We start from the raw sequence: 72,089 nt of genomic DNA on the forward strand, positions 1-72,089 counted from the left end.
AACGTACCGATTGATCTAATAAAGCAATAATAAAAATTTAATTTTGTCTCTAAGTTTACTCTCAATATCGAATTTCCCAAATTTTTGATTTTATTGCATTAATAAATCCTAAAAAAAAAAGTACCTTAAAATATATTGAGTAACACGTCATATTATATTTTATCGTTACATAAGTTTAGTATAGTTTATTTATTTCAATAATACAATGTACTAAATAATTTTTATATTTTGTAAATTATTTATTAAACTATAGCATTTTGCGAAAAAAAAAATCAATATAATAGACTACCATACTGTATAATTCCCACACAATTTATTTTTGTCAATACAACAATCAATTTATTTTAAGGGGAAAAAAACACTATTGTATAATGCTCCTAAGATCTGCACTATATAATATTAATCATATAAATAGTTTTAATTATTTAACCAATATAAAAAACACTAATTATCTTATAAATCGACTTTTACAAATTAAATACAATATTATATTTCAAAAATATAGACTTTTGTTTTAGTGTTAACTATATGAATTTATAAACAAATACCTACAATACTTCTGTAATGTAAGAATAATGTAACATTAAACGCTATATAGTTAACTAAAATTGGTGTTCATAGATTTTTACTATCATTATTTTCACAGCTGTATACCAATGCACTACATTCCATTAATTGTATGTTAATTCTTCTATCAATAGTGTTTTTAGTTTCTTTTTTTATCTTAGTTCTGCATTTGACTTCTGGAATAGGTGTAAAACCTCGTTCGAGCTTCTAAAAACACAATCATAATTTAACAAAACAAACTTATATATTTATAACCAATATATTTTATAGGTATGTATATTTAACAATCTTACTTGTTTAAAAGTCCCCGGTTCCGTCATTAAGTAGTAAACAGCATATAGTGGTATCCAGATCATAGAAATCAACGATATTATTATTCCTAATCCTTCACCCCACCACGGATATGTATAATGATTCCCATACTTTACTGGTTCATACTTGATGATGAAAAATATAAATACCGTCTGTAAAATAATAAATTTGGATTTTATATGGTAATGTTATGTCATATAAAATATAGATAAATCTTACAATCATGACGAAAGGTGCAAGATACACCCAACAGATATACCAGAACAAATTTGGTCGAAAACCGAGCATTTGATTGACGCATTCGCGAAATCTATCAGCTCCAAAAAACCATGAAATAGCTATAGTCTGAAAGAAACACACCCAAAGCAACGATATTCCGGATGCTGAATATGTATCCATTAATTGAAATATATACATTCCACCCTGAAATGTATAAATATACATGTTTGTCGTATAATATGTAGTGAAATCATATTAGTTAAAAGTACAATTTTATATTTACTTACGTTAGTCACCATGGAAGAACTTAGCACAAACATACCTATACACACCAACAAAGTGAAAGTTTTTCGTTTAGTGTGTAAGTACTTAGGCCACTTATCCGTCAGTCCGGTTATAAATGATTCGACATTGCAGAACTCACTATCAATACCAATCATCTAAACCCAACAAATCAGAATGAAATTTTACATATATGTCGTACAAAAGTTCACTCAAGTAATTAAGCTGCCATACCTACAGCAAGCATGACGAAGAATACAACTGCCCATATTCTGGCTCCTGGTAACTGAAGCACCACTTGTGGATACGTTATAAATACCAAACCAGGTCCACTTTCCACGACATCGCTAACTGTAGTTCCCTGAGAAGCAGCAATAAAACCTAATATACTGAATGTTATTACACTGGGTATGATAGACGTGAGCGTGTTAATAACACAAGTTAATACTGCATCCCTAAAAAATAATTTTAAGAAATTTGTATCAATGTATCATCATACACTTTGTGATAAAATATTCGTTCATACCTATAACAATTGTGATGAAATCTGTTGAATGATCCGAGAGCTGGTAAAGTGCCAACACCAACACTATAGCCAAAGAATATTTGTGTTGTCCCTTCTATCCATGTGTCTGAATTCAAGAGACTCTCCCATCTTGGAGTGACTAAGTACCTGATACCTTCACTAGCTCCTTCCAGCGTCACTGCTCTAATCAGTAATGCTCCCATTATTAAATATGGAAACATTGCAATGAACCACACTATCTATTTATCATTAAAATAATACACTTCTTTAGAAATTTCAGATTGTTATTCAAACTTTTTATCATACTTATTACTTATTAGTTTATTACCTTTCCACTCTGACTAAGACCTTTCCCCAATATGGTATAAATCAAGATCCACGATACTCCTAATAAGCACAATAGTTCCCACTGCATTCCTCCGATATTTTCAATACCACTTGTCAGCATGAGCACTCTTCTCCTACAACAATATTCCAACCAATGAAAATTTGGCAAAATTGAACATTTTGATGCACTTCACGCACTCCCAATACTCTTCAGCTGGTGTCACAGTCGTTACATTAAAACAATTTCGAAGTTGATTCAAAAAGTCAACACCTTGTCCTGGACGAAGGACAGACGAAATATTTGTTTCTATGCCGGTGAAATTTAATGAAACATCAGCATACGATAACGACTTAATAGTGTGACAGAATTCCGTCAGTTGACCATCGTTTTTGAAAATATTACCTTGTAATTCATTCGTTTTATTGAAATACATTTGATTCCACGAATCTATATTGTGATTGAGCGTCAAAGATGTATTAAACATACGTTTTATTGTATCCGTACTAAAAGGCTCGTGGGTCATATTAACACTATTTGGCATCAAACAATTGTCTGTGTTCCACCAATTGTCTGAAAAATAATTTAATATTTTGGTTGACTTTTCAATACAATGAAATCTTAAGTAATTATTTAATAAATATTAGTTCTTACTACAATTTTCCCACGGCAAAGTTGGATATGATATGAAACAACTTGCCAAGTAAAAAAATGTCCATGCTACAATAACGCAATAATACACATCTAGTAAGAAAACTATAGTCATTGTAGCGTAACCAGTACCTAAACGACATATAATTCTATATTAAAATACTTGTAACATTCGTTAAAAATAAAACGGATAAAATAAAAATAAAATTATAAAAAATACTTTTGTTATTATTCAATGAAATAAATTTTTACCAGAAAGTATTGGACATAACTTTCCAACCAACGTCATCCCGCCAGAACCCAAATACTGTCCGATAGCCACTTCTTGAAAAAAAATCGGTATTCCACAAAATATCATGGCTATAAAGTAAGTCACTAAAAATGCCCCTAAAATATTTTGAATCATACCATTAATTTAAATAATTATGATGTAATAATATTTCAGAATCTATACAATACATTTTTTTTTTTTTATTAAAATACCTTCACAATTATTCATTATAAATTTCATAAAATAGTGAAAGCCCTGAAAACCATTTAATATGAATTTTTTTAACATATATTGCCACAATTTATTGTAATAATTAGGATTGATTTTATTTTTAGTTATTTTTTTTGTAAAACATAGAAGTGTATTATTGCTTATAAATTTAAAATCTAAACACAAACGTGGGATATGTAACTAATATATAGCTTGCTCGTTAGTCATATTCAAAAAAATACCCTTCATTAGGTATAAAACCGATGTACAATCAACACTAACCATTTACATCCATAAACTGACTGCAACTAAAATTATTTTTCATTGCAGAAACGTTGACAAGAAGCTTTCATATATTTTGAAAAATACAGTAAAATTTCAGTTCGTGTTCTTTTATTTTATTACATAAAACATAATATTATAATATCAACTATATTATACATATTATTTAGTTTACTGTATACAATACATTTTTTTTTATGTAAGAAAAATGTTATTTAAACCGTTAAAAATAAATAACATATAATGCATATACGTATATATATATATATATATATATATATATACGTATATGCATTATGTTTTAATTTCAAGACCACGTAATATTAAAAAAAAAAGTTAAACTATAAAGCATTAGCTGACTAAAGAATCAAATTATACACGATAGCATTGTTTTATATTGTAAATAAATCTATCGTTTTATGAATCAAAATTTCTATAGTGTACTGTTTATCTGCGGTAAAATAACGTATTACAATATCTATCTACGATTAGTAAGTTTTAAACTGACAATAAAAATGTGATTGTACAGTCACGTGCAGATTCAGTTACAAAATGTATTTATAGTTACAACTTACAATTATCAATGATTATTTTAATTTTAATTTATGTTAGTTATGTTATTATATATATTATCTTTTTTAATTAACTACCTCTAAATACGCGGGTTCATATTTTAGAAATAATTTGTAAATAGAATAGTATAATAATTAGACTATTTACAACGAATGAGTACATGATTTATTAATTTATTAGACAATTATAATGTAACTATTGTCTATTATTAGTTTTAATATAATAGCAATAAGACCACTTGGTAATTAAAAAAATTAAATGATATAGTAAAACATTTTACTAATAGTATTATACTTTATATAATTATTGTTTCAGTCAATACAAGTCACAAAAATAGTTTGGCATTAAATAATATTATTATTGTTGCCTTATTAAATTAATTAGTTTAAATATATTTCCAAGTATACAACAATATAGCATGAAAAAATCAACAGAATAAAACTTTCTTGAATTTACTCACAATTCGCATTTAAATTAAATAGGTAGGTAGTGAAATATAATTGTTATTAAATATAATGTTATACTATAATCAAATGTTTGCTTGTATTGTTAGAATGTTAGATTTATTAGATTATACAGAGCGCTTCCTTAGTTCTCTATAGTGATATACCTGAGTCTTTTGCGTTAAAATATAAATAAATACTTCGAAAGAGAGAAAATATACTTAACTAAACAAAACATATAATAAAGTTTAAAAAAATTGAATTAATCAATAACTTACCCCCGCCATGTTTGTAGCATAAGTATGGAAATCTCCACACGTTTCCTAAGCCAACAGATACACTAATACACGAAAACAAAAAGTCAAGTTTGTTACCCCATTCTTCTCTCTGTTCTCTTTGTGGTGACTGTGGTGATGTTGGCTGTTCATATATTATGTTCAATTTACTACATTTTTCTTCTACGTCTAACATACTGAAATCATTTTTTAAACGTTAAAACATAATATTTATTGTGCAAATAAATAATATTTATCTATTTATAATATCAAAATAATATCACATTTCTAAAATAATAATTAATTGCTAAAATCATCAATAACCACTAAATACTTTAATTGATTATTTTATTTTATTAAATATAGGGAGAGATACGAGAAAAAAATAACCGCCCTACTAATATTATTAAAGTATTCTAAGTTTTAAACTAGTTACCTAAAATTATTAACTTAATTATTAATTATAACAGCTATCTATTTAGAGTTTTTAATAAAAAAAATTGTATTTTAAATACCTATTAATTTTAGTTCAGTAAAATAAAACTAATTTATTTATAATGAAATAATACGAAGTATAGTTTTTCATACAAAATCTAACAGTTAAATCAATCAAGGAAATGTTCAAATTATTTAGTGATGTTATTTTGATGCAAATACAAAATACAATTTATTTTAATCTGTAGATTATAGATATGATAACTAAAATATAATGAAATCGGTTTTTTTTTTTCATTAATAATAGTTACAGAAAATAGGGTAGTTGTATTATCCATCATGAAATATGAAATAAACTACCTACGCCCACATTTTACTTTCAAGGTGAATGAAAAGTTAAAACAATATACCATTACGAGTTAGACATGAATAATATTATTATCGCATAAAATATAATTTTCTATGTTGTCACCATAATATACTGAATAAGTAAACAATCTAACGTATGTTTGAGAGAAATTTTTCTAAAAAATCCAATCGTTTAAGTTTATTCTTAAATGTTTACTAAGTACCTATTTGCATTTACATATTTTAAAGTACCTAAATAAAATATTATTGTAATGAATATTTTCAAGTTACCGTATGTATAGATTAATTTAATTTGTTTTATAATAAAATAATTAAATATTAATATATTATATAAATTACTTTTATACTTTAAGCTATAACCATAAAATAAAATTTTCTCGATTATTTAAGAATATTTATTGTATAGTTTAAACGGAATCAAGGTTGAACATTAATGATTCAAAAGTTAAAGTTCATAGCAAAAACATTTTTTTTCCGATAACTTTTACTTTACTAATTATTTCTAACTTTTTAAGATTTACGAACTACCGTCTACCAATTTAGTAATTAGCTAATACATTTTTAGTTTTTATATCAAAATATAATGTTACACTATAAGAGTAGCATATTGAATTTAGCATATTTTGGAATTTTAAATTTACCTACTTAATTAAAATTCAATATTGTATTATTAGTAGGTAATTAATATTAAATTTCATCGAGCATAAATTTTATTTTAACTATAATTTTATTTTGAGATTTATGTTATTAAATTTAAAAATATATATACTTATTACAAGTTATTATACATCATCAAAATGTAAAATGTTTTGTTAGATTTTCCAGAAACAGTAGATAAAAATGTATCTACACATTTGATTATTTTGATTTCCGTAAACAATAAATGAAATAATTTCTAAAATGATCTTTTGTCACGCAAGCAATAAGTACATCAGTTTTTTACGACATTTTTGATTAGTTTGTTCAGATAATTTGTGTATAATATTTGTTCAAATTTTGTGCGTATAAAAATGGCAATTTAATGAATAGCTTTAATATTTTTTATTTTATTCAAAATTGTGATGCGAATTTAAGTATAAGTACTAAATCTGTATTTGAGCAATAGCCTGTAAGACGTATACATTCTGTACAACTGGGTACATAATATTAAATAAGGCAATTGAGATATAGAAAACGTTTTCCAGTCTAAATAATTGTTATTTTATAACAAATCCTTGAATATTTTAATCAAACTTACTTTAAAATTATAATGACCTTTCCAATCGATCCTTTATAATACTTGATATCAATGTCAATAACAGTTATTAAATGTCGAATGAGCACTATTTTGAATGAGTTTTTTTATTTATTTATTAACCGCTATTATTAAATACAACATTCTAAATCATGAATCTTAACTTAATGTGGAAGTATGCAATTTTAATAAATGATCTTTATAGGTACCATAATAGTAATTGAGATAGGCATTGTTGACTATTGAAATTAAAGAAAACAATTCATTAAACATTATTGATGACGTAAACAGAGGGTCCAGATTCAGCCACGAATATAACTATGAGCGACAAAAAAAATATTAAAGAACAATAAGTGCGATTATATTATAGTATAATTAAGATAGTATGATTAAATAAATTGTATTGCAAATACTTTTGTACCTTCTTGCGGAACTATTTGTAGTGCCAAATTACGCTTTACGAGTGTCAAGTAATCACGACTCAAATTGTAATAATTTATTTCTACCATTATTATTATTATAACTGTGATCATGCAATAATTGTCAATGTGGCCTCCTACTATTTGGCGTATAATCTAAAATGATCGGTAATTAAAATATATTAAAACTGTGCATTGAGATGGTCTTGTTTATCTCTTCTATCGGCAATAATTATTCAATGAGTAATGTTATAATATAGATGAACAAACATATTGATTTCGTTTAAAAAAAAAATACTATTTAACTATATATTTACAAATAATTATTAGACAATTTCAATATAATAAATATTAAGTATGAGAATATTAACATTTTTTCAATATCTTCTAATTTCTAATAAAATATTTTAGAATAAATGTTTTACATACTTCGAACGTTTCGAAGCAACTAGGTGACTTCCATGGTTTGTAATAAGGTTGTCGTTTTTGTTATTATGAGACATTTAGATATTAAGTAGGTAAGTGCATAGCTATAACTGTATGTCTGTATTTAAGTACTACTATAGCCTACTAAAAATAGTATAATATAAACATATAAGTACAAATATAATATATTGTATTCTGTGTTTAAATACTAAAATCAATCTGTACAACATTAATATACGTACGCAGAGCGATGCGATGAGTATGGTATATAGTTGTGGTGGACGAGTATATATAGCTGATATAATAATATATTTAGACGTGACAAAATAAAAGTTAAAAAAACACTGGAATGTTTGAAAATGAGAAGGAAAAATTGAAAAAAAAAATCAAACGTTTTTAGTTTTTATACTTTTCCATTTCTCGATTCGAACATGCACCGTTGCCGCGGCCGCCAGCGGACGATTATAATATATACTAATCCGACTACCCCACAAACATGACTGGGCTCTCGGACGAACTTTATGCCGTCCGTGCTGCGCGCGTATTCGTGGTCGCCAAATTAATGCGCGTTCCTCACTACATCGCCGAGTGTCGCTGACGGCTAACTATAGTACTACATGTACAACATAGGTTCACTCGATCGTGGATCTAAAATTTTTTTATGGTGGGTGTTAACTGCTAACAATGGTCCATAATGTACATTAGGTATAAACTTAAAATGCAAAATAATATATAACCTCCGGACTAGTAAAAATCTTGCACACAGAACATAGTAGCATTTAAGATAAGTTCCTTCAGTGTAAGGGGAACCTTTTTTGTTAGCTAGTACGAGACCTTCGAGTGCGGAACAACTTTATATAAATTTTAACTCTTTATTGAACCTAGATCTTAATTCTTAAAAAAATTAGTCTAAAAATAATTGATTAAAATTATTATATATTATAGGATTGCTGTTGACTTTAATATTAATATTACTGCTTTGAGTTTGATGACTATTAAGTCCAGGAACTTTTAATTCTTCATCGATGATATTTGGTATTTTCAAGATACATTTTGAAAAAAAACGCGTTTGATATGTTATATTCGGATTTTTAAGCGTATCTCCAAACGCGCGAATTAAATTGTTGACATTTTTCATCGCGCTTGATAAATCTGCAAGCTTAGAACTTTATACATGGATGAGGCCTTATGTGTACAGACGTGTCACGGTTTCTCATGTAACTATAAACTCACTTTATAAAATAAGAGATAAAAGTATTATAAACAGTTTTTCCTTCGATCACAATTTCACTCGAGAAACTATATATTATACAATATTTGTGATATATTTTTTGCTTCGTTTTTTATTAACATTAATCGCAAATATGTAATATCACAATCCGAAGAACAATAGCAGAAAAAAAAGTTAAATACGTCGGCCATGCTTAAAATCCCAAACACGAACGTCGTATTTTGTCGCCGCGTAGTCACAGACAAAGTACCTATATATACTACTCATAGGACATGGTCGGTGACGTCGGCCAGTGTGGTTATGTACAAACATTTTGTTTGTCTTGTTCGATTTGTCAATCACGTGGGTTTAAATAACAAACAGCTATACTCGGGCCGAACGGCACGGGAGCTCGATTAACCTATATTAGCGGTCCCGGTTTTACACCACGCGAGAGGGGGGATATTTATTTTTGACTTGTCATAGACCCTAAATTTTTGTCATGTAGATAATAAATCATGACAAAAAAATCCAAATGGGGTATAGACACCCTGATCCCCCCCGCAAACACGCCACTGATACCGACTGAACTCTGATCTCGCGCGTAGGTACACGATTCGCTCGCCAATGGAGTTCACCACGGCGAACTCGCTAACCATTGTACAAAAATAGTCCGACAAAATCGCGTCTTACCTGCAGCGATAAACGCACTTGAAGTATGCGCGACCCAGTACTCGTCATGTAAAGTTCAAGCGTAGCGCACTCGACCGTGATTTATAAATAGACGTTTAAAAGTCACATACGGGCGGACAAAAATCGTTTTGCATATCACACGTTTAACGGTAGTATATTATTATATTATGTACCTATAGAATATAAGTACAACAGCGGCGGTTTCGCAGTCGTGACCATTACGCGGTTACCCATACCGCGGTTGTCATCGATAGTAACGTGATCGTGAAGAATGACTATTATCGCGCGCGTGTTAATTATACCACGGTGTGTTAAATACTCGGCTCGCCGTGAATCGATTTGTAGTGATGTCGAGTGTCGCGTGAATCGTTTATGTCACACCGCCACATCTCGGGTGTCGATACGTCACAAAAACGAAAATCAAAACGTTCTTATTTCTAGACAAAAGCAAAACGCGCGACCTGTGCACAAGTAACGCATATTATAGCCGGTCGTTAACAACCCGACATGAAATAGAGAAGATCACTATAGTTGTTATAAACATTGTTTTTAAGCCTTGTTTCAATGACGTATCATACGTAATTTTTTGAATTTTTCGCCAAAACTTCTATATCATACAATGTCTATTATTAAAACGTTTCGATTTGTTTCGGCGCCAAGCCCGTGGAATACATTATATACACGTATATATATAATACAAGCATATTCTTTGTTATATACATCCATATAATCGCCGACGGGGAAGGTCACGGTGAGGATGATTGGCGTGGTAGTATATATATTATTATATTATAAGGATTCGTATGTACTATATAGGTGTAGGTACATATATATATATACACACGTAGTAATTAATTTAACCTCTTGCACACACGATGCACATTATACGTACCTATATAAGTACAGTTTAATATTATACACCTTGAACTCTATGGGATTATGCTTCAAGTGTTCATCGTAACCTCATTTTTTTTTTTTATTATTATTATTTTTATTTAATTTCGTGTGATTAATGTGATGTGATTATGTGCTGCCGCCCTATATTGCACAGACTATGGTGATATCATTGCCGGTTTGGTCTCAAGATGAAAACTGAATAAAAATTGGTAATGCATTGCGGTCCGTAATCAACGGCGGAGAGATCAAAGTTATAGTAATACTACTAATACTATTAGGAATAGAAAATATAGAACAACTAGCAAATGAGAGAAATATAATACAGAGGCAATTGATGGTTGCAGCAATGGACCGAAACCGTCCGTTAAAAGTCAAAAAGAATAATATAATATTATTGGAAGTCGTAAGTCGTAATGAAGGGGCTGTTGAAAGACTGGTCGTGAACCAGCCGAACTGTTGTCAAACCGATCGCTGAAAATCTAAAAATAGGTTGTTTTTTTTTAAAAAATTATTAATGATTTTGAAAGAATATACGTCAAGTAACGCAGTGACGTCAACACTATAAATCCATATTCACGTATAATTAATCTTGTGATAAAAATAATCGACACTTCAAAAGTTTGAACCTTTTACCGCGTGACAACTGACAATCGCTACAATAATTTTATTTAGTATGACGACGTTAGAATTAATTACGTTACTAATTGAGCACGTTTCCTCTGAGCCAATATTATTATTGTTTATTGCTCTACTTTTGTATTAATAGGGTTCGTCCGGGTATTTTAAAATAAAATAAAATAAATAAAAATTCAAAATAGAAACTAGTTACCTATCCATCTCGCCGTTAAATACTTTGATGTCTATGGGAATAACCTCTCCATTGTAACTAAAACTATTTGTATAAATATTTGTATGTTTATCTCTTATTACGTAATCATTATGTTCATTTATATTTTGTATATACTTATCTTATATTTGTATCAATGTTATATTATTGTAATCGCAAGATTTGTACTTGTTATTTTCATCAGTATTGTAACTTTATTGGAATTGGACATTGTCCGTAATAGTTAATAATAAATAAATAAATACAGTAAACCCATCTATCTAGTCTAATAAGACTATATACATACGCAATCTATTAAAGTAGTTCTCAATCATTTCAGCATTGAGCTACGGCTATAACTTAGTGATTCGTGTACCCTTTTTTTTGTATATATGCTTATGGAATTTCTCCGCTTTCCGTGAATATAATTTATGCGTTTCAATTTTGTGAGAATAAAGGAAAAATTATTTTTTGTGTGTGTCGTCCGGTAAAGCACGATCACGGAACACTTATTAGGAATCACTGATATATTGTACGGTAGATACGGTTGCTCATATGTAGTTTACATTGGCCAGTGTTTACGAAAATCGTTTTAAAGACTGTTAAAGATAGTTATATAGGTATACTATTATACAATATACAGTAGGTAGGTAATCAAATAGAAACTCAAAAAAGTTAATCATCATATTAAAGACCTACTCTTGGGGGTCGTTCACCATGTATAATGTATATATAATATATATGGTAGGTAGTAGGTAGGTACACATTATAAAGTTTAAAACATCATTATTGATTTTCTCGACCCTCGCAGTCCATTTACACCGTTGTCGGACATTGCCGAAAACAGCATACTTAAGTATACACCTAATACCTACAAAAAGTTATTACCAATTGCTTTTAAACTTCACATCTAGGAACTTACCACCTGTCAATATACAATAGGTATACACGTTTGCATTATTTATAACGCGCGTTTGATTGACATATTATTATTATGGTTTACACAGTATTATTTATACCTATTCAATGTTACAGACGTTACAGTGTATACGTAAAAATTAATTTATGATTATTCTTATACATAAAATTGATTTTACAATACAGTTCAACGTGGATATAATTGATTACATATATTTTTTTTTAATATTTAAATAAAAAACAATACCTATCTTTATATTTTATTTGATTCTAAAAACACTTATGAGGTACTCAAAAATTCTATGCTATTAAATTTAATTTTGTAGATAAATCGAGTCTCCTAATATTTTTGTTTTTTGAATTGTATACAAGTATATGTAAAATCAAAACTATTTTTATAACGAATGTATAACGCACCGATTACAAACATAAATTAAATAAATATAACGTTACGTTACGTAACAATATACAATATTATACTATATTATAATACAATATAAATTGATATATTATTCATTATTCATTGGATTATTCTCCAAAAACTGTTTGATTTGTACAACTTTAACAATTTTGGCTAATAGTGAAGACAATGAAATGTTTTATGTAAGAAATGATAAGTGTGAAATAAATTTTAAAAATGTCTACAAATTAATATTAATTAGTAAAAATATACGCCGAAACGTATGAATAAAACATCTACATTAGAATGTCATATTTACAATTTTATTTGTAAAAGTAATAATACAAATATATTACATACTATATAATATTACGAGTGTTCAATAGTTTATACGTTTAAATCAAATTATGATTTTAGCATAACAAATAAAGACTATTATTAATAATAACTCAAATCTCAATCATCTTAAATTTAATTTATTTTAGACATACCAGATATAATAATAATTTCATTTTAATTATTCTTGTGTCGCTTGTGAATTTGCGCTGCATTTTACCGTACATTATTGATGAATGATGACAGTGATGACACCGCATGCTCATGAGTCACGAGATACTAAAAAAATGCACCGACGACAGTAATGTACCCTTTATAGCCTAACTATAACGCCGTTTAATAATGATTTAAAATAATGATATTGTGAGATACTTAAAAATGTATTTAATGTGGTGTTGTAGTCAGGGGCGTCTTCAGGTCAATTCTACGGGACGAAAATTTTTAACTCTTACATATCGCTTTTATAAACCAAAACTTGAACCTATAATATATTTAATGTAATTTCTACTTATATTAGCTTTAAAGATTTCTGATATATAGTACAGATGCAGTAAAATAGTACTTACAATCTTAAAGTAAATAATAATAATAATAATAATAATAATAATAGTAAAAAAATATATTTATTATATTTAAAATGTATAATATGTTATATAAAAAAGTCCAAAACTCTTTTATTAGAAGCAGCAAAGCGATTAATAATGTTGTCTGTATTATTTCATTTCTATGTATATAAAAAAGAGCTAATCTAGTTAGCCTCTGCTCACTCATTCTATTTCTTAACCAACTTTTTAATTTAATAAACAATAATACACCAAAGCAATAATAACTAAGAAGCATATGCGTAAGCAATAGGTAAGCAGTAAATAATTTATTTACTGAAATACTTTAAAATTTAAGTTTGTAAATAAAATATACGCTTGTTATTGAATAATTGATTTTCTATAATCAATATTAAAGTATATTATCTACCTAATGAAAGAGAAGTAAGACTGTAAGAAATTTTAGTATAAGTAAAATTTAAATGTACCTATTAGTAGTAAAATTTACAATATGCATAATTTTATACTCTTATATAAATATTTAAAATATTAAATACTTGTAAAAAATTAAAATTGTGTGTTTAAAAAGTATATAGGCATTTTAGTAAAGATTTTAAAAAAAAGTATAAAAATGTATTCAATATTTCAATGTCAATTTGATAATTGAAAAGTGAAAATGATACCTGCGAAGAGTTGAGAAGCTGCGTTCTGCAGTTGCTACGCTAATTGGAAGAGTGTATAATATAAAAATAATTTGTCTAATACAAGGAAAAATAAAATCAGGACATTCTTCAATGGCGTTAAATACATTATTTGGAACTTGTAACCCTAACATAAAAAAAAATGGTAATTAAATTTACATAACATATCCAATTTTAATTATTAAAAAGCATATTAAAAATTTGTACTAAAGAATTGTAGATATTTTGTAAAACAAAGACAGAACATTACACGACTTATTGGAGGGGAGGCGATTGCCACTATCGCCCCTCCCCCCTTATGGATAGGCCTGATTATGGTTACCAATTTATCACCACTTGAACAAAAAAAATTCAAGTAAGGTAAAACATTTTCTACAATATAGGGATAAATTATAAATTTTTTCTAATTCTTAATAGCTCATTTTATTTTTAATAGTTATTTTTTCAAGGAAAAATTTAAATAGTTCATAATATGCAATAATGTATGTTATTGGGTACACAAGTACATAGGATGGTCCTTAGTTTTAAACTTTCGAATTTTTGGCTATACACTACTTAATTATTTGTGAACTATAACCACCAAATTTAATCAAAATTACTTTCTTATAATAATAGTCAATGAACAAAATGGAGAAGGAGTGCTTCATTAATATGATTTAACTTATTTTGTATGATTATAAAAACAAGAACCATCTTAAAAATTATACAATAAAAATACAGTAAATATATTTTAAATTAATATTACTAAAGATTAATAATTGTTATGTAGAAGAACAAAACATTTAATAGATATTATAGATATGGTGATTTATATAAGTTATGGTTTTTGATAAATAAAATACACCCATAGATAAAATTTTATTTTATTAGACTGTACTAGATGTTAGGTACAAATTATTTATAAATAATAAAAATATAAAACAATTACATGAGGTTCAAAATGAAAAATAAATATAATAATTAAGTTTAACTGTTGTGTTATTGTCCCCAAATTATAAGAGGAAAATGAATAAGTAAGTACTTATAATTATTACAGTACTTATCATTTCATATATTTATAAACATAGTCATTCAGACACAATACTTAACAGTTATGATTATTATACCAAATTGTGAAATGTGAAGCCATTTGAAAAATCACTTCAGAGTATCGATAAGTTCTTGAAAACTTTCAATGTACCATTTTGACTTAGACTTTACTTCTTCTCGAACAACATTACCACCAAACCCTAAACATAATAAATTAAAAATATTGAAGGATTTAAAAATAAGACTGTATAATAACAATAATAATAATATATTGAAAAAACAATTTAAAGTTGAAAAAATAATAAATAGAATATTTAAAAACATATAAATAGATCTACAATATTTTTCCATTTTCTTATATTAACTATAATAAAATAACTTGAAAATTTACCAATGAATGCATCAGCAGGGGGAGATGCTTCTAAATCAGTGATTCCATCTCCAATCATAAACAGCTTTGTATAACCATATTTTTCTTTTAACATTTGGATTACTTCTGCTTTACCACCATTCTTTGATGTAGGTTCTTTTTCATCAAATCCAGCATAATCTCCTACACATACGAATATTCAAAATAAATATAATATACAAAATATATATCAATGTATAGTATAATATATATTATGCTCATCTTCGTCATAAAAATATTATAATTCTACATAACAGAATCCAATATAGTATAACTATTGTAATTTATTTCAAAGATATTTAATTTACTCAAAAAGAATTTTAATTAACATAATTTTTGATATGGACTATAAGCATTAAAAATGGTTAAGTGTAATGTACATTATAATCATTGACAAAATAAAAATATTGTAGATACATAGCATAAACAAAAGAAGAACAACTATGTGTATAGATATACCTTTATGTAAAAATATGAAACAGTTGGAACCCATAAATCAGAATATTAAAAATTAAACATTTAAAAAAAAATATGCAACGTATCAAATTCAATATAAAATAACAGTCAATAACAACAAAAATAAATACAGTAAAATAAAAAAGTGAAAATGTTATGTAAAATACATTAAATAAACTTTATACACAAAATCTATTCTATTTAAAAATGTTAAAATCTAAACAAAAAAAAATGAAACCAATAATACATTTCGCAATTTTTAATCATACAAATTATTTATGTATGTTCGTTGTTCAAATAGAATATTTTATTATGTATACATATTAATCTCACCGTTTAAAAAGAACTTTAATTTATTGGCGTATATGTGTTGTAGTGGAATGCTTAGTTCGATAGCTATTGGTCCGATGAGACCACGGAATCCGCCAGATATTAAGTATACGGGAATGTTCTTCTGTTGCAATAATCCAATAAGTTCCCTAAATGATAAATTATCATTTAATACTTAACAAATTATAATTTTTTAAGTGACTAATCAAAACTATAAATAATGACAATAAATTTTTAAAAAATTCGGGCGAAAACATAAAATTATTATTATTATTTTATTTAATTGATTCAATTTACTTAATGCCCGGAGTCAAATTAAAAGGACGGTCTTTGATGAAATTTCGAATTTGTTGCAGTGACGGTTTGATTATCTGAAGTCGGGCTGAGAGTGCTTCTCTAAAGTCCATCTTACCTGACATTGCACTGCTCGTCCTGCAATATAAATTTCATATTAATATTAATTGTCATATAAATACAATATATTTTTTATAACATTTTGCCAACATGTTTAGTGATATCATATAGAAATAAACTTTGAGTAATTTTAATGCTTATAATTCAAGAGTATTGAAATAATAAAAAAATTTCCTAGAACTTAGTTATAACACAAACAATATTGTACACATTTAGTAAATAATCAAACCAAGTTTGGATTTTTTTTTTTTTTATAACTATACCATTTTATTTTATAATGCAGCTAGGTCCTAGGTATTTTTCAAAAAACAAAAAAAAAATTACTTAAGTTGAATAAGGATCAAAATTTACAATTTATTATTTATATTTGTGATGAATGATTATTATTATTAAATTTTTTATACAATATTTTATTAATCTAGTAAAACCATTGTATTAAACCATATTATGTACAATTTTCCTAGTACCTACCATTAATATATTATATTGTTGTAAGCTAATCATCTATAAGTTGTTGAAGATGTACCAATAATAATTGAAATGCAGGCCCGCTCACTTTAAATTTGTTCGTGTTTAATATAAAATACCTACTTATAAGTTATAATATAGTTTCGCGCTAATATATTTCACGTGTCAAAAATTATACAACGATGTGAAATATTACTATCAGTCCACACTAAAGCAGTCAAACATTAAGCGTATGTCATGTATATGAAGACATTTGCTCCGATTATATGTATAATGATATTGTATTGTACATCTAAATGTTTCTTAAATGTTGAATAAACATACACTTAAAAATGAAAAAAATCGACGGTGTTATAAACATTTTTTACACTTTTGTTTTACAGCCATTTTAACATTATAAATCGATTATAGCGATACATTCAAATTGTAGTCAGAAAAACAATGATAATTATTTACTATCTTAAACAATTTTATATAATCTCCAATATTTTAGAAATATAAAATTTTAACAACCCTATATATACTTAGGCACGCCCCGTACCTATATAAATATATAATAATAAGAACGCAGGTGCTTATATAAGTACTTATTTATAAGAAGGAAATAAAATTAATGATGAAACCCAAAACTTTTATGTGGCTTCTTGACCTTAAAATGTTAAGGTGCATCTAATTTTAAAATGGTTTATCACATAAGCAGATAGACTTATTATTAATTAATTTGATATCATTGATTTGGTGGTATAATAACATCGTATGATTTTTAAAGGCATGTATATAACAAACTAATTAATCATTTTCCCGATAAATAACGATATGAATACCTAATTATTCAATTAAATTTTGATCAATTAATAGTAATCAAAATCTAATTTAGCAATAAAATTAGTACGCAAACAGATGAGAGACTATTAAAATATTTTTAAAAAGATATAAAACAATGATAAGTGCAAGAGTTCATCTCGATTACTATTGATAACTGATAGTATTTAATATTTAATACATTGTAAAATGTAGGTACATCTGCACAATATTATTTCATTTAAAAAAGCATGAGAATAATTATAATGTAATACCTTGTATTAAATATTCTTTTACCACCTTGCATGTTTGATTTAATAACAGTGATTTACTGTTTTTATTTAACACCACATGTACAACAAAGGAATAATTAGACTTGTTCTATTTCTAATATATACCAATTGATCTAGTGAAGCAACGAGATATCTGAAAACAGATTTAAATTTGTTGTAAATTCTACTTAAAATTAACCTTTTCTCATTTTAGATTTTTTATTTTAACTTCTCCAAAAACTGAAATAATATTTCTAATTTATACTTTTTAGTTACAATTTTTTCGAGATTTAGAGAAATAAAATCAAAAATGTGGTTAATATGATTAAAAAGTCCATTTTAATTAGATTTGACTACATATTCAAATATTTTTTCAGTACTCTTATATAATTTTATTATATTAATCGGTATTACGTTGAAAATAAAACACGCCTAAATTCCTCTGTTGCACAAATGTTAAACAAAGACAAGACAGAACATCACCGCTTCAAATCCACTTATAAAAAACAATTTTCTAAAAATATATATGCTATTTTAAAGAGAATAAAATAAATTATGTTTATAGTTAATAAATAATATTCATACAATTTTTGAACTTCTGATCCTTTGTTGCAAAATTTAGCAACTTCATCAATTGCTTCCTCTTGAATAACTGTAGAATCCACATCGAAACATACTGCATCTGCGTTGAGCCAAAGTTCTTTTATTGTATCAGTCATACTGTCTATAAATAAAAAAAACTTACTAAATTTAACAAGTTTACGTATCTAGGTGCTTCGAATTAACTTTATGTCACACTTGCATCGAAAGTTTAGCTTTCAATACCGAATGAAGTGTATCCCGGTAGACAGTAAAATGCTTTTTTACAGGCCAAATCAAATTAATATACATGAACGTATCGATACGTTTTGTCTAATATATCAAATACTAACTCGTACCTAGGTGGATTACTCCAGTGCAATTCTTCAGAATATTTTGGTGAATCTCGATATCAAGAATAGTACAAGAATAGTTTGTTATGGATTATCGTAATATCAATATACTAACAACTTGTATTTATGGCTCATAATTATTACACTTATAATTCATCAATTCGTGTAATCCCTATGTAATGTAATATTACGCCCATACTTTATTACTCATAATAATACAGTTGTAATATTTTATCCAAAATGCTAAAATGATAAATATATTATTATGAGGTGGATTTCTAGATAAAATATTTTATCGCTGCATTATAAGCTATTTTTTTTACTAATTAAAAATGATCTCGGTTCCACTGCAAGTAAGAGTATAAATCAAAATGTAAGTGAAAAAAAATATTGTCAGTATTGTCAATATAAAATGATACATTCAGAATAATTTAATAAATTGTAAACAATTACCTAATTTAACATTTCACGCTTTGCAGTCAAATGTGAAATTACCTTTTTATAGCTATACTTTTATGATAATTATAATTATTTATACCAGAATATTACATTATTTATAGTATTTATACATATTAATCTATTGATAAACACAAATAGCTGTTAGTCGGTAGTTGGTAGATATAAAAGGTACTATACATTACCTTTTTAGTAGGTATTAAATACCTAATTATAATTATTAATTAAATCGTGTAGAAAATTAGTTAAAATATAATATAAGGGGCAACGAAAACATTGAAATAACAATTTATATTTTCATGAACTTGAATATAATATAAGCTTTACCAAAGTGTTCAACCAATATCGTCAATCATATTTATTTCATACAGTACACGTTACATTATAGAGTTTAAAAGACTAGAAATCAAAGATAATTATGAATACCTATTATATGACTAATTCTAATTTTAGCAATACTAATTTATAATTTCATTAATTAAATTATAATAATGTATTCAAATTATATTTATGAACATCGCTTGTTGCCTATTCATTAAACATCGACCATTTATTAATTATAAATAGGACACACTACGTCGCTACATTTAGTCAATGTAGTATTTATTTATTTAACCTTGATAGTGAAAAAAAAATGCTTATTAATAAGAGGTTGTTCTATTTAATTTATTCATTAAATTAAGATGTATAGCTAACATATGCATATAGTACTACAAAATGAAATTCCGAAAGTTCAACATTTTAAAATGCATTTACTTAACTGCAGTAAAGTTAACGAAACGATAATAATTAACTGAATATTAATATGAGATAACAATATTATAATATTATCGGTCACTCTAACATTTTACAAAAAAAAGCCAAAGTTTTCATTTTGGAGATGAACATAGTGAATAAGTATTATCGAATTTGATTGAAAATCCACAGCAAGATTACAGTGGCAACTAATTTACGTGTCTTATGTATTTACAATTAACGTAAAAAATCGTTAATTAGGTATATTTTAAACAAAAATGAATTCATAGTAAAAGCTATTAAATACGTTTATGTAGTTTTTTAATATGTACAAAGCCATTTTAACCTAACAGGTAACATATGTACACTTTTTAATTATAAAACGCATAAATAATACATTGTTATTACCATTTATATTTTAATAAATGAACAATACTGAATAATAATTTTTCTTTCTTTTTTTATTTGATTTATAACGAGAAAAGTTTTGATTTAAACATCTTTTTAACAATATTGTACTCTTTTATGGTAAGTAAGTTTAATATGTTTTTTAGTTACTCAATTAGTATGTTTTTTTGGTGATTATTACTTACTAATACTTAAAAATATAACCATAATTGCTTATATTTCATATCTTATACCTATTATATTATTATAACTTAAATACTTTCCTAAATAACTTTTCTCAAGTATTAAAATTACGTTCTCGGGTTTATAGTTCAGCCAGTCGGCTATAATCTGCTATCTTCTAGCCTAAGTTAATGCGATCAACTATCAAGTACAAAAATAAATAAAAAATTATAAATTATATTTATCCATTTTTCAAACTTGTTAGCGTTACTCATTACTCATTATCTTCACTATTGTTATTATTATTACATATACTACTCTGTTTAAATTGGACAAATGTCCGTAAAATAAAATAAAATAAAATAAATTATAATCTATTCATGGTAATTCCAGATATGTCACATATATTATGTATTATACCTCGCACTACAATGTTAAAAAAAGATATAGGTAATAATGTAATATAAAATATAAAATAATCAACAAATTTACCCCCCTCCATCTACCTATAGATTTTAATAATATTTATTTTTATTCTGTGTTAAACATATCAAAAATAAAATCTATTGGTAATTTTAAAATTTGTATGTTTGAAAATTAGTCCATTTTTATGAGTCTTAGAACTAGTCTCATTGAATTTTCATAATGTTAAAATGACAAAAAATGAAAAACGTATGCACATTTATTTAACTAATAAATTTATAAATATCATAAAATGGTACCTACTATATCTATTTATATACGCTGCACACATCTGTATTATAATTTATAATTTTTCACCTGTTATATACTTGTATGTTAAGTTTAATATGCCTCAAGTATCTCATCATGTGTTAACTGTTTGAAAAATAGATAATACTATAATACGTATTTAGGTATAAGTATCTAGTACAATATATACCTAATATAGTCCGGTATACCCTACATTTATTTAACAACTTATACCTACTTCGTTTAATACAGGTGACACGTGCAAATACTAAAAATACAAGATTACAGCACATACGAATAAAAAAGCGAAATACGTCAATACTATCAATAGTCAATATTATATTATACATACAAATATATCTACACACAGGTCATAGCGTGTCTCCCCTTGTTTACTTTCGTTACTTATCCTTTCCCGCTCACCTACAAACGCACTCGGCTGGTACCGAATTGGTTCCCGTTTAAAAAAAGTATTTCACGAAGGTGAGCTGAATTGGTTTCTGTTTCTGTACAATTCTATTACTGAACTAATATTTAAAAAAAAAAAATAGTTCAAATTTTAATTTTATAGGAATTTTTGCAATATAAAATCATATTAATACGAAATATAAATTAGGTAGTATAAGATATAAATTTACACTGTATAGTTTAATCACATTCAATTTCGCAATAATAATTAAAGAAACTTTGAAGACAGTTTACTTCAATTGTTCACCTCAACAAGTTTAAATTTTAAATTCAGTTTATTAATTTAATTATTATTATTTCATATAAGTGATGATTGATTGATTTCCACTTCAATAATTGCTAAAATAGATTTTTAACTGTGCTTACTTAGTTTACTTCTAAGTGATAGTCATACTAATTCCTAAAACTGTAAAATTTGGAAAGCAAATGGACAAACTTGGTCATAAAAGCGAGAACCAACTCGACCAGTAATGCGATACATTAGTAAGTACATCACAATATTAAACGGGAACAATTTCAGCTCACCTCAATAAAATAACTTTTTAAAGCAGGAATCAATTCGGTTACACAATCCTCAACCCACCTTTTAACTTGACTAATATAAGCTATTTACCTATTGAGTAATGCAAGATTACTATTCACTACGAAACAACTAATTCATTTTTTTTTTTTAATCACCTTACGGCTTCACAATGTACGGCAGCGGTGTGTGGGCGGGTGGTGGTCTCGTCGACGGCGTGGTGCACGTTATTCCGTACAAATATTCAATATAATAATACTATTATTACAGCACAATAACCGGCAAGACGAGCGACACGACCCGGTACCGCGTATAGCGCTGACGATGTACGAATGTCGGTAAATAAACAATATATTATATTAAAATAATATAATAAAGCAATATCACATGCGACGGTTAATGAACCTCACTCAGGTATGGAAATGATAATAATAATATGTACTACCTGTCGTGTACAGCCAACGTCGCGTGCGTAGGATTGTTGCACGCGGTACTGCACTACTGCCCCAAAAACGTTTGGTCCCCGTGGTCCACGGCGGTATAGTGGTCGGACGGAAAAAGTGTTGTAGTGGGGCTCGGCAGCGAATTCGTGTGGTTTTCCGTGTACGGTAATCGATTTCGGAATAATAATGATTATTAAATAATGTGATTCCGAAAATCGTAATCTGTTGAGTTGCGCGGCAGCTGTGAACGAGACGTCTGTCTGCCGGGATGGGTGGGGAGGCGACCGCGCGCGAACGGAATTCGAGAACGGTCGTTCTGAATCGCGTCGGATCGACGGCGCAACGAGGTCGAGTTCAAGACGCCGGTCACCGGCCGATTTCGTTCCGAATCACACACACGCGGCGGGATCGCGCAGTCGCTTTGGCGGACGGAGAAATTGGAGTGGGTGTAAGCGAGAATAAGCGCCGTGTAATACGATGACATAATAACGATAATATTATTTAAAACTGTTGTATAATAATGACGGACAACGGTATAGATATTAAATATTAATACAATATTTATTGAGAATGTAGGTTTATAGTCGCGTATTAATTGTAATTTGTATTATACAATATTGCAGATTTATTATAATAATTATTATGTAACTTATGTGTTATACAGAGTGATTAATTTAAATGTAAGAATTATATTTTTATTGAAAAGTACTTATTATTATTTTTGAAAATAATGATTGCAGATAAATGTATTATATTAAGAAACTACATTTTTTGAAACAAAATTATTTTTTTTACTGTTTCTAATTGTCAACATATCTTAAGATTATAGATTTTTGCAGAATGACAACAGATATTTTTATTTTTAAATTCTTTTAATAAAAACAATTAACATTTATGAGAATATTTTATTAGAGTTTGAACAAAATAACATTTATGAAAAAAATGTATTATACCTTTTCAAATGACAATATTTATGTTTATTTCTTTATTTTAACTTTTTATTCTAAAACTGAATAATTTTTTGCGAATATCAATGTATAAAATTTTAATTTTTTACGAGTAATTATTAGTAATAAGTAATAATTAATTATCAGAAAACAGTTTCATTAGAAAACAATTTACAGTAAAATTTGAATCTTATTACCAATACCAGTATGGCAATATATAATATATAGGTATATAGTAAATCATTCAGTGATTAGTATGTAAAGAGGTATTATATCATACAAACACTCGCGATGATGACATATTGCAATTATACACATCATGAAGGCTTCCAAATCCCGCGTTTGATTAGATACACTAATAAAAAAATTATATAATTAACCACTAGATCAAACTGTCCAAATTATATAATACGTCAAGCTATTGAAATATATGAATTAGAAAAAAAATGATTAAAATTACAACGACACAATGAAAGTCACAATGGCTAAACGAAAACCTATCGCAAAATAACTTATCTTGCAATATAGACAAATTATAATAGTCAAAGAGCTTGATGTCATTTGCATGATACTTAAATATTCAATTGTATTGCGATATATGATGTAAAACGATATTATCGCTCTTATTCGAATTATACATCAAAGATCGAGCGAAGTAGAATAAGTTGAAAAATCAAACTCGAATTACATCTATCCTATAATAATGTTTATGTCTTATCTCCTATATAAAAACATCAAATAAGTAACAACTCTACTCGTATATTCGTGAAATTTGCGTAAAAAATGTATGACTATCCAAATTCAATTACATTAGAATAACTAAATCCAGATTTCCACTATATCAAGCATTCAAGCGTTGTGTTAGAGTTGAATACAGTACTTATAGGTAATGAGTTACCCACAATTTATTAACTATAATTAATAGATGTTAGAAAAAATACTGTGGAGTATAGCTTAAACCACTCAAATATTAGAATAAATAGAATATGATATGGTTGCAAAATTAATCATTACTTTACATATAATTATAATTATATTGTATACCATACTATATATATTTCTGTAAATAAATAAAAATATCTTGAAACTCACACAGTAGCATACAAATTTATAGAATCGAAAAAATACAATACAAAAATACTAGAGATTTTTAATTTTTATAAATATCAAACCAAACTTATCGAAAACAAATTTTAGATTCTGAGTGGAGCGATGAACATATAATATAATATTGATTTTACTTGATGTGTTATTTTTATTTCTTATTTATTTAATCTTATTTTTAGAAACAGTAAACATACTTAAATTTTCAACTTCAACAATTTTTCTGACAAAAAAATTAATTTAGTTGGTACTTTGGGGTTTAAAAGTAAAAAATTCCAATTACTATTTTTAATCACTGAGATAAATAAAAAACAAATAATGACGATAAATGAGAATTTTTACGCAAAACCAGCTTCTGACAAAATCAAATTTCTTACTTTGTTGTTATTCAAAAATGCATTATTATAAATACTTTAAATTTTCACCAAATGCTTATATTAGCATTTTCTATAAATGGAATAATTTTCAAAATGGATTGACTTTTTTTTATCTATTATCAACAGTATCCTGCTAGAATCATTATTTGTAAGTATGAATATAAAGTACAAAGGTATAAAAATGAAACACATAATGTGACTATAATACGCTATTATATTATTATACAATACATAATTAATCAAATGTTTTATATATTTTTAAATTAAATATACATAATTTAGGCTATTTAGCGTCTTTAATTTCTCATATCACGTAAGATTTTAAATACCTCATGATCATTATTCATAAATAAATCCTATTAAATACAAGCTATATACATAAATTAAATTATTATCAAATATTATAAGTGTTTTAAACAAACAAACATTAACCCGCACGTATATAAAATTAAATTTAAAGATTAAAACCTATAGCTGATTACATGTGTATGTACAATAGATGATAAAAATACTAGTTCCTTATATATATATTAATTACTAAAATATCTTAAGGTTTATTGCACAATATACAAAACTTTAGTTTATATTAACTAAAATCTATAGACTATAGATAATATAAACATGAATAGGATAATATGTATTTTATTCAAGTGGGATAGAAAAGTTTACCAGTTACCAGAATGGTTATAGGCTTATACACAATCAACTATCAAGGTTGTCAAAAAAGAAATAATATTAATTTAATTCAAAATTTGGCAAGTAACTGATTGATAAAATATTTTTCTTTAACTTTTCTCAAACTATCCCATAACTATATGTAAATAAAGTATATATGTATTATTATACACAACTTGCATAAACTAAGAAAAATTTTCTTCAAAACATCATATCGAGACACGTTCTGGCAAAAAATTGCAACCTTTTAAATAAAAATTACAAATCCGTGTTAATCATAATGATTTGTTGAATTAATCCTTTTCTACGGTTTCAGTCAAAATGGTTATGTCTATGATATAAGGCATAACCCGCATGAATTTTATATCGTTGCAAACTATGCAAAGGCGTAGTGGTAGCTTGAGATTCCAAAGTAGGAAGTAGCATTATCGGATTGCCGATTTTTAATATTAATTCTTGTGGAGACAATACCGATCTCGGGCACCTTTTGTATTTAATAAATAAATTGTTTAATCAGATATAAAAATATTTAATTTTTGTTATTAAGCAATATTTAATCACATACCTAATTAATAATTTATATTAAGTTTATTTAAAATAACAATGCAACAAAATATTACCGTTGTATTATATATTATATAGAATTTATTATTTTTATTTGAGACTTAAATATACTTACTAATTTAACAGTTAAATAAACTTATACTGATCTTTTTAAACTAAACTATTTAAAAATGTTAAAACAATGTATGTTTTTCAGTAAGTTATGTAGAACTATTTGTTGATGATGTATTATAATCAATTAATCTTTATACGTATACCTACTATACCTATACTTCATTATCAGAATCTATGTATTCCATCAATGGATCAATGTTTTTTCTTTTGTTCTCTTTTAATTTATTCATCATTTCTAATACAACCAACTGAATATTTGATATATTGAGACATTCTGTATCTTTCATGTTTAACAGTTTTTGAATACAATTATCCAAAATCAAGTCTGCTTCATTTGATGGATTGTCTGGTAACGCCTTTATTACGTGAGAAGCATTACACAATTACAATAATATTTTAATAATTGCAATCTTATAATATATATAATATGATATTTAGGTATATATATATATATATATATCAACAGTATCGTCCTACGACACTTAAACTTGCACGTACATTACTCAACTAAAGATAGAAGCCTCTTAGTCTTTTAAAAAAAATTAAAAATTTGTTAGTTGATCGGTAAATAAAAATTGTATTATGCATCTGCAATCACAACGGTGACCTATTTTTATCTCCCGATAACATGGACCTCTTATCTCATTAATTAATTATTATTAATCCGTGATAAACATGCCTGTTATACATTCGCAAAGAAAAAACTAATAAAACCATCACATCGCTCTTAAAACTTAAATCAAATATTATACAGAATGTGGCAAATAATAATCCCATCTCTCAACATGAATACCTTCTAATAATGACTGGAGCATTCTAAATGGCATTAAACGTACCAGACTTTCCTCTTTTTTCCAGCTTTTCCTCTTTTTTTTAGACTTAGTCTACTCATAACAACAAAGATATTTTTGAAAAAACCAACTATTGCTATTATTAATTTTATAATATTTTTATATTGAAATTGAAAAACCTAGAATAAATCAACAATCAGTGAAATATCTCCGATTTCAAGGATACAAACAGACCAAATTGTATTTTAAATTAGTTTACTACGTCGATCTACACTTGTACATCTCCTATATCAAAAACTGTTAAGTCAACCAGATAAATACGCACTATGGCTATGTAATGGTGATTATTCCGCCAACTACCAAAACTATCCCAAGTATGGAAAATTAAATATGCACACGCCAAATTAAAAAGAAAAAACCAAACAGAAAACAAAACACACAACTTCCATATTTCTTCAAAAAATAATGTAAACCTCGATCATACAAGCACTGCTTCTACTTCGAAAACAAATCCAAAACTTTCATAGTGCAAAAAAATCTAACTATTATTGTAATGACCAACGTTTACCGAATACAGCTTGATAGCTGTTATAAAAAGCTCGCTATAATACATAACATACTTTGGTAAATTATCCACTTTTCTTAGTGATTTAAAATCCCTAATTAATCCCTTTATCTCTTTATTAACTTATATTATTAATAAAATCCTAAATTAAAAATAGACAGCATAACTGCATAACATTGACATTTCAATCACTAATAATAATAATATAATACAATCCCATACATAGCATCACGTATAACAAAAAACATTAACATTCCATTCTTGAAGTACTAAATATCACTGAACACCCTGTAAAAACGCCTCCTATTAGTCTAGTAAAGTAAATGTCAATCTTTTTACTTATTGTGTTCCTCAATACAGATAAATGAGTTGTAACAATAATTTATTGATAATAGTTAAATACGTAATAAAGGTATATTAGGTACAACCTAAACGAATCTTATTTGTATTTATAAAGTTCAAATGTTTTTATTAGAATAAATATTATAATAGTTTTGACTGTTTATATTAAAACCTGAAGGTACGTCACTTATTAAAATCAAACAGATGATTTAATTTTAATATTATATTATAACCTATACATAGATATGAAGAATAAATAAGCCAAGTGCATTAACTATTAATTTATCGTTAATAGCATATTAAGTATTTAAATAAATGAACAAATTAAAACTTAATTAGATTGAATACAATAAAGCTTCTTTATACTTACTATTCTTGTTTGACGTAAACATTTCTCAATTTCTATAGCATTTTCAATTAAATGTTCAGGCATTTTTACATCTCTAGCCAAGGTTAGTCCATAGTCATCAAAATTCGTTACTCCAGGGCATAATTTATATGTATAAGTCAATCTAGTCGTAGAATTTCTCGCGGGTAATGCCTCCATATGATAACTAGAATAATATATATGTATATATTTATTTATAATAAAAAATACAAAAACAGTAATTATATTATTTTGATTGATCAATATATAATATATGAGGGGAATTTTCAAGAAATAGCCTGACTAAAATTCTAGTAGAAAACTGTTTATAATTTTATATTATGACTTAATAAGTAATATTATTACACCAAAATAAACTAAAAATAACTTTCATTATTGGTAAGCAATTTGCCAATTTTATTTAAGTCACTGTCATAAACCAGTTGTTGATAAACAACAGTGAGTGTTCAAAAATTAAACTTGTATAAAACAGGGGTTTCACGATGATTAGTATTACGGGAAAATGCGTGTGTATTAAATTTTGTTTCAAAATCATTGAAAATACTACTGAATCATTTAACTTAATAAATTTAGTTTTCAATGGTAATGCTTTACCAAACTTTTAAAGAAGGTCATATGATATCCTGGGTAAGCTTCAACATCGCAAACAGATGATAACATTGCTCTTGTTCGAGAAAAATATAAAAACGAACAAAAATTAGTTATCGATCAAGAAGTCAATGAAGTTATAGTATATAATTTGATTTAAATTGACAAATCGGATACCTATGAAAAACGTGCCTAAAATATTAGTGCCAAGGTTGTACAAAGAACCAAATATAATATCACATTATTACAGAAAAAGTAAAAACATTTTCCTTTAGATAAAATACGTTTTCATAGGCTGCAAAACTGTTGGTAGCACCAAACATTGTATAGAAGCTAAAATAAATCATTTTGAATGTTAATTATAATTTTAAAAAAATTTAATCTGTAACTTTTTGAACACGTCTTGTATAAAAAGGTTATTATTTTGTCTTGCTACAAGTATTCATTGTTTATCAATAAAGTATATCAAATCAAACTACGTTTTAAGCTTCACGTCCCTAAGTTGAATTAATATGAAAATGTATCACTGTTTTATTACTTTAATACATTGCAGTATAAATCTTGAAGTTTTGTTATCAAAATACTGTGCGTAGCAAAAAATATAAAAGCACAAGATTGCATTATGTGTTCACAAATTGCCCATGCTAAACTTGATCCTTCTTCGCAAGAAGTAGCTCGGCATAATTCATCAATAATTACTAAACTATGTTTCGTAAGTGAAGGAAGTATACCATTTAATTCTTTTATCTAAAAATTACATTTTATAACATCAATTATTATTAAAAAATATGTCTAAAATTCTAAGTAATTTATCGCATTTTCATATTAAATATATTTCATATAATCATAAAATAATTAATGTCTACTGAGATAGCAAAATATAAAATAACAATATTACTCGGGACGACATTTAAATAATACGAACTGCCTTTATTTATTGATTTTATTAACTACTCGTTTTCATTCGCAATGAATATTTGAACAATATAATTTATTATAACATAAATATAACTAATAATAAAATCGATTATGGTTTACTTTTAATTTGCTTAAGTAGGTATTTAAAATTATAATAATGAATGGTAATAAATAATAACTAATAAACTAACGTTAAAAGAATCACCCTATGATATAAATTATTTTTTTAAAAAAAACTTTAAATAAATACATTTTCGTAGAAAAACGTTATCAGTGAACAAATGTTGAGGTTTACTTTTTAGTATTAATTTTTGTATAGTGCTATATAGGTTCACATTATACACAATTTATTTAATTAATGATACTGAAATTACTATCTACACGAAAATTGTTATCTGTTTAAATTATTATTACAAGGCAAAGATATTTATTTGTTTTAATATGTAATTAATATCAACTATCAAGATTTAGTAACACAATACGACCTTAAAAATGTGTTAAGTATTATAGGACATTATTACAAGCGTTGCCCGGGTGGCCGGGTTGCATGAACAATCACTAAACAATGAATAAAAAAAATTAATAATAATAAAGATAATGAATCAATTATAGTGAACTAATAGTCCCTTAAATATGGTTTAATGGTCTATAAATAGTCCATTAAATTGTAATCCTCCGGATCCTCGTGTTATTAAACAAATATAACTGTATACCACTATTTAATTATTAAATGCATTTTTATTTTATAGGAAAAAACATATCTTTAAGTTATATTTTATGTGTTATTAATAAGTCTTTGTTTTTAAAAATAAATCATTTGTACTTTGTAGTCCATTCTTACGTATCGGTATATTGCTAGTTCTTATAGAAATATTTTAATTTTAATATGATACCCAACATATAACTGATCCAAAATGGTATTTTAAAAACATAATTTAATGTTTTAATAGCTATTTTAATAATCATATAAAGATATAGAACATTAAAATCTTAATTTTCTGATGCAAAGTTAATGTGTTCAATTTTGCATTAAAATTCGAGTAGGTATATAGTATACATATTAGATGTAATACCTCTAAAACCCATGTTGATGCATTTGATTCTATGCTGTCTCCAAAACCAATTCTCGTAAACAATCGATCACAAATACGAAACTGAGCAAATGTTGCAGGTACAAAACATCCGATCTGAAATTTTAATAAAATATCGAGGTAATTTAAATCCTTATATTTTGTGAATGGTGTTTTTTAATAACGCACCGGTGCGTCACGGGCATTGAAAAAGTTAACTTACCTGAGCAATAATTTGTAATAATGCCACTTGACGTATATAAATGCTTTTTCCACCCATATTAGGTCCGGTGATGATATTTAAATTCTTATCAGTTGAAGCAAACTAAAATCATAAATAAAATCAAATTTAAATGATCATTAAAAATTAAAGACAGATGTTGATCTTCGAGTCTAGTTTTTTCTTCCCTACAATAATGAAATACTTAAAAAACATATTCTACTCGTATACATTTTTATTTAATATAAAAATATTAAGATTTTAATCTTTAATTACAGTTTTTTTTTATTTAAATTTTGTATACATCGATTTTGTACAGTAATAATTATTTAATTATTGTTAAAACTTACAATATCGTTATCAACTGTAACAATTGAATTAATAATATCCAATATTGGATGTCTAGAACTTTTGATATCCATGTATTGTCCAAATTTGGGTCTAGTCGATCCTGAACGCATACTATATTGAGCGAATGAAAATATCAAGTCTAAGTCAGCAATACCATTACACAGATCGTATATACAACTAATATATTTTCTTAACTCTTTTAGCATTTCATTCAATATTCTAAGTAAAATAAATATTTATAAATTTTAATTTGATTAACATTTTTTAATGTTAACATTTAAAATTGTAAGTTCATTTAACTTACGCATTAGTCAATATTTCTACTTCATTTAACGCTTGAGTAATACGAATATTTAGTACTAATAAATCTTCCGTGGTAAATTTTACAATATTTTTTACGCATTCAACCTACACAAATTAAATTTTTTAGTATAGACATTAGATATATTTTAAAAACAACTGATACTCATAATTTAATAGTAGTGTTAAATTATTATTACTTATTTTTCATATTAAAATTATGTATTTATTTATCACAAAATTTAGCAATTAGCTTACATTTTTACATATACTCGGAGGATGTTTGACATTGAAATTTTTAATATTCTTTAGTTCAACTTGAACATGAAAACCCCTTTTACATGAATTTTGTACAAACAAATGTTCCATATCTAATTGTTCCCCTAAAACTTTTACTTTATCTAAAACAGTAAATTATATGTATACCAGTGATATGAAAATAATTTGTACAATGCTTAACTTATTAATATCGTAAGCAATTGAAAATAAAATAAATTACTATAATAACAATAAAAATACCTGTATCATAAAATATACTGAACAATATAGGTTGACAATTATTTATCATTAAATTCAAATTTAACACATACATGATACATTACAGTTTGTAGTGACTTATTCAATGACGAGAATGCAAAATACGCTCGACACCTACACCACTGAGCGATTACTTACATTTCTTAATCTAATTTAAGCATCTTATGTCGTTAGACTTACTCCCTCTCATAGTCTCGTCACCAATAATTTCCCAGATTTCAATATATATATAATTATATAAAGCTATATAAGTACCATGAAATTCTTCAATCAATTCACTATAAATTGTGCGAGCAACGTCTAGTAAAGGATTCAAATTAGATTTAATAGCAAAACATCTTTGAAACTGAGATTGTGAAAATCCTTTTGATCTAGTAGATTCTTTATTTATAGTTATATCAATTATTTCTAACATTTTTGAATATCCGGAATTTGATAATGTCTAAAAACGATTATAATATTCATTATAAAATACATTTATCTTCATTTAAATTAACAAAAACAAACCTTCCGTATAGAGGAAATGTATTCGGATTTGAATGGTTCTAAAATATCTACAAGGGCTGGCAGTGCTTCTAATATAGTTTTTAATAACAATGTATAATTTCCTTGTAATTTAGATAGCTTTTGAGTATTTTTAGAAACTTTTGTACACAACCAATACAACTGTTCGACGTCAGTGAACTTTTGGATTACGTTCTACAATAGAAATTTCATAATCATATAATAATAATGTGTAACAACTATAACTTACGTACTTACAACTTACATAATATAAACTGTTATTAATATAAGTTATAAACAAAAATGGATTGATAATTATAATATATTAATTACTCTAAGTAAAACGAAATTTTGTTCTGGACTACTTAACATTTCTTGTACAGCTTCTTGACGATTATGTATTAACATAATATCGCTAGAAGGTTGCAGGATAGAAGATCGGAGTCTTCTTTGACCTCCAATAGTAGCACATCGGTTTAAAACATCAAAAAGTGTATTTTTGATATTTAATGAATTATTTAATACTAATTCTAATCTTGACGCCGTGTTTGCATCTATGTAAAACAAAATATTCATATTACTCTGTTCTATGACATTTATTCAAAAAATTAACCAATCGGTAGGTATAATATGAAATTCGAAATTTTTTATAATGAATTTATATCACACAGCGTACATATTAAAATCTCATAGCTATTACCCAAATTGTAGGCAAAAGAATATAATATTATATATATACCTGATTAATCAATATTCATTTTTAACCTGAACATTTTTAGTGTTTTTAATTTGCACTATTTTATAAAATATTATTAGAAAATAAAATATATTTATTTCATAAAAAAAACGCAGTCATTCATTAATTTTTTTCTAAAACTTTACAAGAGGTCAGACTTTTTATCTATATTAATAATGTTAATAAAAATAATAAAATATGTAAAAACTTTGAAACATATAATCAGACTGATGTCCAAAACCAAAGTCCTTTATTATTTACCAATAAACATTGATTTTTCAACTCCTTCATACTCTATTCGCAGTGTATTTGAAGAAAACATCACATTATGGTTAAACTCGATATGTTTTAATAATGCTGCTGCAGCAGAAACCGCGTAAAATCTAAAAAATAAATTGGGTTAGATTATTACAATAATATGTAGACTTGTGTTAAAAAAATATTTCTCACTTTGGCAACACCTGTTCTAACGTAGAAGTACATTCTGGTATGATACTATTTTTTAGGTAAAGTTTACCTTCATTTTCAGAAAAATGTTTTCGAGAGGCAGTAAGTATAGCACTTAATGGAAAATTACTTTTAATGGTATTGTACAACAATGTACCTTGTATCTGATCCATAAATGTATTTGGGACTAAAATCTTTCAAAAACATAAACACAAATAATACTATGTACTTATTTAACTAACTAATTAAAACTTTTAAAAAATACCTCTGCAGGATTTAAAATATTTATTTTATTTATTGTATTCATGTATATTTGAGTATCACTAATTTGGCATAATATCAATACGGGTCTTTTTAAATCAATTGCTGCTAATCCGATTTCACCTTGAGCGGAACCTCTACCTTCAGTTAAAACTGCAAACAGTTTGAAAATATTTTATACCTTTTTAATACTTTTTTACTTTTTACAGTAATAACGACTTTCACCTAATACAACACTGTTAGTCATTTCACTTTTACTGTCAATTTTTTTTGCAAGTGATGGGTTATGGGATTTGTTTCGCACTTCAGATGAAACCGCTAAAACACTAAAAATGATAATGATAACCATTTAAAAAAATAGTTTTCTAAATAATAATAATAATTTATTATAAAGAAGAAAATTTACAATAAATAATAACGTCCTTAATGGCAAAGAGTACAGATATATAGAGTAAATACAGATAATATAAAGTAAGCAATTTAAACAATAATCTCAATTAAATACATATTAAATTGAAACACAATCGAACATAAATGTTTAACATATAATATTATAAGTGGTTATTTAGAACATTTTTTAACTTGCTTGGTGGATCAAAAAAAAGGTTAGTTTTTAATGGAATTACCATTTAATAAAATTCTGTTTGTAGGAAAAATATAATGTTTTCAAGTAAGTTGGATCTTTAAACTCACTAAAGTTCCATTTTAAAAAGCCAAACATACGTATTGCTTTATTGCACATGAGTGTGACATGTTTATTAAACGTTAAGTCACTAGATAGAACTATACCAAAGTCCTTTATATATGTCCCAATATTTAGCCTATCGTTTCTAATAAAATAATTAAAATTAGGTAATGAATTTATTTGACACCAATTTTTAAATTTCAGTAAGTCATTTTGTAATTTATCACAGTCGTCGATAGAATTAATTGATAAATATAATTTTAAATCATCCGCAAAAAAACAGAAATTTACAATTGGTAAATATGTGCTGGAGATAATTAATAAATATATTGAATAGTATAGAGGATAAATGACTGCCCTGGGGTACTCCTGAAGAGACATAAATTATACTCTATATAGAATTATTTATTTTAACTTGTTGTTTTCTTTCTGTAAGGTAAGACTTTAACCATGATAACATTGGATCAGTTACTCCCAGTTGTGCTAGTTTCAATAATAATAAACTAGTATATTATATTATTATTTTATTATTTTATTATTAAATGCAAATAAACAATATAAAGTTAGCTAATTTTTACTTTTATTCAAAATCTTTACTTCAAATTTTTTTAATAATTATTAATTAGATTAAATTATCCATAAACATATTATTATATAAGTTTAAGAGTAAAATAAATTCTCTGATTTTATTTTTATTATGTCAACTTAGGAAATTATTTACAAATTTTGAAAAGCAATTTTTAAATATTTCTAAATTACATTAAAGAATGTTTGTATACCACTTTTAATTCGTTACTACACGTAAGGGGAATGCGTGAAGTGGGAGGAGACCCTACCCAATCATATTATTTTTATATCAGACTAGGAAATTATTTCCAAATTCTGAAAACCAATATACATATGCTTGCAAAATAGCTATGTAATTTTTTAATAAATTTATTTATTTTATTGTTACGTAGGTGTCTTAGCGTACATAGTGAAAAGCAGATATTCCACAATAAAAGATAAATCATATACATCATCACCTGCAGGCTGGTGTCATTTCAAACGAGTTAGGTTTAATAAGTTGACGGGGAGTGCAGTTGATAATAAAATCTTTAAGTTTTCGACTAACGTCGTATTTTGGTACGTAACCAACGTTGTGATCGGCCGCCGTCTTAGGAATGTCAAAACTGTCGCTTTGGGTTATTCGTCCAATATCCGAAGTTTCTGTGGATGATTTACCATCAACCACTCCGGGATATCTATCAGGTATCATTAAATCAGACCTACTCATCGAACGAGAATGCACTACGCTGTTATCGATATTTAAATTTGTTGATAGATGATTCGTACTGGTTGTCAATGTTTTAGAACGTGATACGGTATATTGGCCAAATCTTTCTGTTGAAACGAAAACAAAAAAAAATTAATATTACTGTAATAACAAAATTAAAAATTAATAATATATGTGTTATGTTTTAGGGCAAACGTAAATTGCGCTCGACGAAGGGAAAAAATTGTAAATTGCACCCGGTATTTTTCAGGTATAAATTTCTATGTAGTAAATTGCGCCCAATAGAAATATTATCTTTATTATAGTCATTTAGCATTACTTAGAGGAAATCACGAGGAGACGACTATCACTGTCCTCCAAAAATTATTTTTTATATTATGGGATTAATAAGTTGTTTTAAATATTTTTTCGGTTAATTTTTACAGCAAATAATAATAAAACAAAATGTAATACTAAAATATCAAGTAAATTATATAATATAGAGTTAATAGTATAATAAAATTATAAGTTATATATCAGCATAGTAATGAGACATCATTTTTACATATTCAGCTCTCTTAATAGTGTTTTCTTTGTATTGTTGAACAATTTTTCCCATTTTTTGAATTTTATAAAGTTCATTTATACTATTTATTTTTATATACATTTCAGATTGTAACTCAAATATTTTATCCATAAAATTATAAATATGAGGATGAGGTGTAAAAAAGCTTTTATTAAAATGACTGTGGAAAGATTCATAGGCATTAGTTGTCCGTGTTAATGTTGCGGAAGCTGATGCCCAGATCTTCGGAGGAAAGTCCGAATTTTTATTATCTGTCATCGTTTTCAAAAATGCCTTGCAGGTTTTCACAGTACATCGCTACTTTGTTTCACTCGAAGACAATTCGCGTTTTAATTTTCGTATATTATAATTTCGTTTTCTTTTTGGCTAAATGCAGTTCGTATATCCATGTTGTCATGTGGTGCGAAAAAACGTACTAAAGTATTAGTATACGTAACCCGTAATATACGTAGTCATTTCGATATCGCTAATATCATAATGATTAAACGGTTAAATTTGGTTTTTACACCAATAAATGTACAAAAGTTTTTAAAACGGATGAATTTAAGGTCACTTAGATTAGATAGTATGGGCGCATTTTACTACATAAAAATGTATACATGAAAAATACCGGGCGCAATTTACTATACTATTTTTACTACCTTTTAGTTTTAATGCAACAATCAGGGGCGTAATTAAGGGAGTGATGAGGGGGATAGATCTCCCCAGGGCCCAGAGCCTATATAATATGTATATGTTACTGAGTAAATTTTTCTTCCGCTTATTGGTCTAAATGCACGAAAAACGACGAAAAAACGACCCGCTTTCAACAGCCTTAATCTAATAGAAAACGATGAAGCATATTTTAAAGGGTTAGTTGAATTCTATTCACCACAATTAAATAAAAATAATGCAATAGCTGAATTGAGGCTTTGAAGGGCTAAGCTTCAAAGATGTGGGACTATACCTAAACCAGAAATTGATGCTCTTATATTGAATTCAATTCAGAAATTTATCCGAATATTAACCTTATATTCAAAATATTATGTACATTACCGGTTTCCATTACAACTCCCAAACGTATGTTCTCAGCACTCAAACGAGTTAAAACGTATCTCCGTAACACAATGTGTGAAGTAAGTTAATTATTGTGATTAATTGTCATTAAATTATCTAGTTTTATTTTATTTTAAAATTAAAATAATATTATTGGTAATTTTTATTAATTTCAGGATCGATTAAATAGTTTAACCATGATGGCTGTTAATAAATCAATTGCACTAAATCCTGATGCGATTGACGAGTTGGCTAAACAACCAAGAAAATTAGAAATTCTTTTGTAAACAGTACAAAAAAAGAGCTATGTATATTAAATTATATTACAAATAAAATTAATTTAATATTTTAATAATTATTATTTAATTTTAATATATTCAATGTTAACATTTTGAAGAATTTATTATAATGTTATATAGGTACTAAATTGTATAGAATTTTAAAGCAACATTTGTTAATACATTTTAACATTTTGTGTACCTATATAGCAGTTGAAGAATTTTTGATAAAATAGAATTCTCAGATACCACTCACCACTGTACTTGAAAATCTAAGTATATTGTGTGTAAAAAAATGTCTATCCCCCCCCCCTAAGACAAATTCCTAATTACGCCGGTGGCAACAATAAATTCATATGGGGCCACTATAGTGGCATATATAATATATAATTTATAAAAAAAAGTAATATGCACTTATTGCATTTAGTATACAAGTACAAAGAGTAAAAATATCTTCATTAATTTTCAAAAACGTTAATTTTTTGGTTTTTTTTTTAATTCTTTTATAGTTATTACGAATACGAAAAACAATATTAAAATATATATCACGTTTAAATGCATGCAAATTATAATTTAACTTTTTAATTTTAATGTATTATACTATTAATATAGCTTAAACTTTGTAGATTATCCGCTATATCTAATGGCTAATACCTATCATGTTCATTATGTACGCAATATGCACGTTGGTGATTGCATACGGGTACAGACATTCAGCGACAGCTATTTATATTTCTTATCGATAATATTAATAACAAAACATAGAATGCTCGCGGTCGTGTTTTTGTCATTCGTGTATGCAAGATCAGTTTTGCATACGCTATAGTCAGCCGTCGTCTATCGAATTATTCTTATTTGTTTATTAAATATAATATTTATTAACAGACACGTAACACATTGTGTCATTGTATGTTTCAAGTTAAATTTTAAGAAGAGTATAGTGGGGTGTGGGGGGCATAGACCCCACGATTTTATTAACTTACTATTGCAATACATACACTAAGCTGAAACCCACGTTACGCCACTGATTTATACAGTGTCGTGTGATGATTTAACTATTATGATGCCTCCTGAAATAATGGAGATAATATAAAATTCTGAATTATAATAAGATTCACATGACTAAGAACTACAAATATTCTATGTTTTAATTTATTTTAATGTATTGGTAAAATATTTAATATACATATTTTTTTATTTAATTATTTTCAAAAAAATTGAAGATGGCCATTTTGTAGAGTTAATTTTTCTGAAAATATTGACGTTTCAACATTTTGATTTCATTAATCTCCTGATTTTTAATATTTTTTCTATTTCCGAGAAGCCTGCCGTACAAGCACGCGGGCCACATGTTTGATACAATGATACCACTGTCGTATTAAATAATTCGTAATTTTTTTAGAAATTAAAAAAAATATTAAAAATCAGGAGATTAATGAAATTAAAATGTTGAAACCTCAATATTTTCAGAAAAATTAACTCTACAAAATAACCATTTTCAATTTTTTTGAAAATAATTAAATAAAAAAATATATTTTTTAACTTTTTTACCAAAACATTAAAATAAATTAAAATATGAAATATTTATAGTTCTCTTCCCTGAGAATCTTATTAAAAACCCAGAATTATGATATCTCTATTATTTCAGGAGATTTCGCAATGCATGGGTAAATCCTCACAGAACACCCAATATATAAGTCATAAGACTTGATATTTACTTATTTGAAAATCATTCTCCGTAGTTTTTCGATGAGTGCCTCTTATATTCTTATTCACCACATTCATGTTTAACACTTATTTTCACCTGTTAATAGATCAAGTATTATTTAGTATACTACATTACTACAGTATTGAAATTTGTAGATATTGAACAAGATTATAAGGTCATCTTTCAGTTTTTCTTAGGGAGGGAAGGAATTTTCATCGGCTTGTTATTCTTTCGGTTAAAATAATAGAAATGTATTATAATTTATAACAAAGCCAAAAGCTACAATAGCTCAAGTTACTGTTTAAGTTAAAATTTAAATCTCGAAGAGTACCTTCCATTTTATAATATTATAAAAAATCTGTTATATTTTTATAACAACGTGTAGAAAATATACGTATTCAAAATGTACTAAAATTACTCTGAATTTGAACTCTTATCATCCCATTTAATATTTAACGATTGAATACATAATATGTGTTGCATATAAACATAAAGTTATAATAAGACTCCTTAAATTAGCTTCAATAAATATACTATGCAGACATGCAGTACGCTGTTGGCATAAAGATACTTAACAGTTAACTGTAAAACATAAAAAAATATACTTACCTAAAACAACAATAAAATATACTCCGCTTGTCTTAAAACTTGTGAAACCAATATTAAAACAACATTTGCAAGTTTCTAGTAATGAATAATGATTCACTGAATGACAAACAAATTGTTGTTGTTCTCTATAAACCATGAAATGTCAAGTGATGTGATTGATATGTGACAAAATAATAAATTCTTTATTAACTTCTAAATTAGCGCGAAACTATGTTTTATATTCTTCTCCACGAAAAATCATATTGTCGTTAGCTATCGAAACATCCATGAACATTTTACAACCGCGATAATTTGATAACATTTTAATATAGATAAAAAATGATTGAATTTGTCTTGTTATTTTATTTAAATAAATATAATAATAAGATAATATTGAATTAGTATGTTGAATTGTAAATATTTTGATTTTATGAATTATCATAAACAATAATCACAATCTATTTTAAATGAAATTATTTATTAGTTTTATAATTTACACGTAAACATGTCATATGACGTGTTTTTTGTAATTTTGTAGCTAGGAAATGTTTATTAAATGTATTTAGTTAAATTATAATTTTTATTATAAAAATGGAAACTCTTTATTTAATTTGTATTAATATTATACTTAGTGTATTTGCTTTTTTTTGTACTTATAACATTATACCACATTTAAAATCTATGTTTATTGGTGCCAATTTATACGGAAAAGATTTAAATAAAAAATCTGACAATAAAATGTGAGTTCAAAATATTTTTAATTGTATCTAAATTTATATTGAATATATGTATTTACAAACATATAATTTGTAACATTTATTTTTACTTGATTTCAATTCTTTATTATTATTAAAATTATTTTTATATATTTTATCGATAATATTTGAATGACTTGTGTTATTTTGCTTTAGACCTGAAGCTTTTGGTGTAGTGACAGGATGTACATTTCTGATCACCATCTTTCTGTTGATACCACTCATATTTGGCCGGCAGATGTTGCAAAATGATACTACTCTATTTCCACACAGTGAAGTAATTATTTTATATTTTATTTTAAACAAATATTCTATTATTAGATATTTTAATATCGACAGTTTTGTACTCAGAAACCATTTAAAAATATATTTTAATATTTTAGGGTTTATTCAAATAATTTTTATAGGTAAGGTGAGATAATATGAATCTTAATCACTTATTTTGTATAAACTAAAATATTTAAATGGTATCTTGAAATAATATTTTTAATAACTCAAGAAGTCAGTTGCTTATTTATTTATTTTTCAGTTTGTAGAAATGTTAGCAGCTTTGTTGTCAATTTGCTGTATGCTTCTATTAGGATTTGCGGATGATGTTCTTAACCTTAGATGGCGACATAAACTATTACTACCCACTATTGCTTCTTTGCCTTTACTTGTTGTTTATTATATAAACTTCAACTCTACTACAATTATTGTACCTAAACCTTTCAGGGATATTTTTGGAGTATCTGTGAACTTAGGTAAGTCTTACATTTTAAGTTAGATTTATTTGTTGGTAATATTACTTACTTTTTTCAATGTATTATTTCTACAGGTTTACTCTACTATGTGTATATGGGTATGCTAGCTGTATTTTGTACAAACGCTATTAATATATTAGCGGGAATAAATGGTTTGGAAACTGGACAGAGTCTCATTATTGCAATTTCTATTTTAATTTTTAATTTATTTGAACTATCTGGAGATTGTGCCCAAGCACATTTATTTTCATTGCATTTTATAATACCGTTTATATCTGTTACTTTTGCTTTGTTAAAATTTAATTGGCAAGTAAACTATTAGTTATTTAAACTATTCCTATAATTCCATAATTAAAAATGTATTAATGTTTCAGGTATCCTTCTGAAGTATTTGTTGGTGATACGTATTGTTATTTTGCTGGTATGACTTTTGCAGTAGTTGGGATTCTTGGTCATTTTAGCAAAACTATGTTATTATTTTTTTTACCACAAATATTCAATTTTTTGTACTCAACACCCCAATTATTCCATTTCATAAACTGTCCAAGGCATCGTATTCCGAGGTATGAAAAGAACAATTATAATATAGGATGCAGCAAAAAAACTTCCCTGGTTGATGAAACTTAAAAAATCAATTCAAGTCAAGTATCAAAAAATATATTTTTTTTTATAAATTGTGCATACAATACCATTTTGTATCAATTAGTTTTATAAATTATATCACTTCAGTGGCACATCTCATTTTCTAATATTTTTTTTGAGCCTTTCTTTAGCAGTTGTTTATGATTGTAACTGTAAGACCCCCCGGAAATATTTCTTACAGAATTCCGATTAAATTACGAGCTGTGTGTCATAAATACTAACAACGGTACCAATAAAGCTTTGTATATAAAAACTACTATAATATTCATCTACTCAAACCAAAACTGCTACCTTATCAAACAATGGAAATTTTTCTGCAGCTCTGCATAATGCACCCATTATAGCATTGGATATTAATTAATAAAACAAACAAAAACTGTATTATGTATAGATTGGACAAATATGGAACTCTATCACCGAGTTATGCAGAGTGTAATAATAATAGTATTTCAACCATCGGAAAAATGTGTTTGAAATTATTTTCAATTTTTAAAATTATTCATATTGAAGAGAAATCAGATGGAAACATTAAATGTAATAATTTAACACTTATCAATCTATGTCTACTTAAAATAGGACCAACTAATGAGAAAACATTGACTATAATATTGTTAATTATACAAGTAAGTTTTGATATAATAATGCTATACACGTTTGTTAAAATTTTTTTTTTTTCAGTTTGTTTGCAGTTTATTTGCGTTTATTATACGTTACCCATTGGCATCATTATTTTATGATGTATAATCAGCTGTTTACAATATATTTTCCCGTATAAACCATCAAAATTGAGTTTTAAAATATTTTTGTAAACATGAACAAAATAATAAAAATAAATTGTTACCATTTATTTATTATAAGAAAACGTGATTTAATCATAAAATATTCCTATGATTAAACAATTATCATTTTTATATTTATACAAAATTGAATTGGCTCAGTAAGTCACTATATGTTTGTTTGATCAGTTGAAGGTAACAATAATTAATTCATACTAATGTACTACCTTCAAATAATGATGATAATTGTTTTATGTTAACTTCACAGTATGTAATTTATTAATGAAAGCGTATTAAATCTTGTATCAAAGAATTTTTAACTAATTTTTTTGTCGAGTTTTCACTTTTCTTTTTTTTGTATGTTGTACGCAAAACCCGACTATCACAATTAGGTACAATTTATTTAGGTTTATAACTGCGCATATATTTTTCTTTATACTGTAGGATAAATTTCATGAAGACATTATCATGTCCTAATTAAAAATGTTGTCAGGTCAGTTGTTACTAAATTTGTCTTATGAGCGGCGGCCAGCAAGCACGATTTAAGATGTATCTTTGTACCTTGGGTAAATCGTTATCATAAGATACACAATGTCCCGCTTAAACATTTAAAAAAAATACTTTAGTGATAATAAACCAGTGGCTTGTGCTCAAATCAATTCCATCTCGTACTTCACATTTGGTTACACTGCGAAGTATAAACAAACCCGGCGTCTCGTATCTAAGTGTCATACTACTGGCTTCTGTCCTATCACATCATCGATGGACGTTGATCATTAATATAAGTATTTATTATTTTGCTCAATTCTTTTTAATTCTTAACACGGTATGAGACTTCATTGTTTTAATTCAAATTCAGTATAACATACTTATATTTTTATAGATATCATTTATTATTGAAAATTGGTGTAGCACAACATTCATATCAAAATTAAACATGAATAGCGGCATGCTATATGGTGGAGATGAAATCGGGGCTTTGGTGTTCGACTTGGGGTCACAATCGTTTCGTATCGGTTATGCCCAAGAAGATACACCAAAAGCAGAAATACCAGCAGTGGTTGGTGTCTCGAGCGATGGTACAGCAGACACTAGTATGTTAGAACCTGGTGCTAAACAAGGCAATCGCATCAACGAAAACACCAAACATTTCATCGACGTTAACTCATTGTGTGTTCCTCGGAAAGGTACTTGACAACAATACCTAAAAATACCTTCAGCTAATTAATTATAAACACCTTTTATTTCTTTATCAAATTTGTGCTATTATTAGGTATGGAAGTTGTAAGCTATATGAAAGATGGTATGATCGAAGATTGGGATTTGTTTGAGAAAATATTGGATTACTCTTACTCCAAGTGCTTACAAACAGAATCGCAATATCATCCAGTATTATTTACTGAGTCTCCGTTAAACATAAGATCTAAACGAGAAAAGTTGGTCGAGTTAATGTTTGAAAAGTATAATGTGCCAGCTACTTTTCTGGGCAAAAATGCTGTATTAGCTGCATTCTCTTGTGGCCGCTCTACTGGTATTGTGGTAGACAGCGGAGCAACACACACTTCTGCAATCCCTGTACATGATGGTTATGTAATACCTAGTGCTATTGTCAAATCTCCATTAGGTGGAGACTTCATTAGTATGCAATGTAGACAGTTCCTAAAAGTAAGTATATTATTTGACTAAGCATTTCTTTAGTTTTTTTAATTATTTTTTGATTTTCTCTTTTATAGGAGAATGAAATTGAAGTGGTTCCACATTATATGGTAGCACAAAAAGAACAGGTAAAAGAAAAAGAAAAGCCAATATGGACAAAGAAAAATTCACTCCCTGAAGTAACAACTTCTTGGCATAATTATATGTGTAAAGCAGTTATTCAAGACTTGAAGCATTCTATACTGCAAGTATCTGAAGGTCCATATGATGAGAGAATAATATCAGCTTTACCGACTTCTCATTTTGAGTTTCCTAATGGCTATAATCAAGTAATAATTTAAATGTTAATTAGTAAAACTTAGAAATTGATATCTTTTTCTAGCTATTTTGATCTTAAACTTCTTAAGTAATTGAAGATACCACAGTTGTATTAAATATAAAAAAATAAATAAAATTTTATGTGTCTCCTCAAAACACTAATGGCTTACATTTATTAATTTACTTTATTGGGTTTATTTATTTTAATTAGTTAACGCCAGATAGCAATTACACAGTTTAATAATATTAACAAGCTTTTTTTTATATAATTAATATAAGTGATTGTACGGTAGTAGGTTTTTAATATTTCAGTATTATGTATTTACATGATATGCTGTTCAAGTGGTATATAAGCAATCACTGTTAAAAATATTCAATCTCGTGTGACTTAATGTATTTAAAAAAAAGTTAAATAATAAATGACCTGAAAATACTTAGCATAAAAATAAATCATTTTAGAGAATATTGGTTAATTTTAAAAATTAAATAAAAGTTTTTACTATTTTAAATAACAATATAATTTTTAATTTCATATTCTGAAGCAGAATATTTTTTATAGTATTTAAAATGTAGATATCGTCAACTAAAGGGGTGGCACCTAATATTTTGCATTTTATTTTTAGGAATTTGGTAATGAAAGATTCAAAATACCAGAAGCTTTATTTGATCCGAGTGCTAGTATGGGTGGCTCCATGTTGGGTGTGAGTCATATTGTTACCACAAGTGTTGGAATGTGTGATGTGGATGTAAGGCCAGCCTTATACAACAATGTTATTGTCACTGGGGGAAATTCGTTTTTACAAGTAAATTATTGAATTGTGTATTAAATTGGAACACATAATGTTTATTCATTTTTGGCATTTATAAATTCAAAGGGTTTCCCAGAAAGATTAAACAGAGATCTTTCCGCTCGTATACCAGCTAGTATGAGATTAAAATTGATTGCACCTAATGGATCCACTGAAAGAAGATTTGGTGCCTGGATTGGTGGTTCAATATTAGCATCAATTGGAACTTTCCAACAAATGTGGATTAGTCATCAAGAATTTAAAGAAGGAGGTAAAAGTCAAATTGATCGCAAGTGCCCATAGTAAATTATTACTTATTATTTTATATTATATAATTTTTATACATTAACTTATACTTTTCTAGTATGTATTTTATACTTTTTTTTATATATATATATAACACTGGATGTCTTATTTGACAATTACAATATTATCCTTAAGATAAACAAATATAATCTAAATTTAATGTTTATATCCTAAGTCCTCATCCTGTATGTAAAAAAAAGGACAAGCTGTAATATTTTTTTCTTTCTGTTTATTACATGTGTATATATGTACAATATATATTAAATATATGTTTAAAATCAAAGTTGTTACATCATAGATGTCCAATTTCCATGATAACAAATAAATAAAAAAAATTCATACATTAGACTTGCATCGACTTTTGTTAACTAATAACATGTTTTGTTTTCAGTTTTAGCACTACCTATAGTTTTTATAGATAATTTTTTTCATAAATTAGATTACAATATTTTCTCTTTAATTTTTACTTAAATTGTATGCATTGAATTTATTAAATTGTAGGACAGCTAATAGATATAAAATGAAGTCTCTAATTTATATAATTGATAATAATATTATGTTTTAGACATCATTATATAAATATATTTAAATAGATATAAACATAAAAAAAAAAAATTGAAATTAATTTTTTTTTTTTATTTAACTATGCCAAACAATAATAAATAATTTACTAAAATATTTTTATTTACATTTAATTTCCATTTACCATAAAAATTACTTTGTGTTAAATTATAAATTACATTATTGAATATTTTTTTATTCGATATCACAACAGTTTCTAGCTATTTCCATACTGACACTATTCTTATATCCCTTTCAATTTCTTCATCCAATTGATATACATCTGAATTTGTAAAACAGCTAATTATATTGAGCGAATTTAGGCCATTGTAGTAGTTCCCCATAAATGTTTTATCTACATCTTTTTCTTTTAATACCACAGGATACTAAAACAAAATAAATTTGTTAAGAAAAATTAATTATTACATATAAAAAGAAATTCCATGCACGCACATCAGGCGCAACACAGGAAAAAATTTCGGGGGGAAGTTTGAAAAAATATACATAAATCTTATTATTCATTTATAAGTCAGTTAATTTATTTTTTGTTCCTAATATATCGGAGGGGGTTAAACACCCACCCCTCCCTATGTTCGCGCCTGATACACATATTTTAAGACTGCCATTTTTTAATACTTTATTTTAAAAGTTACAAAGAAAATAAATATATTAATCAATGAAGATAAACGATTTTTAAAACAATATGTTATTCTATAATAGTACATCAAATTTAATTTAATACAGCAATTTGAAACTGAAAATAAATAAAATACATTTTTTGCATATGTTATTTATTCCAGAACAAATATAATGCTGTGTTTTTTGTGGCAGTGAAACTTTCATCTCCAATTAGGTTAGATTGCAGATAATTTATTGTGTCAGGAAAAATTCCCAAATGGGTGGAATATATTTTTGTATTTTAACATACTGTGATGTTATAAAACAATTAGTTGATCTTGAACTTCAGGAACAAATACATTCCATTTACTCTAGAAAGAATGAGTCATATTATTAAAGGTAAAATATGAATTGACTTTCAACTACCAGAATAAAAATAAACATGTCAAGCACACAAAGACAGCTAAAGATAAACCATAATATAGTAAATCTATAAGTAAATAAGTAAGATTTGAAAGAAAAAAATTATGAGCAAATTAAATAAATTAAAAATTAAAAGTTGATTTTATTATATAACATTAACTTAAAAATATTTTAATCAAGGTAAAATTAATTTTTTGTGATATCTTAAATAAAATGTTTAATAACCTAGGTATATAATTTACCTTTCTCAACTGGCGAATGTAGCCGTTAGCAAGCCCATAGAGTACTAAATTTCTTTCATCAATATTTATTGAAACTGGATTAAACCTTAAACAGACATCAATAAATCGTGATCCTTGCCTCATTGCAGAAAACATAGTGAATATGTCCTTAAATGTTGCTTTTGGTCCACCTACAGAGTAATGACTATTAGCATACATTTGTTTTCAAATAAAAATTTTGAAGTTTACAAACCTGGTCGTGATATAGCACTAATTGCTTCATCATAACGACTTTTATTCCTTGCAAGTTGTCCAATTTTAGTAGTACATACATACATGTTACTATAACGGAATAAGTCTACTAATGAAACGGCATTACAATAACTAAAAAAAAAAAATACAAAATATCTTAGTAAATTGTATCAACTGAACAAAAGTTATGTGTTCAAATATAACTAAATAAATTACACTAGATTTTGAATACAAGCGGCAACCACTTCAATATCCAATTTAGAAAGTTTAGAAATTTTAGATACATGGTTTACTCCATCAATAAATGGGGCTACCTGAAAACCACAAGGATTTATTATATTTAATAACATAAGTTACTATTAAAGCAATACTATAAATTGAAACGTGAAGAATACACTCACTTGTCTGGTTGTTAAATCCCACTTTTCATCTAAAAAATCTATTTCAGATACTAATAATGGAACATCGAAATCTAATGGAGTAGGTGGATTACGTGAAACTTCAATAACATTTAAATAGATAATTGATTGCCGTGCTACAAAAATCATAATTATTAATATTAAGAATAATATCATGTTTATATATATATAAATATAATTAAACCCCTATGCATACATAAAATAGTTTAGGTTCTATACTCTATTCAAAATGAGATTGTGACTTGGCAGCCAACTTGTGTGCATGGACATTGCTTTACTACACAGTAGGCGTACGGATATTGTCTGATCCCCGCTCGGTGAAAACTGGTCACCACTGAATCACAATCTCATTTTGAACAGAGTATAGATGAATTTTTTTTTTTTGTTGTTCACAATTTAATGGGTAAAATGAATTAGTTAATGGATAATAATATTACATTAAAAATTAAAAATTAATTTATTATTAATTATATAATTTAAATTATATTATTATTTTGGTATAAGAGTATGCATGGTGAATTGTTAGTATTTAATGCAAATTTGTAATTAATACTGAAGATAATTATTTCTTATGTGATCCAATTAATATGTTTGATAGTAATAAGAATAATGAGTGAATTATGAATAGTAGTTAAAAAATGTTACTACATCAGCTCCTAAATATTTGTAAAAATCAAATTTAATTTCAATACACATGATTACCCTCCAGAAAAAGTGATTTATGATAAGCCAGTATTTATACTATTTAATATATGAAGTGAAAAAAAACAAACCAAACAAACTGCCTAAAATAAAACTAAAAATGTATTAATTTATATTATAATATTTTATTACCTATTAATGTACATCTTTTGTACAAGTTCAAATCTTCCATTACTTGACTCATTAGACGTAATAATTCTTCTTGAGACTTTTCTGATTGATCACTTTTAGAAAGAAAATTATCTTCTATTTCTAAGTTTAACTGCAGAACATTGTAAAAATTAATATTTATTTTTCATTAATACAAACTCTATATTAAGAACCAGTACAGATAAATAATGAATTTATAGTTAGGGAAGTATATCAAAAGTAAATTTGGTCTTGTCAACAATTTGCTAACAACTCAATGACAAGAAAACTAATTTTCTTTACTTGAATCTTAACAATATGACTGAGGGCTAAGGGGTAAACAAATGTCACTGATCTCATTTACTAGCCCTGAATAAAATTAAAAATAAAAGCACATACCAAAAATGTAGATAATTTTTTTACAATGGGTTCATAATGTAATGTATGAGAATTATGATCGCAAACAAAACACAAATTAAAATAGTATGCATTACGAAGATATTTTTGATCATTAATTTGTATTGGATAACCCAAAATTTTGTTGTCCCTTGTTGTTCTAAAACAAATTAGAAATACTTAGTGTTTTAAAAATGGTGAATTATCATAATGTTGCAGTAAAAATGTTGTTATAAAGCTGATATTCAAAATGATTGGCTATTCCATACTGGATTATACTCAACCCTATTTTTCATATAATAATGACTTTATAAATTTCAATTTTTGAAATTTTAAAAAATAATTAAAAGCCATATTATATAGTTCTAGAGATTGTTTTAAACAACTTAAGGAGTTGTCTGTGTGGAAGTGAACTTTTGTTTTTCAAATGATTTCTTTAAACAGAAAATTATTAAGCAGATATTATTAAGTATTTTTGAGCTTTTTAACTTTGTTTACTAAGGACAATAGATCCATGATAATAGGCCTGAAATATATGGGTTATAACTAGTAATTTTTATTAATCTATTAATATTTATAATTTATTAAAATTGAACAAGTAAAATAAATACTAGATCTGATATTACATCTATTTTATGTTTTTATAAAACCATTCTTAAAGATTATAATCCTTAATATAAATATTTAATAACTAAAAAGTAATCATTAGATTTTGAATTGAGTAAATCAAAAATTTAAGTTAAAAATAAATTATAACTAAGTAAGTTACAGTAATAAAGGGGGTTTTCATTTGAGAAACAGAAGTTTATATCGCACAGAACACTCATAAAGCAGTATAAAAATTTGATTTTTTTAGTATATTATTAAATTCCAAGCATCAGAATTTGAATAAATTCATAGCAAAACAGGAGTTAGTATGCTCAGTGAATCACCCTGCTTAATTGTTAATTAATTTTTTTTCAAAACCATTAGAATTTCATTTCAGTACAATTTCAGAACCTTTGTATATTTTTATTGATTCCAAACTGGCAGTTTTTTTATTTTGAAACTAAGCTTTCTTCTTTGTTTAGGGCATAAATAAAAACACAAGATAGATGGATGACGAGATACCAAGAATTCAATACACTATTAATATAATTATGCTAATCCTCTATTTAATTTTGAGAAGTTGAAATTTTATCTCATTATGCTATTTTTATACAATCAAAAATATTTGTTACCAATACATTTTTTCTACAGCATTATGACATTATAGAACCTTTAAAAACAATTAAAATATATGTCAATTCAATACTTACATTGTAATTATAAATTTTTGAAGTTGACCTTTTGGTATCATATATACACTAACTGTCTCAAACGTATCCTTGCTCAAAAAATCCTTTGGAACCTATCAGCCAACATATAAATAGTAAATATTTTTACAAGGAATTATTTAAAATTCATGAAAATAGTAACATATAAAATAGTAATTTAAGTACTACATTTTATTGCAATCAACTACATCAAGCTATAATGTTGGTAAAATTCTAACAAAAATACTCAATTCATGGAAATTTAGAAATATCATTATTTTGAAATTATTGATGAATAAAATATTGGGAAACATTTACCTGACACAAAATCTTTGGTCCAGCGGTGTGATGGAAATGGCAAACAAATATACATTTTATGGGATTATCGTAGGGATCTAATGGTTCCATTTTTGGTGAATAATAATTTAAGATATAACTAAAAATACAATATACAAATATACAATATTATATATTACTATATAATAAAATAATATAAAGGTAATAACACAGAATAGCTATAAAGATATTTAAAAACCGTTTAAAAATCTAATATTGTTAAAAAAAATAACTCAAAATATTAACGATGATAACACAACGTGCGAATTTGATAACGATAAAATTGATACACATAAGATAGTACACTGCATACACAGATACGTATATATCCGTCATACACTATGTTGGGATTATTATTTCGAAAATTATATATTATAGTACCTACTAACTACTAAAGACCTAGAGCACGAAATGAATTAAATTAAATCTATTCTGTCTAGAGTACAATTTTATAGACTACAGAGTTAAGTTATAGTAAACTAGAGCCTAGTCACCTAGACACTAGAGGTTATCAATTGTATTCTAAACCAGACATTACTTAGACTTCCATATACCTACTACCTAATGGGCAAAAGCTAATAGGTACATTTTATTTTAAAAGTCTGTGAAAGTGTGAATTAAATATACATATCAATAACACAGGCTTACTAGTCACTGCAAAGGACTGATTATGGTTTACAACTTAAGACTAATGCGGCCATGTGCCCATGGATAATACATTAAGCATTATGAACGCACGTTCACGCGTTCACGTTCATATTTAGTGAACGATACGTGAATGTCATTCTTTTTTTTTCAAATAGAACGTGAACGTGAACGATATTAAATTTTTAATGAATTTGATCGATTTCTAAGACGTTCAATTTATTTATCATTTAAAAAATATATGTATAAAATATATGCTGTCTCATTATAATTCCTATGATATTTATTTGATTGCAACTCAAATAACATGTCAGATATTAAAAATATAATTCAGATACTTTATAAATTGTATATGCTCTAATCTAAATTATATTTTTATTTTTGAGTTGAGTCGTATATGTTTATGGGTTTTTATATTTACTGCAGGTTAATGATTCATAAAAAAAAATTTAAAAAATTAATTGAACGACCCATGAACGCATTCATTTTGTGAAAGAATGTGAACGTGAACGAGTTCCTTTTTTAACGATTGAACGTGAACGAATTCATTTTTTAAGTGAACGTTCCGAACACTGCATCTGTGCAATATGCATAAACCAATGAGGCCATGACTTAATACTAGTATACACATTTAGATTAACCAATTAAAATATGTCAATATTGAAATAGTTGAATATGTGAACTACAAGTCTACACTAGTTATTCATAGCTTGAAATACTTGAATAATCATGTTCTTTTAAAATACAAGACCATCACAATGTCACAACTTTATCATACTAACTAATCTGCCTGTATTTGTATTAATAATTTGTTACCTATGTTTTATATATTGAAATCTATATACATAATAATTATATAGGAAATTTGTACTCAATATTATTATATTTTATTTCGGGATTAATAATATTGGGACTCAAAGCTGCTTCTTGCAATTTTCAACTTTCAAAATATAAATTGATAATTGCTAAATCCACCTTAACAATATTACTACTTGGTACATTAGACTTGAAGCAATACCCTTCAACCCACTACAAAAAAAAAAAAAAAAAATGAAAATACCACTTCATTTTGTCAATGTTAACAAGACTTTTCTGTGTAAATTTGAGTGTATTGATATGTATTGATTCTAACTAACCTATAGCCTCTTATTATTGGACATAATAATGAGTAGATTAATTGATAATTTCTAGATTGAATCTTTTAATAATTTTGGTAAGCTACTATATTATAAATTTAATATTTATATAATATAAAAAATTGAAAAATTAATGTTATTGCACTCAAAGATAATTCTAAGCCTATTGTTTTAATATGCCCTACTATTACTATATTCATTAATATTCAGAATTGAAACCTCTATTAACTACTTAGTACTTACCAAGAAACTTTAAAATAATATTACATTTTTTGTGGAAAATTATTAAGTACTATCCTTAAATCAAATAAACACTATGTTTTAACCGAAATAATAAGATATATTAAAAATGTTATACATAAAAAAATTGCTATTAATGAAATTATATTTACATACTAATTATTACTTTTAATACATTTTTATTTAAAATTTTTCACAATAGCACATTTTATATTTACTGATGCAAGCTAGATGGTTTTATTATTATATAAATATTTACCATGATAAACTTATACAATAATTTTACTGGAATAAATACTTCAAATACTGAAGGAATTTTAACTCGTTCACTGTTCACTTGTACCAAGATTCATCCAAAATTTACTGAATTTTCTTTTGGCACAAAACTATAGAATTTTATTTACTGCTGATAGAATTGAAAAAAAAATATAGAAAAAAGCTGCATATTGTTTTAAAATTATATGAGAAAGAATATAATTTTAAAATGCCAAAATAACCAGATGTCCTAACTCCTAACAACAATTTGGATTGTTATCTAACATAAGTACACAATATGAATTTGAATTGCAAAAAGAAATTACTATATACAATTGTGATGAACAAATTACATAAATGTATAAATATAATTTATTAATATAATGTACAGCCGACAGCTGGTGAAAATTGTAACTGAAATTATCTTTTGTTTTTGTTAATCTAGTAATGTTTAAGAATAATAAAAATGTGGATAAACTCCATTAATAGTTATTATATTTTAACGTTTTCCATTAAAGCTGGTCAGTCTGAGTGGTGTTTTGACATTAGCTGCTGCTTGTTGTTGTATTTGATAAGCCAGGCCATGTATCTTAAAACCATAAAGTCTAGAAAACAGTAAATAAATTATTATTATTATTATACTTAAATTAACCAGAACACTATTGCTGAGTTACATAAACAATAACTAATAAATTCTATAATACATGCTTTATTTATAGTAGACCAAGCTGGAAATACATTTTAAACAATGAAGAGATAAAAAAGCACAACTTTTTATACAGATTTAATATTTTCTAAAAACAATTTTAACACTTAAACTATTCGTTTATATTAATTATTTATAAATTTAAACATTTCTGCAACTGAAAAATCACTTTGCTGTGTTAGTTTTAGCAAAATGCAATAAAGGCAGTTGTTCTTATAATAAAATGAAGCTCCTGGGAGCCACTACTAAGTCATTTTAAAATGAGATAAATCATATGAATTATTCATATCTTACATTAAAAATTGGATATTGGGTTATACTAAACTGAAAAGTGCATTCAGAAATCCAATGAAATTAATTGATGAATATTTGTAATTATACATTATAACACATTATAATACATTAAAACTTTAGTAGTTTAATTATAATATTTATGGTGTTTATACAAATGGTATAAGAAATATATTATCTATCACTTTGAAGATATAGTCTATCATCCCTACAAACATTTTTGAATAAAAATTAAATTATAGTTTTCACACATACCTAGGCACAAATTGATTGCTAGGCCTTGGCGGTCTGTATTCTGGATGTACCATAAACAACATATGTGGAAAACCTGTACCAAAATAAGCGCCATCAGTGTGATGATGACGAGATGATTTTGGTGTATACACATCCATACATTTAGGACAGTAAAGTTTAACCATTGCTTCTCCTGGAACATCTGATAAACCTGAACAAATATATTTTTAAATGTATTATAACAGTAAAACACTAATTATCCAAAAAAAAATTTAATTTTAATTGTCATTAAACAATTTTAAGAAAAAAACATATTAATATACATATAATATGGTGTTAAAATAATACATTGAATGTGCAATTGTTTAATTAAGAATTAAATATAAACATCCTAATCCAATTAATTCCAATTAATATAAAATATTTCAATCAAATTAAAATATGTATAAAAACTATTATACAACAGAATATGACTAGTTTGTATTCCTTGTATATAAGTCCAAATATTATTTGATAATTAATTAACTATATTTAATATTTTTACAGGTACCTATTTTTTATAAAACTAAAGAGATATACTTTAACTCGTAAATAATAATTATAGATAGATACTTAAGATCACATGTTTATTTAAACATTGAATTAACCACAACTCCAAAGATTATAGATCTCTTTTGATTAAAACACAGGATTATTTACACATTCATATTTAAAATAATATGGAGGTGTATAATATTTAAATTAATTAATATTTACCTATTGGGAGCATTGGTGAATTTTCACAATATACTCGTGGGCAGTGTCCAAAGTCACCAGTTTGATATTTCTCAATCATTTGAGCAATACCACGGTTTGTCAAAATGTAACGGGCATGTATCAAACCATATAACATCTCAGCAGCCTGTTCAATTAAGTCTGAATGATTTGGATTGTCATCCAAGTCATCATCTAAACATTAAACATTTATTTTAATTGAAATAAGAAGAAAAATATCGTATAATTTTTGATGACATAATATTTCAATATTAATGTTTAAACAATTTATTTTAAAACACATTATCGGCAACGTTTTTATGATTTTTAATGGTTATTAAAGAGCACTAAAATTATGAATTAATACTAAATATTGTGAAATTGTAACACAAAATAACAAAACCCAAACTAATTAAAAATTAACTATCTGTACTTATGCTAAGTTGTATAATGTATAAAAAAAAAGGTATTAATTAAATAATTTACCAAAATTTAATGAAAAAATTATGGGCCATTAAATGAAGGAACCATTAGTTATTGATTCATAACATTTTTAATGGTTGTCTATACAAACAGGCATCAATATTGAATATTATGTTTAGAATAATTTATTGTATTCAAATTCAAATAATAATATAGAATTGAATTATATCAAAGGGAGACATTTAAAAAAAAAAATATGAGTGGAGCAAAGAATGTAATGGTTTTGTAGTTTGTACTTTTAAGACAATCATCAAGTTTTGGATGAGAATAAATGCTAAATCTTATACTTTAAATATTACACTATTACTTCTACTAAAAAATAGGATCTAGTTGTTATTTTTTTTATTTTTGTTTAATTGTATTAATTATCTAGTTATTTAATAGAAGTATTTATATTCATTTATAAAAAAGATATTTGTGTAATTCAGATAATATATTAAATTAACAGATTTCCTATACATGTATATAATTAGACGTTATGTTAGAGATCAGATTTCAGACTATTGTGTAATATATGTGTTATATTAACTGAAAATTCCAAATATTAAAATATACAAACCAGGTTCAAGATCCAAAATCATATCCAAAGCTTGCCTATAATGAGGCACTTGTTCATTGAGTCCTGTCAAATTGAATTTGTCTTGAATGTAATCTTCATCGACCTAGTAGAAAATCACAATAAATATGGGTTTAAGGTATTATTTAAAAAAAAAAATATTTACCTCGCAGAAAAACTCATTTCCTCTTAGTCCACAGAACCATGAGATCCAAGAAACTTCTTCGGAACTGCTCATCCTCCTGTCATAAAATTTAATTTCAAATATACTACAAATATAAGCATACATATGAAATACCAAACTAGAATTTGTAATCAAAAAGACACAAGGTTTTATACCTTACAAGTATAAATGTAATACTAATAACGCATTTTAGGAAAGAACTAACATATTATAATACATCATTAAACGATAGGTTTCAAAAGAATTTACAACATGTAGGTATAAAATATATGATAAAGTTTAACAATATGACTTACCTTCTTTTACTTGGGCTAGCCACGCTTTTATGTTGGACACAATTTCTAAAATGTTTGATGGATATATTTTATAAAATATATATTAATTAAAGACTAATTTGACTAAGACCTATCGGTTGTTACTGCCTACTGAGTAATGGAAAATACCAAATGGAATAATGGAAATGTCAAATGGATAAGAAATTTGGTGTGGAAAAGAAATCACAGAATAGTAGTAAAGTGTACACCAATCGTATTCAGTGTGACCAAGTGCTTATTGATTTTATTTTATCTCGGTAAGCTGTTCGAGTATAATAGCTACACTGTTAATATGCACTTGTTCGTTATCAGCAGGAAGTTACGTATCATTCTATCAATTGAACCAAAATAAACATTCAACAAGTTGATTGTTGTCGTTAATCAAAAATTGTGTTGACATTCCTTTAATCCTTTCGTTTTTTACTTTTACTTTTCTAACATATTTCTAGATTTTATTATGAACATTTATTTACTTGCAACTGTATCTCATTGATGTTGTCATGGCAAACGGTGGATGGCGTGAATGCACAAATTGGCTAACAAGGTGTGGCGCGATCAGAGCTGATCATAAAGTCAATTGGCCAGAATCTACAATCGACGATTTAGCTCATACACTTAGGGATGGAGTAATTTTATGCAATCTTTTAAACATTCTGGAGCCAGGATGTCTTGCAACAAAAGATATAAATCAAAAACCACAAATGGCCCAAGTAACGATTTAGAAAAATCAATTTAATTAATTAATAAAATTGTACATACATACATCGCATTCATAAATTGATATTATGTTCGATAAAAGTTTTAAACTAATTAATTCACCATGTCTTGGTGTACATTTAATATAAATAGAGTACAAAATCCAAGAACCTTTGTGTTAGATTACCAATCAAATTTAAATTTAAATTTATCTTATTATTATTAAATTACAACATTATAGCTTATTGGTACTTATTTATATAATATACATTTTATAATTAAATAACTAATTTGCTAACAAATAAAAAGTATTCACTATTTTTGTATAGCTGTTACTTGTAATTAGTAATGCAGTTATGTTATATTAAATTATAATAGGAAGGTTAGGTTCATGGTAAAATAGACAGGATTAGTTTTGTTTCTCCTATCTATTTTACCTTACATTTATATAAAAATGTATCTATAAAAATTTTATTAATTGGACAACATTTTTTACCCCTAGACAAAATTCCAAAAAATATTATAATTGAATAAAAATAATATGATGCTTTGTAAATTGTAAATTAACTACATATTATCTGAAAACCAATTTAATTTACGTCTTATTCTTTAATTCTATGTATACACAGTATATGTCTCACTCTGAGACCAGCACAAAGCAAATATTATAACCGAAATGGGAAAAATAATGAAATATAACATTTAAATAAATTATTAATTTTATATAGTTATTTTAATTTTAAATATTTAATATTTATTTAATGAATTGCTATTTTGTTACTTTTGATCATTTTTCTAGTATATTGCTATTATTATTTTTATACCTTTATTGCTTATGAAAATTAGTACTTTGGTGATGTGAAATACAATAATGGTTAGTGTACATGTTTGGCATGATTGAAATTACTACAGTATAATATTTTAAATACTAATTTATTTCAAAATTTTTACTAAATTTTAACATTTCTTAATAATTTTTCATAAAATTATAAGGGATTTTGAGCAAAATTTGAGTCTTAAAACCATTTTTTTAAATGTATGTTGATACTTCTAGACCACTCCTAGTGATTCTAAGTAACTGAAACTTAGATTCATAAAGCTTATAAGTGGCAACCACATTACAACGTGATTTCTTTTTAGAAAAATTATTTAAATACTATTTTATTTGTTTTTAATTTTTATTTGTTTGTTTTTGCTTATTATTTTAAGAACTGTTAATATATTTTATAAATAAAAATATCCAAAATTTTCTATTTGGAATAGATGGAATGTATAACTTATATTCATTCTTCTAAGTTTATATTCTACTATTATATATAATACTATTTTAAATATTCACAATCTATAGTATTTTTTATTTATCATAATTATTGGACTCTAAAGCAAAAACTTTGATATAATATTATGTACCTATAACTAAATTACTATATAATTAATTTTTATCAGTAAATTAATTGTTTTAGTTCACACTGGTGACTGGTTTATTTTCGTAATTTATATTAAATCTATGTATTTTGCCTATTTATAAATATGCTTAAACAATATATTTTATTAAAAAAAAAATGCTCTTTATTTTTTATGATAAATAAGTTTACAAAGCTATTTGTATGTAGGTATTATTAATTTATTATTATTATTTTTATTTTTTTTAGTTCTTATGTTTAAGAAACATAAAAACATTTCTGCAAGTATGTCAAGAAGTTTTTGATGTTAAAGAGTATGATATATTTGATCCAATTATACTGTTTGAACTATCTGATTTTTTCAAAGTTATTCGTACTTTATCCATTCTATCACAAACCCAAAAATTGCAAAGACTGCATATACCGTGTGTATATCATTTAACAATATTATTATTTTATTTTTTATTTGTATTTAAACATTTCATTTTTTTTTTTTTTATGATCTTTGCTTGCAGTGGATTTGTTGTTACTAAACCAAGAACATTATCACAAGAAGACATATACAGAAACATAAATTCATTGTAATTTATATTATTTTATACATATTTTTAGTGATGGGTATTGTATAAAATATATTTTTTAATTGTATTATTTATTCAAAATAATAAGTTTTATATACCATTTATGGTAAAAAATTTATTTATTCAAAATGTTTTTTCGTTCATTTTACTGATACCCATTACAATAATTACAATTAACTAATAATGATTGTTATTTAAAATACATTTTAAAATTTAATTTTAGAGACCTTGTATCTTCAAGAAGTGCTTTATTAGATTCTTTTCATGAAAATGAATACACTAGTTATGATACTCATATTCGAAATGAAGAAATTTATCATGATTTATGTGCTATTGACATTCAATCATCACTATCTATATCAGAGGTAAATTATTAAACATTATTAGTTATAGAATTCTCATATGTTAAATTCCATCTGTATATTTTAGTAACTATTGAATAATAAAAAAATGTTTGATTAAATTAATTAATTATTAAAACTAAAATGAATACATTTTTAGACTTATTTAATATTTATAGACCATAGATTGTAGTATAATACAATTACAGTTTAAGTAAGTTAAATACTTTCAAAGAGGTAATTAAATCAGACCAGGCACATATTTTTGAGAACGGGAGATAGTACCAGATGAGAATTTATACCTACTTATACTTTATACTCTTTCGATTGTCAAAAATAAAATAATATTTTTAATATGACTTAAAATCTTTAACTGAATAAATATTTTTTATTTCATACTTTCAAAATAAATTTTCAATGTTTTCCGACAATTAAACAACTATCAAGAGTGAATAAATAATAACTATAAAGATAAATTTAAAACAGTAATATTTATTTATATTTATCATGTTTCAAATCTATACTTATTTTTCTAAAAAAAACCATTGTTCAGTATTCTATGTATTTACCTATTATTTGATGGGGCTACAATAGACATGCTAACAACAATTTTGCTATTCATTTTCTATAAAAAGCACTTTCACAAAAGCATTATGAATTTCCAAGAACCAAATTAATTAACTTACTATTACAAAACAAATTAATTTATGGCTTCTCAACTATTTTGATTTACAATTTATTATAGTAATTATATTATTACCTACCTATACATAATTGATTTTATTGATATTAGTTACTTTAGGTATATTTTCATTTATTATCTAGCTCGTAATTTGTTTTTTATTTATTAAATATAATTAATGGTATATATGTGATTTAACTAAGATTATTTATGTAATTTATGTGTAATTTATAGATAGGATAAATCGTTTGAAAAATGGTTAAAGGTTTAGGCATGTTCAAATAGTTACGATTGTGAAAATAGTTGAGAAAATATAAAAGGAAGTTATGGCAGAAGATGCTACAGTAAAAAATGTTTAAAATTTATTGAAACTTATGTAAAGATATTTGTAGTGAATATAAAGCCTATGAGTAATGAGAAGAGGGTATAGATAAAAATAAATATTTACAAAGTATAATTTGATTAATTGTGTCTCAATTTATACAAAGATTACAATTATAATTATATGGCAACTTATGATATGCAGGATGATATATATTTTTAACTAAACTTCACTTATTTTTATACTTTGATAATTATTATAGAATCCTGTAGTTCCACAACAAATAATTGAAAAACGAGATTATGTCATAAATGAATTGGTTGAAACTGAAAAAAATTATGTTGATGTATTACAAACACTGTTAAAATGCTTTATTAAACCATTAATAAAAATAATGAAAGAAGATGACTTTTGTACAATATTTCAAGGAATAAAAGTAAGCTTTAAATAAAACCTGAACAAATATTTTAAATATTTTATTTAATATAATTATAATTTATTCAGGAACTTCATGAAATACACAAGGATTTTCATTTAGATTTAATAAAAGCTTGTTCACAGTATAGCTCCTTAAGGCTATCTGATGTCTTTCTTAATTGGAAAGATAAGTTTCTAGTTTATGCAGATTATTGTGCAAATCTTACCACAGCTCAAGATCGAATACAAGACATTTGCAACCAAAATGAACATATTAATAGAGAAGTTAATGTATGGTTAAATATTTAAATATATTATAATAATTCATATTTAATAGTATTTATATACTTATTTTCTTGTTTACTTCTCTGCTTTTAATAAAACTCATTATTATTTTGTATTTTACTTTCTTAACTATATTTTATCTAATTTTTCTAAGCTATATATTATATTGTTAAGGTTTTAAGTAAACACTACATTTACATACTACATTTTTCTAATTAATTACTAGTTATTTAATATTTTTAATGTAGCAAAATAAATTTATATTTAAATTTATATGTTTTCAGCGATGCCAAGAAGAAGCTAATAATGGAAAATTTAAATTACGAGACATCTTATCTGTACCAATGCAAAGGATACTTAAATACCATTTATTATTAGATAAACTAATACATGATACTCCACAGGTTAATAATAACAATTTATATATTTTAGAAAAAAATATATATTAACATTTATATGATTAAAAATTAGACACACAAAGATCTTCCGGGATTAGAATGGGCAAAAGAGTGTATGGTAGACATAGCTCAATATATAAATGAAGTAAAGAGAGATAGTGATACTTTGCAAATTATGAATGATGTTCAGGTAATAATTATTTACATTCATTAATTCATTATTATTAACATTATATAATGAAATAAAATATATTGTAATTTTTAATTATTATAAATTTATACTTTTTTAGAAAAGTATTGTTGATTGGGATATTGTTGGAATGACAGAACTGAAAAACTATGGTCACTTAATTACTGACGGTGAACTAAAAATAAAAGCTCATAATGATCAAAAATTAAAACCAAGGTAATATAACTGATTTGAAATGCATATTTTAATTTAATCTTGGTTTGATATAATTGTATATTCTGTATGTTTGTAAATGTTTGATTTTTAATTATATTCATTGCTTGTATTTAGATATTTTATTATTTTAATTTTTGTAGATATGTCTTCATTTTTGACCAAATTGTGTTGATGTGCAAATCAATTAGAGTAAGTTAAATTGGTATCTGTATATTATTTTTGATTAAATTAAATTATGCACTTATATTGATTAATATTTATTAATGCATAAATCATTTTTTTTCTTACAAAATTACCAAACTATAAAACTTAAAAAAATATAAAATTAGTTATTTAATTGATACATTTTTACTGCAAATGGTCATTTTTTGTCCCAAATATACTCATCTATTATTTAATTTAAAAATCAAATTAATAAAACAATAATACATTTTGGAAAAACAAATCTAAATTTCTCATGATGTTCACTTGAGAACAATTTCCTCACTTACTTAATTTTTAATTATCCCTAAGCTTGATTTTAAGATTTTATTATTTCAGAAATTTGAGATATATAAATAAACGATAAATGTGGGAAATTCTTAGTAGAATAAAGTTTGGATGTTTTTAATAAAGTAAATTTTATTTTGATATTTAGTTCATTGGTTTCCAGAGTGATCAATATTCTTTTAAGCAATCACTTCTTATATCACAATATCGTCTTGAAGATAATACTAGTCGCAAATTCTTATACAGAGAAAATAGATGGTCCCATCAGTTTCACATGATCCACAAGTCAGAAAGCACTGTATATACATTTTATGCAAGATCTGAAGAACAAAAAATGAAATGGATGAAGGCTATTCAAAATGCCATGTAAGAAAATTATAACAACATAACTCATAAATATGATTTAGTATATTCCAAGTTTACAAAATTTAATCTTAAGTGATACCATTTTTTTATAAAAATAAAAACTTTTTTTAAGGGATAACATTGAACCATCAGTATGCAATTCAACAAGTCACAAATTTGTAATGCAAACATTTGACATACCAACTGTATGTTATCATTGTTCAAAATACTTAAAAGGCTGTATATTTCAGGTAAACATTTATTTTATTTTATTGGTTTTGTTGATACATATCTGAAGGATATTTTATTTTTATAGGGTTACAAATGTGAAGAATGTTTTATCAGTGTTCATAAATCATGCATACCAGAATCAGGGAGGTGTGGTTTAATTAGTCCACAATCGACTACCACTCAAAATACAATGTTTTCTAATCGATTTCCAGCAGATAATACTAGTTTTAATCAACGACACAGAGTATGTATCTATAATATTGTTTTTAATTTATAATTTCTTTTTTTCTATAATTAATGAAAAACGTTTTTTTCAAGTTTTGTGTTGAATCACCAAATATAATTATGCTTATTATTTATTAAGGTAATCTACAAACATAATATGTTTAATATTTTAGTCATTGGACTAATTTCAAATATTATGATTATTATTTATTTTTGAAAATTGTCTTTAAAATCGTTATAATGATTTAAAGCTCAAGTAATACAATAAAATCACAAGAATTTGAAAATATGGTCTTTAAGAATATTTAAAAATTACAAAAATAAAATATTTAATAACTACGATATCGTTGAATAAAAAAAAAATTGAACATGCTTGGTGCATCACTGCATATACTAGTATACTGATGGGAATTATCAAATCATTAAATTATTTTAAAAATCAATTATATTGACACCCATTATAATATTGGATTTTACAGGGACATTATATTGACCGAGGACTAAGCCTCATCCACCAAATTGTAGATTTATGCCTATTATACCAAAGCACCCATTAAGTTTTTTTAAACTTGACGCTTTTAATCAAATTAATATAAATGAATTATTTAAAAATGATCTTTAGTATTTATAATTAGTATTAGACAGTAGATACTAAAGTTTCCTAAATCTACAAAATTGTATGTCTTATATATAAGTATAGATTAACTATAAAATATTTATTAGTTATTACTAATAAGTAAAATCTAATGATTAACATCAACATTATGTAATATATGATTTATAGTATGTTGTACTGTGTAATAAAATTCAAAATATTTAGGTTTACAATTAAATAAAATGTATGAAAACAAATTTACTTTATAATCAAAATACAATATTTCAGTACTTCACATTAATATATTATGATTTGATTATTTATATAAACTTCATAAACCAGTTCAAGCAATGTTAAATGTTAATTTTAATTCATATGAATACAGTGGTGGCGTGAACTTTTTCTTCTTATGAAGCACCTTAAATAAGTATCCAGCCATCAATTTTTTTTCACGTTTTAAACGATTCCTCAATATTATTACGTAGGATACCCAATAAATTAATAATACTGCAGTTATAAGTAACTAGTTTATTTTATTTTATTTCCATTGAAATTATTATAATAAAATAAAAAAACAAATTTATTGTAAATATATATATATATTATTTCTATTTACAAAAATATAATAATTAAAAAAAATAATTACTTCTTATTTTAGTCACCAGATTGGACAAGGAATTGGTCGGATAATGATACTTTAACAGAACATTTGTGGTGAGTTTAATAAAATATTAACTAAAAACTAAAAAACTGAGTAACATAAATTAGCAACCTGAAACTATACACTGATAAGCCTTAAGATTTTATTTAAATGTTCAATAAAAATTTTTTTTTTTTTAATATTATAGTACAAAAATCAAAAGTAAAATTTGCAATTGAATATGATGATAACTATAAAACAAATACCAATAAAGTATTATAAATAAATATTATGCTTTTATAACAAAAATCTATTAGGATATTTTAAATACTTTTTAGTTAGTTTAAGATTTTAGTTCTCTATGTTCAAAACTATGTCTTTTAATAAAAACAACTAGTAGAATATACTGATCATTAAAAAAATATATTCAAGTCATTTAAACATTTTTTTCCCATCTTGCATAACCAGAGTCCAAATTTTACACTTTTGTTATTTTTACTCTGATTGAATTCAGTTACATACATAAATACATTTCATAGAAAATACTCATGCTTTTATCATATGCATATCTTTACTAAAAATACTAAAAAATCAGCTGATTTCAATCCTTTAAAATGTCCAGTTGATTCACTCAATACTCTTATCGTAGAATATCACAGTTGTGAAAGTAAAAAATCATAATTCATGAATTATACATTACAGAAAAACAAATTAAACCTGGAACCTTAAAATGTTTTAATATTAATTAAATTAACTTTAATGGTGTTTTACAAACATTGGGATTATTAATTATATTTAAAAGTGTACGACAAAATTGTGTGCCATATTATTAATGATAAAAACTAAATTTAATGAATTATAAATAAATATATTATTTAGGTTTGTTGGAGAAATGGATAGAGATCGAGCAACAAATTTATTGGAAAGTGAATCTGGTGGTACCTATTTAGTACGAATACGACCTCAAGGACCTACTAGACCAGTAGAAACTGTTTATGCATTAAGTTTAAAGTATACTATTTTTACTATTATTCATCAAAATTAAAAATATATTTAATATAATACATGTAATAATATTTAGATCCAATAACCAAGTAAAGCATATGAAAATATGTGAAAGATTAGAAGATGGAATAAGCAGTTTTTATTTATCAGAAAAACGGTTCTTTCCCAATCTTGTTGAATTAGTTAATTTTTATGAACGTAATAGTTTGAGTGAAAATTTTACTGGGTATGTAAATTTAACTATAAAAATAATGTATTTTTAATTATTCTATTTAACTATTAATTTTACAGATTGGACATAAAATTGAAATGGCCGTTTTGTCGAATACTTGCAATAGCGAAGTATAATTTTTCTCCCACTGAATCAAACCAGTTACCATTAAAAGAAGGATGTACATTAAAAATTTTGAGCAAAGAAGGGGATCAAAAAGGATGGTGGAAAGGACAAATAGGAGACAAAGTAATTTACTTTATTATACTACATTTTCAATGATTATAAAAAATTTAAAAAATATATTTCAATACTTATTTTCAGATTGGTTTTTTTCCAAAAGTGTATGTACAAGAACACTCACAATATACATTAAAAATATCAAACCAAATTAGAATTTGATTGTTTGAGATGCAACAAAATGATTAATTCTTTTACAACCAGAATTAGAAAATAAGTTATAAGGCTCAGGACCAAACGTAATCATCTGCAATATTTCACTGAAAAAAAGTTCATAATATATTAATTATATTTTACAAATAATCAATGTCATACATGGTTGTTTATTTTATTTGTAGTAAGTCTCGAAAATAACATATCATACATTTTAATAATTTCAAGTAAATTTAATAAATTTAAAATTCATCATTGATACTTAAGTTTATTAAGTTGATGATGAATAATATTTTATTTTACGTGCTATAGCCTATAAGATTAATACATATTTAATTAAATATTTATTATTTTGTAAAAATAAAGTATATACTAAAATTGTGCCCATAATTTGAAATATTTCAACTTGCCAAACATTTATATATATTTTTTTTAGTTTTTTAGTCATACCTACTGTAAAAAAAACCATGTCATTATTTTTTATTAAGAATTTTATAACTTTTATATAGTATACTTTTGTTGAGAAATTTCAATATTAATGATTCTAAATGGTATATAAATAATAAATATGGTTAAATACATAAAAAGTATTTTAAATTAATTTTACTCATTATATATTTACTTTTAAAACTATCAAAGCCTGTAGTAATCAATATTTATAATGTTTATATTTTTAGCTTTTATAGCCTAGCCCTATTTGTGTTTTATGTTAATAATAATTGTTCAAGTTTATGATACATTCAAATATTTAAATATATAGTAAAAATAATGTATCCCTCCTAGTTTCTCTATTTAGAGAAATTTTTTTATACATAGTGATTAAATATAGATGAAATATGTTAAAATGTATAAACTATATTATGTTTTAAGTTACTTTAATATTTTTAAATATTTATATTTTGGCCAGTGGCTTTTAATTCAATAAATTAATATAATACAATTAATAAAATATAGACAAATAAATAACGGATTATAATTTATCATCATTCATCGCTGATTTATGATTATATTACCTCTTAGTTTTGGCATCCAAATGTTTTTTTAAGTTTTTAAACTCTGCCTCAATACATTTTACGACATGAATTTTTTCGAGTGGTAAAAATGGAACATAATAATCAATAATATGGGAATCTATTATTTCACTTTTCATCAACCCTCCTATTAAAATAAATAAATAAATACAATTAATCATCAAAAAATATATCTATAAAATTATCTAAAAAAGGAGGAAAGTATTTATCTATTTTGCAGTACAGTATGTATCAAGTATAATTTGTCATTGAGGCGTAAGTCTCTGTAATGAATGTATTAAATTTGAATTCAATAATAAATAGATTTATTGTATTTATAATATATTTATTATACTCGATAATTTTTGTATCAAACAAAAATTATTATTATTATTATTATTATTATTCATTATTTCAAAATCTATTAACATTTTTGAAAATATTTTTTTTTACAATTAAAAATTAAAAATTAAAATAAAACAATATTTTTAAGTTGTTTACTTTTTTGAATATCAACATACATTTTTAATGTCATTTTCTTAAACATAATATTTTCTGGGGTATTTTGATACATAAAAATTGTGTTACAGTAAACCTTTTAACAATGGACACTCTTGGTCACTGAAATTTAGAATAAGATCGCATCCCATGCCTTATGTACACTTTGAAAAATAATTGTACGTTCATAAATATAAGTAGGTATAGAAAAATAACATAAGAAATTGAAGCATAGTACATGTTTTAAGAAGCTAAGATCCTCATAAAATTGTTTCTACCAATAGGCTATAATTTAGGCTCCTCACATAGAACGCATTCCGGGCCCTAAATGTTCCAGTCCACCACTATATTGGAACACCAAAAATCCATATATTTATTTTAATTGAAATTTTAAATTTGAATTCATCTAAATTTTATTGAGTTTTAACTATCATAAATGATGGTTAATTTAAGTTTTACCTTCTTCATTGAAAACAGATTTTTGTAAAATAGTATCAAAATCTTGAATTTTCATGGACTCTCTGGAAATTCCGTTATTCCAAAGATCTAAGTATTTAGTCACAATTGCATCAGCGCCTGCATTAGTTAAAAATATAAAAATTGAATTCCTGTAATATTAATAAAATAAAGCAATTAATCACTGTCTCAAGTTTATAATGTATCTACTAATTTTTTTTTTTTTTTAGCTAATTTAAATCATATAACAAATTTTAAATTTAATCATAAGTATTATGCTTTTTTTAGGTATGTAACATTTTGAATTAATTTTTTTAAAAATTAAGAAAAAAAAATTTGGCAATGAATTATTTAACTATATTTTTTACTACTGCTGTACAATTTTCTCCAATATCTTAATTTTTTTTGAGTTTATAAATAGTATTAGACCATATACAACAATTAATTACCTAGAATCAACTGACATATCATTGTTTTCAAGAATAGGTATTAAAATGTCTAATATACCCATAGGTATATAATGTATTTCATCAAAAACAAATACATTTGTACCACATGATTTTATTGCGGATTTCACATCATTATAAAGTTTTTCCTAAAATAATAAAAAATATTAATTATACATTTGAGTATAATATAAGAATGAAATAATACAAGTTCATCAAAATATGATCTTTTGATGTTCATAAAAATGTAGGTGGCTACTTATTACCTTATAAACATTAAACTTTGATTGGTAAACAAAATCAGATCGTCCATGAACAATATGATATCGTAATTCTTTTACTTTATCCGAATTGAACATATGATTAACAATTATCTCTGATAAAAAATTTTTACCAGAACCTGTCCTACCTTGAAAACACATTACTAATGGTTTTTTGTTACTTTTGCTACGATATAAATTACCTGCCAAAGCAGATAATACAATTTTTGTTGCAATATGTTGCCCAAAAAAACTTTTTTCCATGGCACGTTCTAATTCTGTAAAAGGAATAATATAAAATTATAGTATAAAAACAAATTTATAAACTAAATAAATGTAATATAATATAATGGGATGAAATATTAGTATTTTAAAGCAAAAAAATAGGTTTATCAATTCCATGAAAATATTAAAAGAGAAAAAAAATGCTAATAATTGTAATATTTATGTATTAATTGAATTATAATTATAATTCCAAGTTAGAAACCTGAACTAAAACAACAGTATGGATCTTGGAATGCAGTGAATTCAAAATTGATAACTGATCAAACATTTTAATACCTATAAAGTTTATTCATAATTAAACTTTCTTTAAAATTAATTAACTAATTTTGGAGTTAAATAAGTTATTAAGATATATAGAAAATATTCATAATACACAAAAATCTTATTTGATATAAGAAAGAAATTAAAATATGTATAGGTAGTTACTTATTTTTAGTTGTAAAATAAACAAAATATTATGTTTAAATTAACCTTACCTTTAATATCAAATGTATTAGGACATCCACCATAAAAATAATATAAGTTGGGAATTGTAGGACGAAAGTTTGATTTAGTTATAAAGTATCCTGACACAAAAGCTCCTACAGCTAAAGCTCCTGTAATTGGATCTATAAATCCATATACAGTTGTAGATTTTAAAAATAATAAACAGCTTAAGACACATAAAGAAAAATATTTGCCATATAACATAGTGCACCAAATTTATTTTAAATTATCTATATGTAAAATACGTGTTGACTGTTGAAAAATAAACTAAATAATTTTAAAAAACATAATTGATTGGTGTAAAGTAAATAACTAGTGCAACTAGTATCAACTCAAAACATAAAAAATTACGGTGAATTACGGTAGATAATTAATAATTATTATAATAAATATTTCTGTACTAGATAAAAGGTTGTACAAAAAAAATAGTTCATTAGACATTTGTTCAAATTTGATATTGTATTAATAATAACAACTTCTATTATCTATATTAATATTGATAATGATAAACAATAAATTTAAAATTTTCACCGACTACTATGAAGTTAGCAGCGAAAATA

At 25.5% G+C, this 72,089-nt stretch overlaps 9 protein-coding genes across 14 annotated transcripts; 3 read left to right on the forward strand and 6 right to left on the reverse strand.

Annotated features, from left to right (window-relative positions):
* Positions 1-362: 362 nt before the first annotated feature.
* LOC113552099 (sodium- and chloride-dependent GABA transporter 1-like) lies at positions 363-9,831 on the reverse strand. 3 transcript variants are annotated; one of them, XM_026954788.1, is made up of 13 exons: positions 8,062-8,382; positions 7,823-7,963; positions 4,940-5,133; positions 3,135-3,269; positions 2,886-3,014; positions 2,432-2,804; positions 2,235-2,367; positions 1,907-2,145; positions 1,619-1,835; positions 1,386-1,538; positions 1,099-1,302; positions 861-1,031; positions 363-774 (listed from the first exon to the last, which is right to left on the reverse strand). In XM_026954788.1, the coding sequence occupies exons 2-13, from the start codon at positions 7,894-7,896 to the stop codon at positions 616-618; spliced, it is 2,181 nt and encodes a 726-aa protein (XP_026810589.1). In that variant the 5' UTR covers positions 7,897-7,963; positions 8,062-8,382; the 3' UTR covers positions 363-615. The 3 variants fall into 3 exon arrangements, with proteins under 3 accessions (XP_026810589.1, XP_026810591.1, XP_026810590.1); XM_026954790.1 differs by lacking the exons at positions 7,823-7,963; positions 8,062-8,382 and adding an exon at positions 9,723-9,831 and having other exon boundaries at positions 616-774; XM_026954789.1 differs by lacking the exon at positions 7,823-7,963 and having other exon boundaries at positions 616-774.
* A 5,358-nt stretch (positions 9,832-15,189) lies between these two features.
* On the reverse strand, positions 15,190-23,635 carry LOC113552920 (phosphoserine phosphatase). 3 transcript variants are annotated; one of them, XM_026955948.1, is made up of 7 exons: positions 23,359-23,635; positions 23,072-23,231; positions 19,107-19,245; positions 16,864-16,998; positions 16,570-16,715; positions 15,763-15,924; positions 15,480-15,571 (listed from the first exon to the last, which is right to left on the reverse strand). In XM_026955948.1, the coding sequence occupies exons 3-7, from the start codon at positions 19,238-19,240 to the stop codon at positions 15,480-15,482; spliced, it is 669 nt and encodes a 222-aa protein (XP_026811749.1). In that variant the 5' UTR covers positions 19,241-19,245; positions 23,072-23,231; positions 23,359-23,635. The 3 variants fall into 3 exon arrangements, with proteins under 3 accessions (XP_026811747.1, XP_026811749.1, XP_026811748.1); XM_026955947.1 differs by lacking the exon at positions 23,072-23,231 and having other exon boundaries at positions 23,359-23,632; XM_026955946.1 differs by lacking the exons at positions 23,072-23,231; positions 23,359-23,635 and having other exon boundaries at positions 15,190-15,571; positions 19,107-19,240.
* A 3,221-nt stretch (positions 23,636-26,856) lies between these two features.
* On the reverse strand, positions 26,857-41,472 carry LOC113555312 (mutS protein homolog 4-like). Its single transcript, XM_026959738.1, has 19 exons — positions 41,312-41,472; positions 40,713-40,798; positions 36,866-37,223; positions 35,381-35,481; positions 35,160-35,308; positions 34,898-35,088; positions 34,709-34,830; positions 34,045-34,265; positions 33,715-33,906; positions 33,463-33,649; positions 32,929-33,071; positions 32,675-32,778; positions 32,370-32,589; positions 32,023-32,124; positions 31,803-31,916; positions 30,350-30,558; positions 29,206-29,389; positions 27,281-27,493; positions 26,857-26,943 (listed from the first exon to the last, which is right to left on the reverse strand). Exons 2-18 carry the CDS (start codon positions 40,777-40,779, stop codon positions 27,290-27,292), a joined length of 2,868 nt encoding a protein of 955 aa, XP_026815539.1. The 5' UTR covers positions 40,780-40,798; positions 41,312-41,472; the 3' UTR covers positions 26,857-26,943; positions 27,281-27,289.
* Positions 41,473-41,812: 340 nt separating this feature from the next.
* Positions 41,813-44,264, forward strand: LOC113553598 (UDP-N-acetylglucosamine--dolichyl-phosphate N-acetylglucosaminephosphotransferase). The gene is made up of 7 exons (XM_026956998.1): positions 41,813-42,030; positions 42,202-42,322; positions 42,575-42,788; positions 42,863-43,094; positions 43,163-43,351; positions 43,822-44,053; positions 44,109-44,264. Exons 1-7 carry the CDS (start codon positions 41,882-41,884, stop codon positions 44,172-44,174), a joined length of 1,203 nt encoding a protein of 400 aa, XP_026812799.1. The 5' UTR covers positions 41,813-41,881; the 3' UTR covers positions 44,175-44,264.
* A 660-nt stretch (positions 44,265-44,924) lies between these two features.
* LOC113552152 (actin-like protein 6B) lies at positions 44,925-47,382 on the forward strand. Its single transcript, XM_026954869.1, has 6 exons — positions 44,925-45,032; positions 45,090-45,393; positions 45,480-45,871; positions 45,940-46,191; positions 46,804-46,983; positions 47,056-47,382. Exons 2-6 carry the CDS (start codon positions 45,144-45,146, stop codon positions 47,269-47,271), a joined length of 1,290 nt encoding a protein of 429 aa, XP_026810670.1. The 5' UTR covers positions 44,925-45,032; positions 45,090-45,143; the 3' UTR covers positions 47,272-47,382.
* Positions 47,383-47,917: 535 nt separating this feature from the next.
* Positions 47,918-52,845, reverse strand: LOC113553412 (GATOR complex protein NPRL2). The gene is made up of 9 exons (XM_026956726.1): positions 52,609-52,845; positions 52,294-52,385; positions 50,999-51,155; positions 50,603-50,732; positions 49,751-49,884; positions 49,566-49,663; positions 49,351-49,481; positions 49,119-49,288; positions 47,918-48,221 (listed from the first exon to the last, which is right to left on the reverse strand). The coding sequence occupies exons 1-9, from the start codon at positions 52,696-52,698 to the stop codon at positions 48,057-48,059; spliced, it is 1,167 nt and encodes a 388-aa protein (XP_026812527.1). The 5' UTR covers positions 52,699-52,845; the 3' UTR covers positions 47,918-48,056.
* Positions 52,846-55,104: 2,259 nt separating this feature from the next.
* Positions 55,105-58,594, reverse strand: LOC113555250 (casein kinase II subunit beta). Its single transcript, XM_026959652.1, has 6 exons — positions 58,406-58,594; positions 58,092-58,167; positions 57,929-58,031; positions 56,890-57,081; positions 56,155-56,344; positions 55,105-55,507 (listed from the first exon to the last, which is right to left on the reverse strand). Exons 2-6 carry the CDS (start codon positions 58,161-58,163, stop codon positions 55,402-55,404), a joined length of 663 nt encoding a protein of 220 aa, XP_026815453.1. The 5' UTR covers positions 58,164-58,167; positions 58,406-58,594; the 3' UTR covers positions 55,105-55,401.
* A 182-nt stretch (positions 58,595-58,776) lies between these two features.
* LOC113555248 (protein vav) lies at positions 58,777-68,162 on the forward strand. 2 transcript variants are annotated; one of them, XM_026959648.1, is made up of 18 exons: positions 58,777-59,133; positions 60,772-60,947; positions 61,038-61,103; positions 61,327-61,468; positions 62,711-62,884; positions 62,953-63,156; positions 63,435-63,554; positions 63,622-63,738; positions 63,839-63,954; positions 64,095-64,143; positions 64,592-64,809; positions 64,922-65,039; positions 65,105-65,263; positions 66,498-66,553; positions 67,359-67,490; positions 67,561-67,710; positions 67,776-67,944; positions 68,020-68,162. In XM_026959648.1, the coding sequence occupies exons 1-18, from the start codon at positions 58,924-58,926 to the stop codon at positions 68,095-68,097; spliced, it is 2,454 nt and encodes an 817-aa protein (XP_026815449.1). In that variant the 5' UTR covers positions 58,777-58,923; the 3' UTR covers positions 68,098-68,162. The 2 variants fall into 2 exon arrangements, with proteins under 2 accessions (XP_026815449.1, XP_026815450.1); XM_026959649.1 differs by having other exon boundaries at positions 64,607-64,809.
* On the reverse strand, positions 67,978-71,930 carry LOC113555249 (torsin-1A-like). The gene is made up of 6 exons (XM_026959651.1): positions 71,520-71,930; positions 70,765-71,036; positions 70,502-70,647; positions 70,056-70,204; positions 69,102-69,246; positions 67,978-68,195 (listed from the first exon to the last, which is right to left on the reverse strand). The coding sequence occupies exons 1-6, from the start codon at positions 71,731-71,733 to the stop codon at positions 68,087-68,089; spliced, it is 1,035 nt and encodes a 344-aa protein (XP_026815452.1). The 5' UTR covers positions 71,734-71,930; the 3' UTR covers positions 67,978-68,086.
* Positions 71,931-72,089: the final 159 nt, after the last annotated feature.

This window comes from Rhopalosiphum maidis, chromosome 2, assembly GCF_003676215.2.
Source record: "Rhopalosiphum maidis isolate BTI-1 chromosome 2, ASM367621v3, whole genome shotgun sequence".
In the NCBI taxonomy this organism is placed as follows: domain Eukaryota; kingdom Metazoa; phylum Arthropoda; class Insecta; order Hemiptera; family Aphididae; genus Rhopalosiphum; species Rhopalosiphum maidis.

Bases quoted from the DNA above. Each gene is read 5' to 3' on its own strand.
- LOC113552099 (XM_026954788.1), bottom strand. From the start codon at position 7,896: ATGTCTCATAATAACAAAAACGACAACCTTATTACAAACCATGGAAGT. The intron at 3,270-4,939 runs GTAAGTTATTGA...AAAATATTTTAG, and splicing joins ATGCTACAAACATGGCGGGG to GGGCATTTTTAGTGACTTAC. The intron at 2,146-2,234 runs GTAATAAACTAA...AATGATAAATAG, and splicing joins GTCTTAGTCAGAGTGGAAAG to ATAGTGTGGTTCATTGCAAT.
- LOC113552920 (XM_026955946.1), bottom strand. From the start codon at position 19,240: ATGACTGATACAATAAAAGAACTTTGGCTCAACGCAGATGCAGTATGT. The intron at 16,716-16,863 runs GTAAATTGAATC...TTTATCATTTAG, and splicing joins AATTTGACTCCGGGCATTAA to GGAACTTATTGGATTATTGC. The intron at 15,572-15,762 runs GTAAATTTTCAA...TATTATGTTTAG, and splicing joins CCCTGCTGATGCATTCATTG to GGTTTGGTGGTAATGTTGTT.
- LOC113555312 (XM_026959738.1), bottom strand. From the start codon at position 40,779: ATGAATGTGGTGAATAAGAATATAAGAGGCACTCATCGAAAAACTACG. The intron at 33,072-33,462 runs GTACTTATATAG...TTACTGTTTTAG, and splicing joins ATTGATTGAAGAATTTCATG to ATAAAGTAAAAGTTTTAGGG. The intron at 31,917-32,022 runs GTAAGTTAACTT...TTAAAATTTCAG, and splicing joins TATTACAAATTATTGCTCAG to ATCGGATGTTTTGTACCTGC.
- LOC113553598 (XM_026956998.1), top strand. From the start codon at position 41,882: ATGGAAACTCTTTATTTAATTTGTATTAATATTATACTTAGTGTATTT. The intron at 43,352-43,821 runs GTATGAAAAGAA...TATTATGTATAG, and splicing joins CCAAGGCATCGTATTCCGAG to ATTGGACAAATATGGAACTC. The intron at 44,054-44,108 runs GTAAGTTTTGAT...TTTTTTTTTCAG, and splicing joins TAATATTGTTAATTATACAA to TTTGTTTGCAGTTTATTTGC.
- LOC113552152 (XM_026954869.1), top strand. From the start codon at position 45,144: ATGAATAGCGGCATGCTATATGGTGGAGATGAAATCGGGGCTTTGGTG. The intron at 45,394-45,479 runs GTACTTGACAAC...TGCTATTATTAG, and splicing joins ATTGTGTGTTCCTCGGAAAG to GTATGGAAGTTGTAAGCTAT. The intron at 46,192-46,803 runs GTAATAATTTAA...TTTTATTTTTAG, and splicing joins TTCCTAATGGCTATAATCAA to GAATTTGGTAATGAAAGATT.
- LOC113553412 (XM_026956726.1), bottom strand. From the start codon at position 52,698: ATGGAACCATTAGATCCCTACGATAATCCCATAAAATGTATATTTGTT. The intron at 49,885-50,602 runs GTAATAAAATAT...TGATTTTTGTAG, and splicing joins CAAAAGATGTACATTAATAG to CACGGCAATCAATTATCTAT. The intron at 49,482-49,565 runs GTAATTTATTTA...TTTTTTTTTTAG, and splicing joins GCTTGTATTCAAAATCTAGT to TTATTGTAATGCCGTTTCAT.
- LOC113555250 (XM_026959652.1), bottom strand. From the start codon at position 58,163: ATGAGCAGTTCCGAAGAAGTTTCTTGGATCTCATGGTTCTGTGGACTA. The intron at 58,032-58,091 runs GTAAATATTTTT...ATTTTCTACTAG, and splicing joins GAAATGAGTTTTTCTGCGAG to GTCGATGAAGATTACATTCA. The intron at 56,345-56,889 runs GTAAATATTAAT...ATATTTGTTCAG, and splicing joins TTCACCAATGCTCCCAATAG to GTTTATCAGATGTTCCAGGA.
- LOC113555248 (XM_026959648.1), top strand. From the start codon at position 58,924: ATGGCAAACGGTGGATGGCGTGAATGCACAAATTGGCTAACAAGGTGT. The intron at 61,469-62,710 runs GTAAATTATTAA...TAATTATTATAG, and splicing joins CATCACTATCTATATCAGAG to AATCCTGTAGTTCCACAACA. The intron at 63,739-63,838 runs GTAATAATTATT...ATACTTTTTTAG, and splicing joins AAATTATGAATGATGTTCAG to AAAAGTATTGTTGATTGGGA.
- LOC113555249 (XM_026959651.1), bottom strand. From the start codon at position 71,733: ATGTTATATGGCAAATATTTTTCTTTATGTGTCTTAAGCTGTTTATTA. The intron at 71,037-71,519 runs GTAAGGTTAATT...TTCCTTTTACAG, and splicing joins TAATACATTTGATATTAAAG to AATTAGAACGTGCCATGGAA. The intron at 70,648-70,764 runs GTAATAAGTAGC...TTATTATTTTAG, and splicing joins CAAAGTTTAATGTTTATAAG to GAAAAACTTTATAATGATGT.